This window comes from Sarcophilus harrisii, chromosome 3 (assembly GCF_902635505.1).
Source record: "Sarcophilus harrisii chromosome 3, mSarHar1.11, whole genome shotgun sequence".
Classification (NCBI taxonomy): Eukaryota; Metazoa; Chordata; class Mammalia; order Dasyuromorphia; family Dasyuridae; genus Sarcophilus; species Sarcophilus harrisii.
The window spans coordinates 462,028,749-462,100,837 of NC_045428.1; the positions used below are offsets into that span (position 1 = coordinate 462,028,749).

Consider the following 72,089-nt stretch of genomic DNA (forward strand, 5'->3'; position numbering starts at 1 on the left):
GTATAAAATGTTCTACAGAAGAAAACAGCAAACCAGTCTAGTATCTTTACCAAGAAACCCCAAGTAGGGTCACAGAGAGTCAAACACAACTGAAAAGTGACTTAACAATTATAAAAATCAGAGGCTAGCTAGTCTATATGAGAGAGAACAAGAAAATCAAATAGGTTGAAGGGACTTAATATTCAGTAAGAATGAGAAATTTGCCTAGGAGATTAAAGTGGCTGATCAAGGTGATAGGAAAAAGGTGGTCTAGGACATAAGCCAATTTTAAAGCATCTGATGAGTGGACCAACATATCAAAAAAAAAAAAAAACAACAATTTCAGATTAATTGGGATTACCTAATGGAAGACAGATGAAGTTAAGGAGGAAGCAGAGATAGTACAAATGTATCAGGGTCCCATTCTAAAGATTAAGGCAAATTATTTACAGATGAAGCTCTTGAGAAGTGGAAACCTTATATGTGATCTGGCATTTATGTTATTCTTAATTCTAACATATTCAGTAGTATATAAAAACTATGAGATATTATTTTATCTGATTATTACAATTCCTCCAAGATAATCATTACAATAAAAAAATGAAGGGAAAAACCCTATAGTAGGAAAAGATGATTTTAAAAAAGGATTAAGAGAAATATGCATATCAAGGGAGTCTAACATCTGACACAGAAAGACAGTTGATCTCACAAATGTAACACACTATTTAAAACAACATCCAACTAATATTTTTTTCTTCACCATAATATTCTCTTCTCCATGAATTTCTTCATGGCAACTTTAACATCCTTGTTCCTCAGGCTGTAGATCAGAGGGTTCAACATAGGGACAAGAATTGAGTAAAATACAGAGGATACTTTCCCTTGTTCCATGGAACTGACTGAAGAGGGCTGTAGGTACATGAATGCACCAGAACCAAAGAAGAAACCAACAGCTGCCATGTGGGAGCTGCAGGTGCTGAAAGCCTTGGATCTCCCTTCAGTGGAACGGATGCGGAGAATGCTAGTAATAATGAAGATGTAAGAGCTAAGAATGGTCAGAGTTGGGGTGAGGATGTTAAATGCACTGAGACAAACAACCACCACTTCATTAATATAGATGCTGGAACAGGAGAGTTCTAGGAGGGGACTGAGATCACAAAAGTAATGGTTGACAACATTGTCCTTACAGAAGAACAGTCTAAGCATACAACCTGTGTGAGCTGTGGCACCAACCAAGCCCATGAAGTATACACCACCTACAAGCCAAATGCACAGCTGAGGGGACATAATAACATTATATAGCAGGGGCCTGCAAATGGCCACATAACGGTCATATGCCATAGCTGCTAACATGTGACACTCTGCAATTACAAAAATGAGGAAGAAATAGAGCTGAGTCATACATTCATTATAGGAAATGATGTTCTTCTCTGACACAAAATTCATCAACATTTTGGGGATGATCACAGTAGAATGACAGAGATCAATGAAAGATAAGCTGCTGAGTAAATAGTACATGGGAGTGTGGAGGTGAGACGTACCTCCAATCAATGTTATCATGCCCAGATTTCCCACCATGGTAATCACATAGATGCCCAAGAATAATAGTAAGAGGGGAATCTGAAGCACTGGCCAATCTGTCAATCCTGTGAGGATAAACTCAGTCACTACAGAATTATTTCCTGTGTACATTCTCTGAGATCTTTAGTGACTGAACAAAGCATCACATTAGAGAAAGTTCTTGTGAGTTCTCTTACCCAGAGGAACTGCATACAGAAGAGGACACTGATTCCATGATCCTTCAGGCTTGTTTCTGGTGCTTCTGGATGCCCAGTATTGTTGGTAGACTCCCAGGAATATGGGAAATTAAAACAACTAATAGAATAAGCTTTGCCTGGTTTTATTTAATTGGACCAGTGATGACTTTTCTTGGGGCAGAGATTCCAATATCTAGTAACATTGAGGGATGAGGCTATAGGGAAAAGAATAAATGCCAATGCTTCTTCACAGTCTCTGTCCTGTTCTGGTTCCCTTCCAGGACTTGCTCATGTTTCTAAAATCAACTGAGTTATTATTGACCTTCAAATGAGGCTAATTCAGTAAAGTTTCATGATTCTTATATTGTTTTAAGTAATTAAAAAAACATTTTACAAATAGATGTTCAATGATTTCTTTGGATCACAAAGTAAGAATTTCAATAGAACTGTGGTCCTCTCTTCAAAAAAAGATTCTTGGAAGAGGAAAAGAATAGTCCATTGCACTGTCACTCTTCAACAATCCATGTCAGGAGCTATTGAAGACAATATAGGATGAAGAGTTTATGTTTCCCAGCACCCTAAGATCCCATGGCACTGAGTTTGCAAAAAGGACAGATTTGTTAGACACTCATTATCCAACCTTCTAAGAGTTAGGATCTTCATTAACAATGTCCTAGAGGGGAAATAATGAAGTCAACACTAGCAATCCTTAGCATGATCCCTCGTGTATCAAACTCCTATTCTAAACATCCCATATTACAATTTCTGACTCTGGCTTTTTCTATAGGGTTTACGCTAAATGTAAGGGAAAAAATATCACCCATTAATGACATCAGAGATGCAGATATATATTAAATGAATGTTATCTCTTGAGAACATAAAGTCTTGAGAAATATTTAGAAATACTGACAGAGGCTCAGGAAGGCTCTTACTTCACCTGGGATTTTAGCTCTTCTGGGAAGACGTCATTGGTACTTGCTCCCCAAGCTTAATAGGTTTTATTAAGCTAATAAATCTTTGATTTATTCTGGCTTATGGTTTACAGATGAGGGGTCAGAGTGAATTCTAAAGCTCTGGGATAAATTCTGAAGAAACTGAAAAGGAAATAAATTATCATTGATTATTCTGTTCTATTTTTAGTTTGATTATAGGATTAAACTCCTTTCTTTAGCTCTAACGGCTAAACCAGACTAACATATTCTCTTAAATCTAGGTTACCTATAGATTTAGTGAATCCATAGATTGATGAGACATTATCATTCACTTACTAATAATTTATTTTTTTCTTTTGCTAGTATTTCATTTTTTCCCAATTATATGCCAAAACAATGTTTAGCATTAATTTTTTACAAGATTTTGAAATACAAATCTTCCTCCCTTTTTGACTTTTTTTTCCCTAGATGAATCTTATTTATTTTTTTCTCGCTCTATCAAATGATCTTTTGGTAGTTTTATTCAATATGGCACAAAATAAGTAAATGAATATAGGCAGAATTGACATTTTTATTATATTGACTTGGCCTGTGTATGAGCAAATGATATTTTCCCAACCGTTTAGATTTGGATTTTAATTTATTTATGTTGAAAAGTTTTTTTGTAATTGTATTCATATAGTTATTAGATTATTCTTGGCAAGCAAATTCCCAACTATTTTATGTTGTTACTGTTATTTTAAATGGAATTTCTCTTTCTATCTCTTACTGCTGGACTTTGTCAGTAATATATAGAAACACTGATGATTTGTTTGGGTTTATTATATACCCTGCAACTTTACTAAAGTTTTTAATTATGTTAAGTAACTTTTAGTTGATTCTCAAGGGTTCTCAAAAATTGTCAAGATCATATTATTTACAAATAATGATAGTTTTTGTTTCTTCATTATATATATATTTTAATTCCTTTTACTTATTTTTCTTTTCTCATAGCATCCTTGGTTCACCCGTGATCTTACTGGAAAGACTTGTAGTTTATCCCCATTATAGATAATGCTTTTGATAGATACTGCTTATCATTTTAAGGAATGTTCCCTTTCTTCAGACTCTCTAGTGTTTTTAATAAAAAATGGGTGGTGCTGTATTTTGTCCAAAGCTTTTTCAGAATCTAGTGAAATAATCACATGATTTCTCTGAGTATGGATAAGATTTTTCTTCATAAGTTCTTCAGAGTAGTGGTGATAACTGTACTAATGAGAATAGCAAAGCCATTTATACCAAATTATCCTAGAACATTACAATTATTTTGCATACAGTACATTTCATTTTGCTTGAGTTCATGAAAGACTTTCCAGCTTTTTGTTTTTTTTTTCCCTAAGAGCATCCTGCTCATCATTTCTCATAGAATAGTAATATTCCGTCACAAAAACATTTATAGTCCATTATGTTGATAGTTTTCCTAATATTGAATCAATCCTGAGGTATCGTTGGCATAAATCCCACCTGATGACAGTGTATAATCCTTGTGATATATTGATGTAATCACCTTGCTGGTATTTTGTTCAAAATTTTTGCATTGATATTCATTGGGCATAATTTTCTTTTTTCTGTTTTACCTCTTTCTGGTTTAGGTATCAGCACTATATTCATGTCATAAAAGGAGCTTTGTAGGACTCCTTCACCTATTTTTCCAAATAGTTTATATAGTATTGGAATTAATTATTCTTTAAATATTAGGGAGAATTCACTTCTGAACTTTTTTGACCATGGGGATTTTTTTCTTAGGCCGTTTATCAATAGCTAGTTTAATTTCTTTTTTTTTCTAAGATGAGGTTATTTAGTCATTCTGTTTCCTGATCTGTTAATCTGGGGAATTTAAATTTTTGTAAATATTCATTAATTTCACTCAGATTGTCAGATTTATTGACATTCAAATGGGCAAAATATTTCCTAATGAATGCTTTAATTTCTTCCCTTTTGATAGTGATTTTGTCTTTTTTATTTTTCATATTGGTAATTTTGTTTTGTTCTTTTAAAAAATAGTTTAATCCATGGTTTACCTTATTAGATTTTTTTCCCCCATAAAATCGGTTCTTAGTTTCATTAGCTCAAAATTAGTTCTTTTACTTTCAATATTATTAACTTCATTTTTGATTTTCAGGATTCCCAATTTGGTGCTCACTTTTTAATGTGTTCTTTTTCTTTCTTTTTTTTTTTTGCATGTGCAATTTGTTGGTCTGTTAATTTTCTATTTTGTTGGTATAAGAATTTAGAGAAATAAAGTTTCCCATAAATACTGCTTTGGCTGCATCCCATAAATTTTGGTATGTTGTCTCATTGTTGTCATTTTCTTTAATGAAATTACCAAATGATTCTATTATTGGTTTTTTAACCACTTATTCTTTAGAATTAGATCATTTGGTTTATAGTTAATAATCTTAATTATTAATCTTTCCACTGTACTTTGTTCAATGTAGTTATTGTATTATGATACTAAAAGAATACATTTAATAATCCTGACTTTATATAATTGATTTTAAGCCACCCCTTTTTATGCAGGTGCCACATGCTACTGAGAAAAGATATATTCCTTTCTATTCCCCTTCAGTTTTCTGATTTTTCAAAAATCATATCTAACTTTTTTTAATATTCTACTTAACTCCTTAGTTTCTTTCTTGTTTATTTTTTGCTGAGATTTATTAAATTCTGAGAGGGGACACCTGAGATCCCAACTAGTGTGTTTTGCTGTCTATTTTCCCAGTAATTCATTTAATTTCTCCTTTAAGAATTTGGATGGGTAGCAGGTAGGTGGCACAGTAGATAAAACACCAGCCCTGAAGTCAAGAGGATCTGAATTCAAATATGACCTCAAACATTTAACACGTCCTAGCTGTGTGACCCTGGGCAAGTCACTTAATCCCAATTGCCTCAGCAAAATAAATAAATAAATAAATAAATAAATAAAATAAAAAATAAAAAAATTTGTATATTCAGAAATGTCACAAATAGGAAATAACATACAAATACTTGTCTTACCCTGCAGGAAAATAGGAGGAGAGGACAGGAGATATGATATGAGAAGGAGCAGAGGGTGATAAAAGGGAAGGCATAGTAGGGAAGGGAGTGGTCACTAGCTAAATACTTTTGAGGAGGGACAGGATAAAAGGAAAAGGAGAATAAATGGGGAAATACAATTAGTAATAATAAAAAAATTGAAGCAAGTTTCACTAATGAAATATTATTGTTATCTGAGAAATGATGAGCAGAATGCTCTCAGGAAAAAAAAAATCTAGAAAGTCTTCCATGAACAAAGTGTGATATACTGTACAAAAAGTAATAGCAATGTTCTGGGATGAGCAGCTGTATATAATTCCATTATTTTTATTAGTACTATCATCTACAACTATTCTGAAGAACTTATGATGAAAAATCCTATCCATATCCAGAGAAGGAACTAATTGTGTCTCAATACAGATCAAAGCCATTTCTCTATCTCTATTTTTAACTTAATTTTTCTTGAAGGTTTTTATTTTCATTAGGGTGGGAGATCTATGTTATCTTTTGCAACTCGACTTTTATGGAAATGTTTTGTATAACTTCACATGTGATTTCTTAATTGTAGGTGGGAATAGAGAGAGAATCTAGAACTCAAAAATCTTAAAAAACAAATATAAAAAATTGTTTTGAATGTAATGGGAAAATCCATAAATAAATTTAAAAAATAATTTGGATGCTACACTACTTGATGCATCTATGTTTAGTTTTGATATTGCTTCACTGCCTATGGTACTTTTTAGCAAGATGTAGTTCCCATCCTTATCTCTTTTACTTAGTTCTGTATTTGCTTTTGCTTTGTCTGAGATCAGAATTTTTAATTATACTTCAGCTAAAACATAATACATTCTGCTCTGGTTTCTTACACATTCTGTGTGTGTCTCTTTTCAAGTGTGTTTCTTGTAAACAACATATTGAAGCCAGTGTCACAGGAATAAAAAGTGTTTTGAGGAGTAAGGTGCAAGGTTAGTATGACAATAAGAGTTGAAGACAAGAGAAAAATTCTAAATCAAATATTGAACTCATTATGGAAGAAAGAAGAGTGAACTGAAAGTCTAATCGACAATAGCTACCAGGATTTTGATTGGGTGATTGATATAGATAGTATGATCCTCAAAGGAAAAGAGATTGCTGAGTGAGTGAGAAAGGGGGAGAATCCAGAAGTTGTAATGGGGAGAAATGGGAATCAACTTCCCTGCTTTGACGATTTTTCTGAGGAGGATGAGTGAAAATAAAAGGAGTACTGGAAAAGGTAGCCAAGGAGGCTATGTCTTCATGGGAAAGCCAAATTTCAGTAAGAGCTACCTCATGGAAGGAGTGGTAAAAAACAGATTTAAGATGAAGGGGAATTTGTTGCTTATGGAACAGGTATTCCAGAGGGCACAGTAAAAGAACTGGGTGGAGTTAGGGTGAGATCTTGGTGTGGGATGGTTGAGGGGAATGGGAATGAGAGATTGAAAAGTAGGAGGTGTGGAATGATGTTTGAATGATGATCCAATGGAATTCAAAGTCAATGGGATGTGAAGAATATGACCAGAGATGAAAATGTTCAAAAAGTGGAGTATACCACTCCTCTACCCTCAAAGGAGAGGCACAGCAGATAAAAGGAGGTTTGAAGTCAAAAAGACAAATAGCTACAAAAGAATTGTACTTTGAACAATCTTGTTTTATGAAGTTATTGACCTTTGGGGAGGTGTAAAGAAGTTTTTGTAAACAAAAGAAATATTAATACTATAACAAAATAAAAATGAAGTGAGAGAGAACTTTGCAAAAGTCAAAAACCTCACATTCTTCTCCAGAGATATTGGGGTCCAGTGGTGGGCCCAGGATGACCAGGAATGGTCCTGGATGCAATAGATTTTGGTCTTTTTGAGATAAGGTTTGTATTAGGTCTCATTTTGACTGAGGCAACACTCAAATCAGTTTAGATTAAGGCTAGATAAGATAGAAGGGGAAAAAAATAGCCTTTTTTACCTAGTCAAAAGAAATCAGTCTAGGAGGGGACAACTTTCAGTTTCTGGTTAAAATAAAACAATTACTCTTTACATTCATTCTGAGTCAACCAGGACCCAAACAAGGCCTAGGATTTAATTTGGCTAATTAACAAGACCTAATTAATGAAGGAGGAAGGAAGGAAAGAAGCAAGAAAGAAAAGGAGGAAGGATGGGAAGAAAGAAAGGAGAAAAGAAAAGGGGAAGGAAAAAAAGAAAGGAGAGAGGGGTGGAGGGAAAATAGGAAGAAAGAATTTTATTGCTCAATTGTCCAGTTCCAATTGTGTCCCTGTCCCAATTGGGGCAGTTCCTATTTTTATTCACAGATATTATTGTTTGTCCTTCATTTTAGAAAAAGACCTTGACATCAGGGAGATGATGCCGTAACATGCAAGTGAATTGGACTGAAGTGAAGGGGAACGTTGTAAAGTCATCAGCCTCATTTTTTCCTCCAGTGCTATATGGGTCTTAATGGCAAGACATAGATCAGGATAATTGGAGATGACTCTTGATGCAATGGGAGATTTTGGTCTTTTCTGAAGAAAGATAAAGTTTGAGACAGGCATTATCCTTGCCCTCGTGGAGCTTACATTCAAGTATACTTATGAAAAAAATAACTACTATAAAAATACAGTAAAATTATGCAGTATATGACCTACATAAAAGCCTTCCCTATTATAAATTATCTTTTTAAATGTTATCATTTCAATCACCTCTTATTATGTATTAACCATATCAATAGTTATCTCAATTAACAGATAATCTTTTAATGATAGACTTTCAAGCATTTTAGCCTCTATTAAGTAGTTCTCTAGAGTTCTTGTTCCAAGTATCAGTGAGAAATAACTCTACATTAAGATAATATTTTAAAGGTGGGCAAGCCATGAATACAATTATTTTACTACAGAATTTTGGTCTGTATCAAAGACTGTTTACCTCTCCCTAACTTCACTTTTCAAAAGGAAGGGAAGATACTTCAGAGACATATTTTGTCATTGATTTGATGAAATTTCATACATTTTTCAATATTGGTTTTTCCTTTTTCATGGAGTTGTCCTCCCACAAATGTTTCTACTTCATTCTACATCACTAAAATCTTCCCAGAATTCTCTGGAATCATCTCTTATAATTTCACTGCATTAACATTACAATACATTCACATACTATAATTTATTCATTTTTAAATTGGTTTGCATTCCCCTAAGATTCCAGCTCTATGCTTTTTTTTTCTTTCCTTTTTCCCTTAAGGAGCAGGAATTTTATTTTGCTTATGACTTTTATCTCTATAATATTATTCTCCCTCAGTTTGTTATACTCCATTGTTTCCCTGTTGAGCTTGATGTGTTTCTACGCAAAAATATTTGTGTTTTTATGTTACATTCAGCACTCCTTTAACTATTTAGAGAAGATCGAAGTTTATAAAACTTCCCTTCTTTCATTTGCCCATTTCCTTTCTTCCTTCCTTCATTACTGTGCAACTTTCTTCAGTTTGAAGAAAGAGTAAAGTCTGCTCTATCTTCCTTCTTTCTGCACTAGTATATTCCCTTCTTTGTCAATTCTCAAATCCTCAGAATAGAACCAATCCATCCCAAATCTTATATTTTTATTTAACTCCATCAAAATTCTTGGGGGGGGAAAATTCTGAAGGGACACTTGTTACTTTCCCCCCATTATACTGTTAGCAGTAAATGAATGATTTTACAATCCCTGCAAACTGCTCCAAGTAATTTGCCTTTCTAGGTTTCTCTTGACTCTTGTTTTTGAATTTTGAATTTTCCTAAAGAAATATGCCTCTAGAGCTGGAAGGGAATATTAGCATTTAAATCTAAAAGTAAAGAATATAAAAACTGTCATGGCATGTAAAGGGCAGGAACTCAGTATGATTGGTTTAATCTTACAATAAGGTGTTAACTCAGTGGAATTAAGATAATGATTCTCTAGTTTACATGTACTTAGTACTTAGTATAGTTCTACAAGTTGACACCTATTCTACAAGATTGACACCTATGATGATGTACCTATAATAGAGCATATAAGAGCCAACAAGGACTGGGAGAGAGACATTACATCTTCATCAGCCTCTTGGTGGCTCTCCTGCATTTCCTCCACTGAAACTAAGACCCATTCCAGAGGGCCTCCAGAAAGCTAGCCAGAACCTTACAATAGAATCTATGATCATATTTAAAAATTAAAAAAGAAAGGAATGAAGCTACTCCCAATCCCCAAAATTATACCTTATTCATAAAGCCAAGAAGATTTTTAGACACTGGTCACACAAGAGACATATGTAGAAAACTCTGAATAATTTAGAAAGGATGGCATGCAAAATGTTATCAAACAAAACAATGAAAAATTAAAAGTGTCGTAGATCTGGAAAAAAACTTTTGAGATAATATCATATATCACTTTTATTAGTTTTTCATTTTTAGAGTTAAAATAACTCTAGGACCTCAAAGAATTGGAAGTGACTTGACTATGTAGCAAATTCAGTAGAAACTCAGGATTCAAATCCATTCCCTTAGAATTTGAAAGTGTGCCTTTCTACAATATCATGTTAACTCCTGATTTAAATGCTTCAAAAGATCCCTCCATTTTTCTTTCTATAAAATACTATTTCCAGAGGTCAAGAGATCCTAAAGGGATTGATGCATTCCTATTTTTCTAATCAGGTCCCTGAGCTCTAAGATTAGAAAATGAAAATACTTATGTCATCTTACCCTCCTTTCCTGGAGTCATTAAAGTCAATTAAAATAAATTGCCTGATTCTATCTTCTGACCCTAAGAGCTCATAAGACTAGATCCACATGGATTTTAATTTATTTGTTAACTACAGCAAACAGTTCTCACCTAAGTATTTGGAAAGCTAGAAAGTGATAGAACAGGCCTCTCTCATGTGTGAAGTACAGGCAAAGACTATATCAATCATCCAGTTAGAGGAAGCAGGGTAAGTGATAGAACAGGCCTCTCTCATGTGTGAAGTACAGGCAAAGACTATATCAATCATCCAGTTAGAGGAAGCAGGGTAAGTTTCTGAATTCCTCTTTTACTATCATTTTCATAAAGACTTCTGTCTTAGACTTTAGAATTTGTTGATTTTGTTCAATTTTCAGTGATGGCCAGTTCCTTTTTAGGACAGAGCAAGATGACTTTCTCTTGAGTCTTTTAAAGATGAGGAACAGGGACAAACAAGGCTGCATGACTCATTCAGGGTCACATAGCTTGGAAGAGTCCGAGCCAGATTTGAACTCAAGAAGACTCATCTTCCAAATTTCAGGTTATAGGACTATCCAGTGTTCCAACCAGCTGCCCAGAAATTGTTTTGCCAACACATTAAAGAAAAAAATGCAACCAAATATATTATACATATTATGCTCACTCTTGTTCTTCCTCTCTTTCCATCTTTCTGTCTCTGTCTTTCTCTCTCTCTCCATCTCTCTCCCTCTGTCCTCCCTGCTTCCCTCTCTCTCTTCTCCTTTCCTCTCTCTCTCTCTCTCTCTTTCTCTCTCTCTCTCTCTCTCTCTCTCTCTCTCTCTCTCTCTCTTTCCTCTCTCTCTGTCTCTCTCCCTCTCTCTTTGTCTCTTTCTGTGTCTCTCTTTTTATCTTGGTATCCTAAGTATAAATTTTTTTTCAAAGAAAAGAGAGAAAGATCATCATTAAGAACATTACGTTTCTCTTTGATATTCATATCCAAAGATAACAGTTCTTGCCTTTGTGTGTCTTTTTCACCTTATGTTGCCTTCTTATGTCCAGGGTCAACTCAGTTTTATTCTGCCCTGACAGAAAAATCTAAGATTTAAAAAAAAATCTTAATTTTTAACTATATAATTCAAATGTTGACTTTGTTCTTCTACTTTACTCTTACCTCTACTCTTGCATTATATACAAGAATTAGAATTCTAGAAAACTATCATTTGAACTAAAACACTTATTTTATAGATAATGAAAATGAATCCCAAAGAATACATGTGGCCTACCCAAAGCTGCACAGTTTCTTAGTGGTAGGCCCAGAACTGAAAACCAAATATCCTATCTTTTAATCTATGGATTCCACCATAAGACCACATTTGTCTTATGATTTTTGATTTCAAGATCTTCTCTTATTTTAAATGAAAGTTAAATCAGATAAACAAACTTTGCTAATATTAGCTTATGAATTGTTCCCAGCATCCAATCCCAAGTAACTTAATGTCTTAAACTATACCAAGTATACAAGAGAAATTTCAATAACTAGAATTTTAGGATTTATAGCAAGACAATGGGGGAGATATTTTAAGATGGTCTACCTTTTGACTCCCTTCAGATCACAGGCTCCACATAGTATCTAAGATCATGGTTTGCACAGAGTCGATGTTCAATCCATATTTGAATTTACTTTCTGCCAATTCAATAGTTATCATATCACAAGACAAATGACCCTTATGACTGTCTAATAATCATCTCATCTAGCCTAGATGTCAGGTTTCTTTCTTTCCCTTCCTCTACATTAGAAAGTTCTTAATTTTATTTCTTTTTCCTTATAGTAAATGTGAGAGGGCCTATTGAAGAAATAATTCATTGGTTTTCTATTTAACTACTTGGCCAAGGCCTATTTCTTTATTAACTGCTATGATAGCTACAAGATACAAGATAGAAATTGCCTCAAAAACGTATAGATACTGTTGTGATAGAAAATCTGAGAGACAAACTTCCAAGCATAGTTCATTTATTAGCAAGACTAGAAATTATTAATAAAGGGGATCAATGTACTCTTAGAGACCAAAGCACCCCTGAGTTAGGAATGAGAGAATCTTTTACAGTGATTAACAAGTGATTGACAGAACAAAACCTTGAGAAATGCAGGTAAATATTCTTCTGATTGGGTAGATGTTTCAATAATGTATCTGGGTAAGTATCAGCTTAGCTCCTCCTTTAATATACATGATGGGAGTAGTCCTAAGATTATGGGATTCAGGCAAGGGAGCTGCAATAACAAGTTTTTAATTGATTAAATTGACCTTATCTCCAAAAGTTTTAAATCGATGAGATTGACCTTTGTGTTGTTTCTCTGAAAAGTGAGTGATGAGCAAGGTTATAAGAGAGGGGATATAAATTACAATGAAAGGATGGAGTAGAATGGTAACCCAATTGATTTGAAGTTACCTGAGTGAACTTGATTAAGTCTTAACAAAAATAGAATTAAAAATAAATTTTCAATTTCACAGTACTATGTACAAACTTTCTCTTTGGCTGATCAAAGCAAAATATTTTTATAATCTGTGGAAAACAAAATCTTCCAAATGAAGAAAACTCAAAATAGACATACATGAATATTCAAAAATTGAAATAGTAATTCATATAGGTAATAACACTGAAAATATTTAAGCTGAACTACAGGAACTTAGAAGCCCTATATGGTACATTGAGATATTTGGAGAAAAGGTAAATTATTAATGGATAATTGATCAAGCAAACTAGAGAATCCTTTATATGTTCTGCCTTGAGGTTGCAAGCTATTTCATAATCCTTCAGGACACTGATGTCAAATATTCCCATAGTCCTTTTTTAATGACATTGAGTGCTTTAGACGTATAACAAAATAAGAGACCTATGCCATAAGCTCCTACTGTATGTCTCATCATACTGTCAATTTTGTGAGGTTCCTATTCATTATTAGTGATGCTAACATCTCCAATTAAATTTAATTCAACAATTTTCTTTCATGTAACTGCTCTAGAAAAGACAATGGTAGGTACTGAGAATAATGCAATGAAAATTGAGAACTTCTTTTTCAAGAAATTAATAATCCTTGGAGGAAAAAACACCAGTATGCATTCAGTAAGTGAAAAGAATAAAAAAAAAATACAGTCACTATAATAGAAGAAATACAGAAATACAAACTACTGAGGGAATAAAGATATCTTATAGAAGAGATGGCATTTGAATGAAACCTTGAAGGAAAGCCAGATAGACAGACAGACAGATACAAAGACAAAGATGGAAACAGAAACAGATAGAGACAGAAACAGATACAAAGAAATATTGAGAAAAACTTCCAGATGGGAGAGTAAAGGAACAAGGATGTAATTAGAACAATTAACCTTGTCAGAGTTATGGACCATCTCTTTCTCAAAATGATAAGAGAATGACAAAGGATACTAAGAGTATTTGAAGTATAAAATTAGAGAAAAAAGAGACCTTACAACAGATAGCTATTCAGTAAGTAACATGCTAAAGTTTTCGGTTTGTTGAGGTGAAGTTAACCCAACCATATTAGGGATCCCAGGTTGGTGTTGCGGATATGGTGAAAGAATTTGTAAACTCAGTTTGTCTCCTAGTAAAAGGGCAAAAATGTATTGTCACTACTAACAGCAGATTAAGTTCCAAAAAAATTTAGCAAAAAACCAGGAGCAGGAAAATAAATTTATCGGGAAAAGCTAGAGAAACCAGGTCTTCATGTCAATGATATGCTAATTTTATGGCTTAGAGGTGGAATTAAATAATAGTCAGTTTCTGACTTTGTATACAAGTGCAATACCCACAATTCTCTGGGCAGAGTTCACAGGGGAACTTTCTGGAGGTGTGTTTTTAGGCCTGAAACTTCACTAGGTTAACTGGAAGACATCCAATTTTGTTCTGTGTCCGTGTCAACTTTAAGCACCTCATTATTGTTGCTCATTAGTTTCAGTAATAGTTGTGGCCTTTGCATCCTGGTCAGATAGAGTAAACTGGAGCAAGATAACCTAGGAGAAGAAATATATCATTTATAACTACATCACTCCCAAGGCCAGGTGGCCTTACGATTATTGCTACATTCTCTCGAGGAGTTGCACCATATCAAATTGAGATGGTTGAGAAAAAGTAGCATAAGTGGCCTAAGGAGAAAAGAAATTCTGAAATAAGCAGTGTGAAAAATGTAATAAAAGCTCAATCAGGGAACAGTGAGAGGACTAGGATGAAGCAGTGAGGGCTTTCCTAAAGATTAGATTACATAACTTTATAGGGGACTTGTTATCCTCTAATGACATTCAGCAGCAAACAAATAAACATGAACAAGTAAGTTTAGAGGTTCCATGTTTCTAAAGAAATGAGTGGTTATAAGAAATAGTGATGTTGAATCTGAGATAGAATACAGAATAAAGTTGAATTAGTAACTGTATGGAGAATATTGTGAACAGAGAAAAATAAAGCCAGAACAGGGACAATGAATAGGAAAAGCAGAAAGTGGTGAAGTGATGCTAAGTAAAAAATGAAAACAATATGCCTTGAGGCAAGGGAGAGATGAAAGGATAAAAGATGAAGATTTGAGATAAAGAATTTCAAAGGTTAGGATCACAGGTGATAGGTAAAAATGAAATCATCATGGGTGTGATTAAAGAGGAGTGAAGGTACAATCATAAGAACTGAGAAGGGTGATGAAATAGAAGGCCATAGTGTTGGAAGAGACACCAGCATATATGGTGAAACTCCAAAGTATGAATGTAAAGGTTGGGGTAGAAATGAAGATTGTAAATCAGGTGATTAATTACTTGAGAAGGCAAGGTTATCTTTGAGTCACCAAATAATGGTAAACAGGCTATTAATCTGGGTGATATCAAGGAAAATAGAGGATCAAAAGAGGAGAGACACCTAAGTTTCAGTGGCAGAAAAAAAAAGATTTGAAAATAGCAGTGAAGAACAAGGAATTGTCTGCTTCATCTTTTGACATGTGCTGTCAAAATGTTAAAAATTGTATTCAATATTGAAGAAGGTAGTCAATTTGTAGGAATATCCTCTAGACAAAACAAATCTCTGTATGTTTAAATCCATCTTTTGAAGTGACTATATTGGGTAGTGTGTCTGACTAGCAACTGGAAAAGGAAATTCTGCCAGCCAATACTAAAAATTACCTGAGGTTTTTTTTAATTACTTCTTTTCTGCCCTCCTCCAATTCCAACATTCTCATTAATAAAGAGAAGGAAGTGGGATCATTCCCTTCTTTCTTTGCACATACCTTGACACTATTCGTATAGCACCATATTGCCAACTTTTGTATTGACTAAAGCTTGCCCTTTCTTCCATCTTTTATATATGTTTTAAAAACCTATATTGGTTGCTGAGGACCTTGTATAATCACCTCAATCTCTCCAGACAATTCAGCATTCTCCCTTCTTTCATCACAACTCTTTCTTAATGACTTTAGAATTTCAATCTAGAGAACTTAATGTTATACCTGAACTGCTGGTCCCCGTTAGATTTTTAAGCCATTCTATGTATTCTTCAGATGAAATCATTAAAAAAAAATCTGTTCTCTCCAAATAGAGGATATTCATCTGACAGTTTCTGACTTTCTTTTCTTCTGTCATATCATTATGATAGGATAGTCACTTTCTTGTGAAATTCCTATTATTTCTATTCCTCCAATCAATTACTACCTCTTAGAAAGAATTAGAACAGAATTTCTAATTCTACCTCTGAGATTCTATAATTTTGGGAACTTTGAACTTGATAAGCATTTTATTTTTCATAGGTACCAAGAGTGAAATAAGGAGACCTGTGATTCATATGCACATAAAGAATTATAGAATTTGAGTGAATCAGGGAAGTGAGACAACCTTTTGTATAGTTGTGATCTTTCTTTCAATTTAGCATCCCTCAGGTCTTCCATGGTATCTTAGAGGTACAGAGATACTCCTTGACCTAGGGAAACTCACAACAAGAAAATTCTGAATGCTATCTTGCCTTTGTTCTTTTCTAGTGGGCAAGGTGAGATACTTTATAATGTGACTTTTTTCTTCCATCCCTCCAGGTTTCTTCAGAGGACAATGACTACAGGAAATTACTCCACTGAGATTGAGTTTATACTTGTAGGGTTAACAAATCAGCCAGAGCTCCAGTTTCTTTTCTTCTTTCTATTCCTGTGTATCTATGTCATTACTGTGGTAGGGAATGTAGGTATGATCCTATTAATTATGGTCAGTCCTCTACTTCATACACCTATGTACTACTTCCTTAGCAGTTTGTCCCTTATAGATTTCTGTTATTCCCCTGCCATTACCCCTAAAATGCTGGTGAATTTCTTAGGGAAGAAGAATACTATTACTTATTTCAAATGTATGGCCCAACTTTTTTTCTTTGCGGTCTTTGCTGTTTCAGAAGGATATCTTCTGACAGTGATGGCTTATGATCGCTATGTTGCTATTTGTAATCCATTGCTTTATAATGTGATCATGTCCTACCAGGTCTGCTCTTTGATGGTGGCAGCTGCCTTCAGTTTGGGCTTTATCTCAGTCATGATCCATACTAGCTTCATGATGAAACTTTCCTTCTGTAAATCCCACATCATCAACCATTACTTTTGTGATGTACTTCCCCTACTCAACCTCTCCTGCTCAAGCACCCAAATCAATGAGTTATTGCTTCATATCATTGCTGGCTTTAATACTTTAGTGCCTACCTTAGCAGTTCTTATTTCTTACATTTTCATCTTAGGCAGCATCCTCCGCATCAGGTCTAAAGAAGGCAGATTCAAAGCCTTTGGCTTTCAAAGCCTTTGGCACCTGTAGCTCCCACCTGCTGGCTGTGGCAATCTTTTTTGGGTCAATTATATTCATGTACTTCAAACCACCTTCTAGTCAGTCTATGGAACAAGAGAAGGTATCTTCAGTATTTTATACAACTGTGATTCCTATGTTGAATCCCTTTATCTATAGTCTGAGAAATAAAGATGTAAAAAAAAGCAATGAGGAAAGTTATTAGAGAAAGGGAGTTTTAAAAATGGTATTTACTATTAGAGAGAATAAGTAGATGGAAAGCTAGGCTCTATGAGTTCGTATTATTAATAATGATTTCTCCTTTGATAATACTTGAGTTTTCTCAAATGTTTTTGCATCCATAATTTCATTTTAACTTTACAACCTGCTTAACTGCTTTGTTTCTACTTTTAAAAATAGTGAGTCTTCAAAAAGTTCTATAACTTGTTATAACAGGTTACAGATTACATAATTGATAAGTATTGAGATAGAATTCACTTTTTCATCGCATCATCATTATCATCAAAATCATCATCATTATCAACAAAAACTTCATCATCATCCATGTTTTTTTATCAAGTCAATACTGCATTATGGTACCTGAGTGTTGGAGAAATCTAAAGAAAAAGAAGATGGTTGTCTACCTTTGAGAAATCAATAAATTATTTGCAGAGTCAAGATGCAAATAAGAAAAAAAAGATGGTTGTATAATATTTTCCATGTGTAATTTAGACTTTATTAAAGTAAATTACTTCTTTTTTTGGAGTTTTTTAAAAACTTTTTATTTTCAAAATATATGCATAGACATTTTTCAACATTCGTCCTTGCAAAATCTTGTATTCCAATTTTTTTCTCCCTCCCTTCACCTCACTCCCTCCCTTAGATAACAATCTAATATATGTTAAATCCAATATATGTTAAACGTGCAATTCTCCTATACACATTTTCACAATTATCATGCTAAACAAGAAAAATCAAATCAAAAAGGAAAAACATGAGAAAGAAAACAAAATGCAAGCAAACAACAACAAAAAATATGAAAATACTATGCTGTGATCCACATTCAGTCTCCATAACCCTCTCTTTGGATGATTCCTTCACAAGACGATTGGAACTAGCCTGTATCACCTCGCTGTTGAAAAGAGCCAAGTCCATCAGAATTGATCATCACATTATCTTATTGTGGCTGTGTACAATGTTGTAGGAAAGTAAATTTCAAAATGCTCATTGAGAATCACATGATCTCTAAGTTGGAAGGGGTCTCAGAGCCACATATCCTACATACAATTGAAAAAAATTCCCCTTTATAACATTCAGCAAATGATCATCCAGTGTCTCCTTAAATATATTCCATGAGGAGTAATCCACAACATATTTGGACAACCCATTTCTCTTCTGCATAGATGTCATTAATAGAAAGATTTTTTGTATCAAATCTAAATTTATCTCTTTATAACTTTTTCCTATTTTTCTTTATACCTTCTTGTGGACAAATAAAACAGCGTATGAGAACCCTTTACAACTAAAAATTGCCATCATTTTCTTGAATTCTTTTAGTCTTCAGGCTAAACTGAATCAAATTTCTTAAATGTCTTAAGAATATATCTTATCTTAAGGAATAGGAAAGAGTATAGATAAGACAATAGAATGAAATGGGAAATTTTTGCTGAATAGTTCCAACATCTCTCTCTAAACAACTTTAAAAAAATTTTCTAAATGAATTCTTAATAGAATAACCAAGAAAAAAAAGTCACAATGAATTTTTTTTTTTACAGAAAGTCAGCTTAGAAAGATAGAAAATAGGCATGCAAATACTGAGGTGGTACTGGAGTGAAAGCGTCATTGTGATGCACATTGGAGTCAGTGACAACAGCTGTGGTTGGAATAAGGAGGGCCTAGCACCCAGGGACAGTAAGGGACCTCAACAACTGATCAGAAAGAAATTACAGGAGATCCCTGTACTAGTACAGGGTACAATTCCTTTGCCTGCTCCCTATTTTCAGGATGGTGAGAGGGGGTTGTAGTCTCAAGGCAGTAGGGAACTTGAGGAAGGACCCAAATGCAAATCATGGGGATAGCAATCAGAACTTTTCCCAGATCATACAATCTTGGAAGCACTAAAAACTTTCAAATCTCTATATCTACTTGGGAAAATTGTAGAATATAAATGTCATAAGGTCAAGTCAAACACCCTTCTCTCTATCCCCAACCACTAAAGGTGAACAAAACCCAATTCTAAAATAAAGTTCAAAGTCAAGAAACAGACTTGAAAAATAAGCAAATAACAACAACAAAAGAATGTGACCAATAAAAAGATATTAAGATAATGGAAGTTCAAGACATAAACTCAAAAAATAATGGTATGAAAAGTTTCTACAGGTTGAACCTGAAAGAAAATGCAGATTGGACACAAACTTAATAAAAATTTCTAAAAGTGCATTTTTATTTTATTTTTTTTTTTTGCACAGCTTTTGGCTGCAAAATTAATTTATTTTCTCCTATAAAGAAAGCAAATAGCCTCACTAGGCACCAAAGTGTCAATTCTCACATACAAACATGAACATTCTTTCAAGGGAAAGATCTGATACATTCACTATTTATACATCAGAATGAAATAAAAAAAGTTTATCTTCCTCTTTTTTTTTATTTTTTAAAAGTGCATTTTTATAAAAGAATGATACAGGAAAAATTGGGAGGCAAGTGAGAATAACACAAGAAATTAAGAAAATTATTAACTTCATAAGAGGCACAAAAATATTGAAGAAAATACTCCTTAAAAATCAGAATTGGGTAAATGTAAAAGAGGTACATATACTATGCAAGCTTTTCTTCTGATGCCTTATCACAGTGAGAAAGTGACAAGAAGGCATTATCCCTTAGACAGAGATTTGTAAATGGAATGCATAGTTACAATTTTCAGCTTAGGTTCTCTCTCATTCTACTCAGATTCAAAGATATTCCAGAAGTATGGAACTCTCCAGAGCTTGTGTCCTACTGGCATATTTCTCAAGGACCTAAGGTTAGTTTTAAAAAAAAATAATGAAGAACCCAAATGAGAGGAGAATTTTAGTATAGAGCTTGAAAAAAAAAAAAAGAGATTCTGACCACAAATAGGAGGAATATTTGGCAGGAATGAAGAATTAAACCTACCTCTCTTTAAACGCATTCCATTTCTAGACGTCACAGAAAGACTTGATTGTGATGACTCTGTTTTGGATAGTGTGGGATAACTTTGTAGAGATGCAAAAGTTGAATACTTTTTGTTTTTGTATTTTTCATTATTAAATGAATAAATTAATAGACTGAGATATAATTAAGGAAAAGTAGAGTACTCTTGACAGCTGGAGATATACTGTCAAATATAATGACTACATAACTATAGTACAAAAGTGAAAACCAAAGCAGAGTCCTTAAAGGATCTGATAATGACATCTGAGTGGGGATCATTGACTCTGGTTAAACTAAAGTAGTTTTGGAAAAAAAAATCTCCAGTGTATTTACACAGCTTCACTTGATATGTTATCTGACTGGGCCAATTCCTGCTGAATCACTTGTTTCTCCTAGAAAAGATCAAGGGTAGAGTGATATAGAGTATTGGATTTACTTCCATACAAAGAATGGATCATTTCTGTATAGCTGGAATGGAGGACTACAGGCAGAGAAATATAGATGATAAAATAAAACCTGGATAATAATCACAAAATTTAATTTGCATTTTGTTATTTAATTTAATACAAGTGCTAAATATATTATAGCCAGAAATATTACACAGTTCCTCTATATGAATGGCTCAGGTTATATAGTTGTCTGTGGTGGGGATAGGGTGGGGATAGGGAATTGTTTTCTGGTAGATATTATTTTTATGGACTCTAATATGGGCTCTATTTCTTTTCACTGACATGTGAATTGACTTTTTTTCCTTCTTTGAAATTTGTGAGCCACTAAAAGTAAAGAGAAAGAATGAGAGATGTAAAAACCCTGTGTCCTTATTTATGTGTCAAATCACATTCAGAAAAGACTGATCAGGCCAACACATATACCAAAGATCTGATCATTTGAAGACTGGTAAAGGAAATTGGTATTGTTTAGTCAGAAAAGAAGACTTATGCTGGAGGGGGTGAGAGAGAGAAAGGAATGTTATCAAAATTACAACTATTATCAGGTATATAAAGTGGATATATGGGAGTAGAGTTGGTTGTCTTAAGAGAATAGAAATACAACAATTAGTGAAAACTTAGAAATAAAAAATAAAAACCAGTTTAGAATCAAGACAAAGGAAAACCTAATAATTTAAGCTATTCTGACTACCTCAGAAGTCAGACTTCCCAATCAATTCAGGTCTTTAAAAGAAAGCAAAGTGCCAACTTGTTTGGGTTGTTGGAAAGATTGCATGATCTCCAACATTCCAATTCTGAGAATCTGTAATTCTATTAAGAAACAAATATTCTATTATTTTGTTTCATGTGTTCTGTTTATTTTTCACTATTAAGTTTCTATTCCTATGTATTTTTCTCTTAGAAATTTTGTTTTTAGTGCTATATATCTTTAACTGCTTGTGTCCCTTTCTACCCTCAAATAAAACATAAATGTGGATGCTTACCAAAGGATTATATGTTTTTTTAATATGGACATTTTCCCAAACTGAAAATTTATAGGATGGAAAACTGCTTTCTTTGATTACTATGCCTGGCAATCAGTAGGCAAACTGTATTTTATAGATTTTATTTTGTGGAAAAGAATGGAGGAAGTAAAAATTGAGAGACAAAAGTACTAAAGAAAGAAGAGAAAGGAAAAAAGAAAAAGGGATTAACAAAGCAAAAAACCGTGATATCAATTATATATGAAATCATGTAAAATGTTTCCATATTAGCCATATTGGAAAAAAAAGCAAAAAAAAAAATTGAAAAGATTATCTGTACTCAGACTTCATCAGTTCTCTCTCTGGAATTGGATAGTGTTTTCCCCTTACAAGTCCTTTGAATTTATCTGGGATCATTTTATTGATCAGAAGAGTTGAGTCATTCATAGTTAATCACTGTACAATATTATTGTTGTACTGTTGAACAATGTTTTCTTGATTCTCTTGATTTCACTTCACTTTGAATTTATCCAAATAAGTCTTAACAAGTTTCTTTGAAATATTTGTGCTCATCATTTCTTCTAGCTCAATAGTATTCCATCACAATCATACACTACAACTTGTTCAGCTGTTGTTCTATTGATGTCCCCTAAATTTTACCAAAGAGAACTGCTATATTTGTATAGATATAAATAAATTTCCTTTTTCTTTGATCTCTTTGGAATGCAGACCATGTAGTGTTATTTCTGGGTCAAAGGGAGGGTACAGTTTTACAGTATATTAGGGATAATTCCAAACCATTATCCAGGATGGTTGTACTAGTTCACAACTCCAACCTTGCATAAGTGACCCAGTTTTTCCACATTTTCCACCATTTATCATTTTCTTTTTTCTGTCATGTTAGCCAATTTTATAGGAGTGAGATGTTATCTAAGAGTTCTTTTAATTTTTATTTCTCTAATTGAGTGATTTGGAGCATTTTTTTCATATAACTATAGATAGCTTTGATCTAAGTTAAATAACTTCACATATTTTGTTCATATATGAACTGAAAAATGACTTGTATCTTTTTTTATAAATTCAATTCAGTTCACTATATATTTGAGAAATGAGACCATTATCAGAGAAACTTACTGTACAATTTTCCCTTAGTTTCTTTCTTCTATTCTAATTTTGTCTGTATTTGTTCAGCTTGTGCAAAAACTTTTAAATTTCACATACTCAAAATTATCCATTTTACTTCTTGTGTTCTCTCTGTTTCTTTCTTATTCATAAATTCTTCCCTTATCCATAAATCCAAGAAGTAAGATTTTCCATGCTCACTTAATTTGCTCATGATATCATCTTTATGTCTAAATTAGGTACTCATTTTTACCAATATCTTGGTATATAGTATGAAATGTCTGTCCTATGTCTAGTTTCTGCCAAACTGCTTTCCAGTTTTGCAGCAATTATTGTCAAATAGTAAGTTGTTTTCCCCAAAGATTGGATTTTTGTGTTTAAATTACTATAGTCTATACAAAGATAAAGTTGAAATGGGTTCATGATCTAGACATAAAGAATGATATTATAAACAAATTAGAAGAACATAGGATAGTCTACCCCTCAGATTTGTGAAGGAGGAAGGAATTTGTCACCAAAGAAAAACTAGAGATAATTATTGATCATAAAATAGATAATTTTGATTATATTAAGTTAAAAAGTTTTTGTACATACGAAACTAATGCAGATAAGATTAGAAGGGAAGCAATAAACTGGGAAAACATTTTTACATCCAAAGGATCTGATAAAGGCTTCATTTCTAAACTATATTGAGAATTGACTCAAATTTATAATAGGTCAAGCCATTCTCCATTTGATAAATGGTCAAAGGATATGAACAGACAATTTTCAGATGAAGAAATTGAAATTATTTGTAGTCACATGAAAAGGTACTCCAAATCTCTATTGATCAAAGAAATGAAAATCAAGACAACTCTGAGATATCACTATACACCTGTCACATTCGCTAAGATGATAGGAAAAGATAATGATGAATGTTAGAGGGGATGTGGGAAAAATGGGAAACTAATATATTGTTTGTGAAACTGTGAATGGATCTAACCATTCTGGAGAGCAGTTTGGAACTATGCTCAAAAAGTTATTAAATTGTACATATGCTTTGATCCAGCAGTGTTTCTATTGGGATTATATCCCAAAGAGATCTTCAAAGAGGGAAAGGGACCAACATGTGAAAAAATGTTTGTGGCAGCCCTTTTTCTAGTGGCAAAAACTGGAAACTGAGTGGATAACCATCAATTGGAGAATGACTGAATAAATTATGGCATACGAATGCTATGGAATACTATTGTTCTGTAAGAAACGACCAGCAGGATGATTGCAGAGATGCTTGGAGAGATCAAATGAACTGATGCAAAGTGAAATGAGCAGAATCAGGAGATCATTATAGATAGCAACAACAAGATTACATGATGATCAATTCTGATGGACGTGGCTCTCTTCAACATTGAGATGATTTGGACCAATTCCACTTGTGCAGTGATGAAGAGAACCATCTACACCCAGAGAAAGAACCATGGGAACAGAGGATGGAACACAGCATAGCATTCTCACTCACTCTTTTATTATTTGCTTGCATTTTGTTTCTTTTTTCTCAGTTTTTCTTTTTCCTCCTTCTTGATCTGATTTTTATGGTGCAACTAGATGGCTGTGTGAATATGTATTCACATATTGGATCTGGCACATATTTTGGCATAGTTGGCATGTATTGGACTGCCTGCCAAGTCTGGGAGGGGATGGGGGCAAGAAGGGAAAAATTTGTGGCAGGGGATTATGCAGAGGCCAGTGCTGAAAAAATTACCCATGCACATGCTTTGTGAATATAAAGCTTTGACAACAACAAAAAAATTACTATAGTCATTTACTACCATGCATTGTCCATGCCACCACTCTTCTTTTTAACCAGTAATAGATTGTTTTTATGATTTCCATTTTTTACATTTGATTTTGAGCGTTTTATGCCCTATTACATGGTATACTTTTATGTGGATGCTATATGCTGCTGAGACAAGGCACATTCCCTTCTGTTTCCATCCAGTATTCTCCAATAATTTGCCATATTTAATATTTTATTTACCCCTTCAGTTTCTTTCTTGTTTATTTTTTTTGCATTTCTGAGAGTAGTTGAAGTCTCCTATCAGTGTAGCTTTGCTATCTATTTCTTCCTAGAATTCACTTAACTTCTTTAAAAATTTGTCTACTACAATACTTACTACACGTGTTTAGAATTGATAGTGTCTCATTGCCTATTGTATCTTTTAGCAGTTTCCTCCCCTATCTCATTTAATTAGGTCTGTTTTTGCATTTATTTTGAGATCACTATTGCTACCTTTGCCTTTTAAAAAAATTCAACTGAAACATAATAGATTATTTACTCCATGCCCTTACATTTAGTTTGTGTATGACTCTCTGCTTCAAGTTTATTTCATGTAAACAACATATATTATCTTCTCTCTCTTTGGATGGATACAGCAATTCATTGCTTACTCTACCATCTTGGCTCTTGAAAATAGCCTTTCCATAATTTCCACTCTTTAAATATAATTTGAAGTCTATTGTTGCTATCACTTTCTTTCTTCATATGTTGAATGCCATGATCAAAAAAAGGGCATGAATGTCACTACTGGGCTTATATCCCAAAGAGATACTAAAGAAGGGAAAGGGACCTGTATATGCAAGAGCATTTGTGGCAACCCTTTTTGTAGTGGCTAGAAACTGGAAAATGAATGGATGCCCATCAATTGGAGAATGGTTGGATAAATTGGGTGGTGTATGAATGTTATGGAATATTATTGTTCTGTAAGAAATGACCAGCAGGATGAATACAGAGAGGCTTGAAAAGACTTACATGAACTGATGCTGAGTGAAATGAGCAGAACCAGGAGATCATGATACACTTCAACAACAATACTATATGAGAATGTATTCTGATGGAAGTGGATATCTTCAACAAAGAGAAGATCTAATTCAGTTCCAATTGATCAATGATGGACAGAATCAGCTACACCCAAAGGAGGAACACTGGGAAATGAGTATAAACTGTTTGCATTTTTGTTTTTCTTCCCAGGTTATTTTTACCTTCTGAATCCAATTCTTCCTGTGCAATAAGAGAACTGTTAGGTTCTACACACATATATTGTATTTAGGATATACTATAACTTGTTTAACATGTATAAAACTGCCTGCTATTTAGGGGAAGGAGTGGAGGGGGAAGGGAAAAATCAGAACAGAAGTGAGTACAAGGGATAATGTTGTAAAAAATTACTCATGCATATGTACTGCCAATAAAAAGTTATTTTTTTAAAAAAGGGCATGGACATCAATCTTTTAAGAAATTATCAAGAGAAACTTCCCTGATATCCCAGAACCAAAGGGTAAAATAGTCATGGGAAGAAAACACCAATCACTTTCTGAAAAAGAAATGAAAATTCAAAGGAATATTATAGTCAAATTCTGGAATAATAAGGTCAAGGAGAAAATACTACAAGCATCCGGAAAGAAACAATTCAAATATGAAGAAGTCATAATTAGAATTACCCAGGTATTATTAGCAGCTTCTACATTAAAGGATCGGAGGTGTGGTATTACAAAAGGGAAAGAAACTTAGACTCTACAACCAAAAATTAACTAACCAGCAAACTGGAATTTAATCTTTCAAGGTAAAAGATGAGCATTTAATGAAATGGGGGACTTTTCAATCATATCTGATGAAAAAAAAAAACAGAACTAAACAGAAAATTCAATCTTTGAATACAAAATTCAAGAGAAGCATAAAAAGGTAAACAGAAAGGGAAAAATGTTATTCAAATGTTAAGCTGTTTGCATCCCTATATGGGAAGATTATATTTGTAACACTTTACAATTGAATCTTTATTAGGGAAGTTAGAACTGGTCATAAGTTGACTTTGATGTAATGATATAAAAAAGGATTGAGAGAAAAGGAAAGCAGAGCTAAAATAGGATAAATTATATTGTATGAAGAGGCACAAAAGACTTATTAGAAGGGAGGAGGAATGCACATTGATAACAGCTTAATCTCATTGTATTTGGCGCAAAGAAGGAATAACATACACATTTAGTTGGGTATAGAAATTTATGTTACCCTATAGGGGAGTAGAAGGAGAAAAGGAAAAGAAAAGAGAGAAAATGGAGAGAAAAGAGTGCAGGAATAGTGGGGAAAAGGAAAGAAAAAGGGAAGCAGCTGATAGAAGGGAAAGCAGATTGAGGAAGGTGCTGGTCAAAAGCAAAACATTGGTGAGAAGATATATAGTAAAAAGAAAGAAAAAAGTTTAAGCAGGGAAGAAAACAAGATGGAAGGTTATCATAATTGTGAATGTGAATGGGATAAACTCTCCTATAAAATAAAAGCAGGTAGCAGAGTAGATTGAAAATCAGAATCCTACAATATGTTGTTTACAAGAAACACATTTGAAGCAGACAGGGTAGAGGTAAAAGATTGGAGAAGAATATATTATGCTTCAAATGAAGTTAAAAAAAAATAAAAAGAGGTTGCAATCCTGACATCAAATAAAGCAAAAGAAAAAATAGATCTAATTAAAAGAGATAAGGAAAGAAACAATAATTTACTAAAAGATGCCATAGACAGTGAAGAAATGTCAATACTAAATATATATGCACTAAAGTGGTATATTAACCAAAGTCTTAAAGGAGAAGTCAAGTAACTTTCAGGAAGAAACAGACAACAAACTATACTGATGGGACACATCAAGGTCACCTTCTAAGAACTAGGTACATCTAACCACAGAATAAGCAAGAAAGGAGTTAAGGAGGTGAAAACAATTTTAGAAAAATTAAATATCACAGATAGACAGTGACTGGCACAATACTAGCTGCTTAATAAACATTTATGGAATTGAATTGTTTTCTAAACAGAGATTTTTGTGACAGAATTGGGCTCTACTTACCTCTATTCTTTTGAGTGCAGTAATAGACCTGTTTGCTCTTGACCCGAGTCACCTGGGTTCCTGAACTGCTTTCTTGGATTAGGACTTCTTAGGTCTTTGGAATTCAGCAAGTTGGATGTACAGGGCCATCTCAGACTAAATTATGGTTAATCCCAGAGCCATATGATTCTGAATCCCCATCATGAATACTTGTAGTAGTTGCAACTATTCTTGTTGTCTTCCAGGATCCTTGATATGTCCATAGGCAATAGGCAAGCTTCTTTTACAGTCCTAGGATAGGACAAATCTCTTCTAGATTTATTGCATTTATTGAACATTATTTGACTGAGTACGATTTTTAGATTTTTGTTGGGGTAATATATATTTCTTCCCAGGAGGTAATCTCAAGAAGAAATTAATATAAGTATCTGATTTTTAACAATATTACTCATAGTTGGTTTCAACTTAACCAAAATTTGTCTCTAATCTGTGGGTGGTGAGAGCTAAACAAAGCAGGCCAGAAACAGGAGAGTGAGAAATCAAACAGAAATTGAATTTTAAAGTGAGGAAAATGACTTGCAAGTAAAGACATCTATGTTGCAACCCTGCCTCTAATGGGGAGGAAGGGGAAATCTGAGGACATGTGGAGAGAATGAACTGTGACGCTGATAATGAGGGGTCACAACAACAATCTGATTCAGGGCAAGATTTAATGACTGGAAATAATTCTGGGGTTTTGCTATGGCTGAGATCTTCCAGAGGATCAATACAAAAGTTTGTTGTTATGCCAAACTCAGGGCACTCCTTGCTTGCTGGACTTTACTCTGGGAAAAAGGGTGTTTCCTAAAATCTTAACATGAGGGTTTCACAGGAATCTCCAGTTTGGCTTTATGAATGGTAAAATATTTTGAGCTAGGTTTCATTAAAATATATGTATGTGAACCACATTCAAATCTAATTCAATTTCATTATGGCATTATAATCTCTCCTATATCTTCAAGCATTTAACTACCTAGAACAAGTTTCATTTAATATGTCTTAGTTAATTCAAACTCCCTTTCCCTCTCCAAACAGCAAATATGAGACCAAGGAAATTAAATGTTAAAGGTTTAATATTTAAATTATTTTTATTATAAAAATAAAACAAAACAAAAAGCTGATGCTTAGACCCAAATCACTTGGTCTTTTTTTTCTATCTGTCTTTTTCTTTCCCAGTTTAAAATGCTTGTATCTTTTAAAAGTTAGCATCCTCTTAAATATTCAGATGAACTGAATATATTCAAATCTCAGTATGATTTCTCATGGCAGCTATGTGACACAGTCCTGGAATCAGAAATACCTGACTTCAAGTCTGACCACAGGTATTTAATACTTAAACCTTTAGCAATGATTAAACCTCTGTTTGCCTTAGGGGATAATAATAGTACCTACTTTGCAGGGTTGTTGGGAAGATCAAATGAGATAATTGTTAACAGTACCTAGCTATAGTAGATGCTATATAGATATTTATTCTTTTCTCCCTTCCCTCCTGGTTTTAGCCTTTTAAAAACTGGTTTTGTTTGACCACTTCAGACTCTAACCCTCCAGTACCAGTGCCCTTTCTCCCATATGTATCAAGGAATCCTTAGTTTTACTTTATTTCTGTGTCAGCTTGTGAGGCTGGTGTTTGCTTCACTTTTTTTCCCATTAAGTTTTGTGGATTTGGGGACATTTTTCTAGCTGTATTTTCAGCTAGAAATAAGTTCTTCATTATGATATTGTAAAGTTAAATTATATTTCATTTAATATGCTACACTTCTGAGTATGGAGATGAAAATAGGAATGATTCACTTAATTTGGACCTTAGGATGAGGGGAAAAAAAGGAGTGAAGTCAGTCTTAGAAATTTCAGTTGACAAAACTGATAGAAAATGTCACTTAAAGAGAGTTGTCTAAAATACATTTTAAAAACATTTGTCTAAAATACATGTCTGAAATACATTTACAACATTCAGGGTCTTTAAACAATTTAAAACAGAAACAGAGCAATGAAACCATCACTTCTTAACATTTGTGTGTGCCATGAATATCTTTGGTATCTGATCAAACCAATGAAAGTAGATGATTTGTGGTATGTCAGGTAACCTCTATTGGTCTGTTTCTAATTAGTAAAATGAAAAGGTTAGTGTTAAGTTTTGCAAAGCTAAGATCTTAATAAAGAAATCTATAATTGGACCTAGATTTCCACTTCTTTACTACATTTTATCCCCTTTCTAAAACTCTTTTCCTACTAAATAACATAGCACTAAAGACAAACTATCATGGCATTAATGAACAGATTTGGAAATTAAAAGGGAAAGGAATGAAGATGTACTTAAGCCCTGAAAGCACACCTTATTCATAAAGCCAGGAATTTTTTCAGACATTAGTCACACATGAGACATAAACAGAAAACTGAATAATCCAGAAAGCGTGGACTGCAAAATATTTTCAGACAGTAATGAAAACTTAAATATCACAGATTTAAATTTAAAAAGAACTTTTGGGATGATATCATAAAATCCTTTCATTTCAGAGTTAAAATAACGAGGCTGCAAAGAATTGGGAGTAACTTTACTATAGGCACATGGTCAAATCATAGAAAATGCACCTGTACCCTCAGAATCTAAAGCTGTGCCTTTCTACAATATCATGTTAACTTCTAATTTAAATGTTTAAAAAGATCTCTCCCTTATTTTTTCTCTAAGATACCATTCCCTGTGGTCAAGAGATCCTGGAAGGATTGGTAAATTGCTACTTTTCTAATCAGGTCTCTGAGCTCTGAGATTGCAAAATGAAAATACTTATGTCATAGTATCCTCCTTCCCTGGGGTCATTAGAGATAAATTGCCTGATTCTATCTTCTGACTCAAGGAGCTTATAAGACTAGATCCACAAGGATTTTTTTTTAACTACAACAAATAGTTCTCATCAAAGAATTTGAAAAACTAGAAAATGATGTGACTACATCAGAGACTACATCAATCGTTCCTTTAGAGGAACAGGGTAAGTTTCTGAATTCTTCTTTTATATCATTTTCATAAAATTTTCTTTATGAAAATGAAGACATCAGTCTTGGGCTTTAAAATTTGTTGGTTTTGATCAATTTTTAGAGATGCCAGTTCCTTCTTAGGACAGAGCAAGAGGATTTTCCCTTTGAGCTTTAGTGTTTCCTTATTATTCACACTTTCCCTGATTATTAAACTGCCAGATGAAGCACCAGACTCAATGACTTTCATAGTTTCCAGAGTTTTCTTGACACTTTAGAATATAAGATTGATTAGGCTAGATGCCTGATTAACTCCCCTTTCTTTCTCTTACTTCTATTGTAATTCTATGCTTTATTCTTGACATTTTCACTTATTTTATTCCTCTGAATCAGTGATTCTCAAAGTATGGTCTAGAGAATCCTGGGGATCTCTGAAACCCTTTTAGAGGGTCTACAAATTCAAAAATAATTTTTTATTTCCAATATGGTAAATGTGTATAAATATAATACAGATAAACAAAAACACTTTGGAGAGATCTTCAATAATTTTTAATAGGATAAAGATACTGAAAACAAAAGTTTGAGAACCATTGCTCTGAATGATGCCTCTACACAGCCAAGGCAATAAAAGTAGATGTTTTAGCATCTATTTACAAAAAAAAAAAAAGGGCAGTTCTCAATTTGACATGTCAAAGTACATGATATGCAAAATTGAGAATTACTTTTAAAATACCTACTACTTTAGAAATCATACATCAGAAGATGATAATTAGAAATACAAATAATGGAAAATTACCTAATCCCAAACTAGAATATTTGTTAATATAATCTATCTAGGTGTCATTTCCCAGACCCAGTTTAGATCATTATCTCTGAAGTAAAAGAACCCCATATCAAAATGTCCATTTAACACAAGGCCTTGAAAAAGCATTATGCTATTTTTGGCATTTATATACCTGAATCTTCTAGATTGAACTCACTAGCTCAATCTTAAATTCAAAGTTTATTCCTTTGCTTGCTAACTTCATCTTCCCTCAAAACTTCTTGCCATAAGGAAAATCAACAAGAATATAAACACAAAACCATTAGAGATTTTTTTTATTGTTGTTCATTATTCAGTCATTTCAATCATGTCTGACTCTTAGCGACCCAATTTAAGATTTTCTTGGCAAAGACACAAGTTTAGCCAATTCCTTTTCCAACTCATTTTACAGATAAGTAACAGAGGCAAAGTTCTGGATATATTTGAAGTCAGGGAAATCATCTTCCAAATTTCAGGTCTGACTATAACCCTGTCTACTATGCTATCCAGGTACTTAGAAATTGTTTTGAAATACAATTTTAAAAATTCAGTTGTACATATTGTGCTGTGTGTGTGTGTGTGTGTGTGTGTGTCTGTCTCTCTCTCTCTCTCTCTGTGTTTCTCTAAGCCAAAACAGGTTTCTGAATGTTAAGATCCATCTTTTGAAGTGGCTATACTTGTAGTAGCTGTAAAAGGACATTGTGCCAGTAGATACTTAAAATTGCATGAGGCTTTTCTGTAATTACTCCCTGACTGCCCTTCTCCAATCCCAATGTTATCATTAATGAAGATAAGGAAGTGGGACTGCCCTTTCTATTCTTTCTACATACACTGACACTCTTCTTATAGGATCATATTCCAAACTTTTGTATTCATTTTATTCCATTTTCTACCCTTGCTTCTATCTTTTGTATAGACTTTAAAAATTCTATTTTGTTTGCTAAACCCCCTTTTAATCAATTAATCAATTTAATCAACCCTCCAAACAATTCAGCTTTCTCCCTTCCTTCATCACAACTCCTTTTTAGTGACCTTAGAATTTCAATATAGAGAATTTAACTTATCTCTGAATTGCTGATCCCCTTATTATTATACTCTATTTATTAGAAAGTAGACCATTACATGAGTCCTTTATGTGATACCTTTAAAAATATATCTGCTCTTTCCAAATCTAGGATACCTGTCTGATTATATTTAACTTCTGGTTCCTCTATCATATCATTATGACAGAATAGTCACTTCCTTAGGAAATTCCTATAATTTCTATCCCTCCAACCAATTCCTGTCAGATGTAAAAAAATCACATCAGAATAGAATTTCAGGGAAGGATTATGGGAAGATGGTGGAATAGATCAGAAAATTCCAAGTTCTCCAGATTCTCCCCACTAACAGAACAACTTTGCACCTCAGAGAAAACATGGACCATTAAAAAAAGTCAAATAAAATTTGGGACAGAATAGGGCTCCTCCTGGGACAACAGAAGACTTTATGACCCAAGAATGGAATTTTAATGATTGTGAAGTGTAAGCATCCTCAGGCTAACTTCACAGCAAGAGGGGAGCCCTGGGTGGAGCTGAAAAGACTCAGCCAGAATCACAGGAACTTTCACTTCCCATATAGCATGTTGAGTCTGGATCTGAGTCAGGGAAGACTGAGGAAACCTGCTAATTAGGAATGCTAGACTCAGCTGTGCTACAGAGATAAGGCCCTGAGCAAGAGGGAACTAGCATATCCAGTGACTGCAGAAACAGTTGGGCAGGGATACTGATGGCTGTGAGCATTGGCAAGATGGTGGAACTTTTGGTTTGGGGTTCTAGGTCAGAGGAAAATTAAAGGTGATTATACTAATTAAATTATACTAATTTCTCATTAAAAAAAAAAAAGAGCAGGTAAAAAAGAATGATCCCAGTCATAGAAATTTACCATGGTAATAGAGAAAACTAGGCTTCATCCTCAGAGGAGGATAGGGAAGTAAAAAATTTCTTCTATCTAAAATAGTAAGGTCAAATGGCTACCTGGCCATAAAGAATTTAAAGAAGAACTCAAAAAAGACTTTAAAAATCAAGTGATGGAGATTGAGGAAAAACTAAAACTAACACAAAATAAAATAAAACCATCCAAGAAAAACAAGAAATTTATGGGGAAAAAAGTTAACTATTTAGAAAAGGAAATACAGTCTTAATGAAGAAAATAATGCTTTGAAAATTATAATTGAGCAAGGGGAAGCCTGTGAAGCTAGAAGAGACCAAGAAATAGAAAAAGGAAAGAAAACTGTCTTGGAATGATAGAACATGAGGGGAAATGAAAAATAGAAAAAAAAAAATCAGCTTTTACCACCTAAATGGAAAAAAAAAATAGGAACATTATTGCTAAATTTTGAAACCCCCAGATAAAAGAAAAATTCTATAAGAAACAAACAAAAAAAAAATTCAAATACACTGGAACTACAATTAGAATTGCACAGTATTTATCAGCTGCTACAATAAAAAAGTACAGGTCCTGAAATAATATATATCTATAATCAAAATAATTAAGCTTATCGCCAAAAATGTCGTACCCAGCAAAACAAACTATAATATTTGCATCAAAAAAAAAATGGACGTTCAACAAAATTGCAAATTTTTAGGATATTGTCTTAATCAAAACTGAACTTAATAGAAAATTTATAAAAAGTTTTTTACCCAAACAAAACAAATGCAACCAAGATTAGAAGGAAAGCAGAAAACTGTGTGTTTCTGATAAAAGTCTCATTTATAAAATAGAGAATTGACTCAAATTTATAAAATATAAGCCTTTCCCCAATTGACAAACTGTCAAAGGCTATCAACTGATAATTTTCTGATAAAGAAATTAAATATGAAAAAATGCTCTAAATCACTATTGATTACAGAAATACAATTTAAAACAACCTTACATCTATCAGATTGGCTAAGATGACAGGGAAAAATAATGAGAAATGTAATGTGGGATAACTGGGACACTAATGGATTGTTGGTGGAGTTGTAAAATGATCCAACTATTCTGGAGAGCAAATTGTAACTGTTCTCAAAAGACATTAATTTCAAAGGACTTAACATGGACAAATTGTTTATGTTTTTTACATGAAAGTGTATAGCATATATTTGAGATTAATATCAGTAATTTGTACCTCAAAAGAAAAATTGTATAATAGTTGAGTATGATCTGACTAAAAATTAAAACTGTCTAGGAAAAAGTAAAAATAGTTACAATGTTATATGAAGTACAAAGGAAGAATAGACAGAAACATTAGAGGGAGGAGGAGGGCTAATAATTTTAAAAACTTACTCACATCAGGAATGAGTTAAATAGGAAACACTATATACCAAAATCCTCAAGATCTAAGATGAAATAAGTGGGGAGGGAATAGAATAAGGTGGAGTGTGGATATGTGTAGATTCATGACAGCAGGACAAGGTATGTATATTAATAGGCAAGGGATAAAGAATAAAGTGGAATATAGAAGGATGTGTAAAGTTTAGGAAACGGAATAAATAATAATAATAAATAATAGGAAAGGGATAAAGAGGGAAGGAAAGGATTAGGGGAGAAGATAGGAGAGGTGTCCATGAGTTGGAGGAGGTTAAGTAATAGCAATGCAAGTCAAAGAGTAGAATTAAAGTAGAAGATTTAGTAGGTATAAAATATAAGAAATATATACAAATGTTACAACAAAGGTCAAGAGTAGAATTTACTAGAAATAAAAAAGTAGGGTTAGTAATCAATGACCTCAGAATAAGTCAAACTTAAAGATTAAACCTAGAGACAAAACTACATTATATGTCAGCCATATTAATATTGTTTAGATACATGTTTACATATAAAGAATTGTGTCTGCATATATGTATTGTGTGTGTAGGCATGTATGCATGTAGATGTATGTATGTATATGTATGAATGTGTGGATATAGGTAAATATATATTAGCATATATATTTAACATATACGTACTTGACATAACCTGCTTCAGGGACATAGTAGGGAGAAAAGGAGAAAAAAAAGGATAAAATAAAAAGCACACAGCAGAGAACAAAAGAATAACCCAAAAGGAAACAAAGAAAAGATGTAAAGTCATGAATGTAATTTCTTCTATTATTATAATATGCTTTTTTGAAGGAGAAATTTGTTACATATTTTGAATCCACCCTGATATTCTGCTCGGTACATAACATTTTTCTTTGCTTTGTTTTCTTTTTCTGTCTTTTTTCTATTTTGTTTTTTTTTTTTTTTTCTTATTTTGTATTTAGTTTTAAATAAATAAATCTTGTTAAAAAAATAGAGTAAAGAAGAGGAAAAAAAAACAATAGAATTTCCCCCTGCTGATTCTTATCTGAGATTCTGTGAACTCTGAATTTGATAACCATTTTATTTTCTGTAAATATAAGAATAAAATAAGGGGGCCCATGATTCATATGCACATAAAGAATTACAGAATCTGACTGAATCAGGGAAGTGAAACAACACTTTGTATAACTAGAATTTTTTTTTCAATTTAGCATTTCTCAAGTCTTCCATGGTTATCTTAGAGGTACAGAGATAATCCTTAACCTAAGGAGACTCACAAGAAAATCTTGAATGCTATCATGCCTTTGTTCTTTTCTTGTGGTCAAGGTGAAATACTTTGTAATATGTCTTTTCTCTCCCATTCCTCCAGATTTCTCCAGAAGACAATGACTACAGGAAATTATTCCACTGAGATTGAATTTGTACTTCTGGGTTTAACAAATCAGCCAGAGCTCCAGTTTCCTTTCTTCCTCCTATTCCTGTGTATCTATGTCATAACTGTGGTGGGGAATGTGGGAATGATCTTATTAATTATAGTCAGTCCTACACTTCATACACCTATGTACTATTTCCTTAGCAGTTTGTCCTTTATAGATTTCTGTTATTCCTCTGCCATTACCCCTAAAATGCTGGTAAATTTCTTAGGGAAGAAGAATACTATCCCTTATTTCAAATGTATGGCCCAACTTTTTTTCTTTGTGGTCTTTGTTGTTGCAGAAGGATATCTTCTGACAGTGATGGCTTATGATCGCTATGTTGCTATTTGTAATCCACTGCTTTATAATGTGATCATGTCCTACCAGGCCTGTTCTTTGATGGTGGCAGCTGCCTTCAGTTTGGGTTTTATTTCAGCCATGACCCATACTGGCTTCATGATAAAACTTTCCTTCTGTAAATCCCATATCATCAGCCATTACTTTTGTGATGTACTTCCCCTACTCAACCTCTCCTGCTCAAGCACCCAAATCAATGAATTACTGCTTCATATCATTGCTGGCTTTAATACCTTAGTGCCCACCTTGGCAGTTCTTATTTCTTATGTTTTGATATTTGCCAGTATCTTTCGCATCCGCTCTACAGAAGGTAGATACAAAGCCTTTGGCACTTGTAGCTCCCACTTGCTGGCTGTGGCAATCTTTTTTGGGTCAATCACATTCATGTACTTCAAACCACCTAATAGTCAGTCTATGGAGCAAGAGAAGGTATCTTCAGTATTTTATACAACTGTGATTCCTATGCTGAATCCCTTGATCTACAGTCTGAGAAATAAGGATGTAAAGAAAGCATTGAGGAAAGCTATTAGAAGAAGAGAGGTTTGAGAATATAGTATATACTATTAGAGAGAATAAATGGATGGATCCTGGCTCTCTAAGTTTGTATTTCCCTATAATAAGGAACTCTTTTGATAATACTTGAGTTTTCTTACATGCTTTCCCATCCATTATGTCATTTTAGCTTTACAAAATACTTAATTAAATTTATTATTCTTATTTTTTAAAAAAAGATATTGAGGTCCCAAAAGTTTTATAACCTAAGGTCACATAATAAAATAATAAATGAGATGGAATTAAGTTTTAAATCCTATTATCATCATTATCATCACCACCATCATCAACAACAACTTCATCATTGACAATATATTTTTATCAACTCAATACAATATATAAAGTACCTAAGTATTTGTGGGAAGGAGAAATCCAAAGGAAAAGAAGACAGAAAAAAAATCAATAATTTTTTCAGGGAGTCAAGATGCAAATGAGGGAAAAAAAATAGGTGGTTATATAAGAGTTTCCATGTGTAATTTAGTTTTTAGGAAAGAAAATTTCAAAAGAATCATTAAGAATCACATGATGTCTAAATTAGAAGAGACCTCAGAGCTACATATCCAACTCACAATTGAAAAACATACACTTATAAAATTCAGAAAATACTCATCCAGTTTCTGATTAAATACATCCAGTGTATACCCGCAATATATTTTGCCAACCCATTTTTCTTCTGTATGGATGTCATTAATATAAAACATTTTTTGGTATCAAATCTAACTTCATCACTCTACAACATTTATCTATTTTTTTTTCTTATTCCTTCTTATAGATAAATGGACCAACACAAGGAAGCCCTTTACAACTGAATATTGCTATCATGTACTCTTGAATTCTTATCTTCCTGAGATAAAACAATCAAATTTCTTAAATGTGTCCTCATATCTTAGGAAATATGAGAGGGTATAACTAAGATAGCAGAGTAAAGTGAGAAATTTTGCTGAGTAGTCCCAACATAGCTCTCTAAACAACTTTGAAAAAGCACATCTAAATGAATTCTGAATAAGATAACCCACAAACAATCATAGGTTATTTTTTTTTCCACCTAAAGGAGCCTTAGAAAAATAGAAAATAGACCTGTAAATACTGGGGCGAGATTGGAATGAAAGTAACATGGTTGAGGATGTTGAAGTTAGTGACAACATCTATAGCTGGAGTAGGGAGGGTCTAGCACCCAGGGATTGTAAAGGGCCTGAACACTTCTTCAGGAAAAAAAAAAAATTACAGGAGATCTCTGTGCTAGTACAGAGTGAACAATCAGGTAACATTTGACAACTCCTTTACTACTACCCATTTTCAGGGTAGAGAGGAAGGTTTGTAATCTCAAAAGAATAGGAGCCCTGGATAAGGACCCAAATGCAAACCTGGGGTTGGGGAGTTACCAACTATAATTTTCTCAGACTATATATTCTTGGAAGTACTGAAAACTTTCAGATCTCTAGATGTAGTTGTGAAAAGAGTAGCAAATAAAAATCAGAAGATTGAGTCAAATACCACCTTCCCCAAATATTAAAGAGTTAGCACCCTGGGTACTTTAGAATCAGCGGGAGTCAGGATATGCAAAAGTCTTTGGATTTTATTCTTGGTCAAAAGTGAGAGGAATGGACACAGGAATCTCCATACCTCTCTTCTTTGTCTCCTGCCCAAAAGTAACTCTGGCTTGTCTTATTCCACCCTCTAATCCCTCCTCCAATTCTCTGATTACACCAACAGATTGAACTAGCACAGAATAGTGGGGTGGGCCATTTTCCAAGCATATGCTAATAGAGTATTGTCTAATAAGTAATTAGGCTTAAGTGCTTAGGTGTCTAAGTGTATCTACTCAGAGTTTTGGCCCTTTCCATTACCCCATTCACATTTATGATTAAAACTGCTAATTCTGTATTTCCTGCCATCTTATCCCCAAATTATGCTTTTCTCTTTCCTTTCCCCCTTACCCCCCTCCCCAGTATTAGACTTATGAACACCACTTGCCTCACTCAGCCCTCCCTCTTTAGAATCCCTCCCTCCCCCTTGAAGTTCCTCCCCTTTTCTTAAACCTTTTTCTTACTATTTCTTACTATCCCTTCCTTTTTTGCCTTTCCTTTCCCACTTTTCAATGAGGTGGGAGAATTTTCTTTTTTTTTTTTTTGTGGGAGAAGTTTCTATGTAAACCACATATTCTAATATTTTCTCTTTGAGCCAAATCTGATGAGAGTAAGATTCACACTATGTTCGTTTCCCTCCCTTCATTCCCTCAGATATAAAAGGTTTCTCTTGCCTCTTGGTGAGATGTAGTTTCCCTCATTTTATCTCAACTTTTCCTTTTTTCTGGTACAATTTCCTTTCCACCTCTAGTCCCTTTCTTATATTAAAACAGTAAAATCAAATTATACATGTTCTCTTCATGTATACTCAGGAAAGAAATACAGTTCTCAAGAGTTCCTTTTATCTTTTTTTGCTTCTCTTGAACCCCATATTTGGAGGTCAAACTTTTTGTTTAACTCTGTTTTTTTCACCAGAAATAAATAGAATTCACCTATTTCATTGACTGTCCATCTTCTTCCCTGCAAGAAAATGCTCAGTTTGGTTGGGTAAGTTATTCTTGGCTGGATACCAAATTCTTTTGCCTTTTGAAATGGCAGATTCCAAGCCCTTTGATTCTTTAATGTGGATGCTGCTAGATCTTGAATGATCATTATTGTGTCTCCTCAGTATTTGAATTGTTTTTTTTCTAGCTGCTTGTAGTATTTTTTCCTTAGTCTGAGAGTTCTGGAATTTAGCCAGATTATTTCTTGGAGTTTTAATTTTGGGATCTCTTTCAGTAGGTGATTGATGAATTCTTTCAATGTCTATTTTTACCTTCGTTTCTATAACATCTGGGCAGTTCTTTTTGATGATTTCCTGAAAAATAGTGTCAGGTTCTTTTATTCATCATGATTTTCAGGGAGTCCAATCATCCTCAGATTATCTCTCCTAGATCTATGTTCATGGTCTGTTGTTTTCCCAAGTAAGTATTTAACATTTTTTCCATTATTTCATTTTTTTCATTTTGCTTGCCTGATTCTTGGTGTCTTCTCAAGTTATTCATTTCCATTTGTTCAATTCTGATTTTTAATGAATTATTGTCTTCCTTTACTTTTTAAATTTCTTTTTGTAATTGTCCAATTGAGTTTTTAAATGAGTTGTTTTGTTCTATGGAATTTTGTCCATTTCACCAATTTTTTAAAGAATTATTTTCTTTTTACAATTCACAAATTCTGTTTTCCTTGGAATTGTTTACCTTTTCCAATTCACAAATTCTATTTTCTTGGGAGTCATTTATCTTTTCCAGTTTGCAAAGTCTGTTTTTCAGGGAGTTGATTTTTTATCCACTCTGTCTTTTAATGAATAACATGACTTATCCTGACCTTCTTGCAAAGCTTTCCTTTGCTTTCTTTTCCCCATTTTTTTTTCTAGCTCTCTTTTAAGATTCTTTTAAATTTCTTCTATGAGAGCCTTGTGTGATGGGGACCAAATCATATCCACCTTTGTATCTAGAGACAAATTGTTTTTAGTCTCCTCAGGGTTTAAAATATGCTCTCTTTCCCTATAGAATCTATCAGTAGTTAGAGCCCACTTTGCCTTTTTGCTCATTTTGAAAAACAAAACAAAACTATGGTCTGCTTATGGGGAGCAGTGGAGTATTTCCAAGCTGCCTCTACAGACAACAGGAAGTGGCAGTAAAGGGGCAGTGGGACAGCATCCACTGGCTGTGCTGGGATTAGCAGTTATGCTGAAATCAGCAGCAGCAAAAAGGAAGCTACTAGGGCTGTGCTATGACTGCTGCTGCCCTGGGACCAACAACTGTGTCTGTGCTTGGATCACACTGAGTCACTCTGGGTGTTGGGTGGGTGTGGCCCGAGAAAGTCTAGCATTTGGGGTTTATAGTCTTTACCTCCTGTGTTTATAGCTTCTCTGCTGATCTACTGGCTTGCTTCCAGAGCAAAGTAGCTCACACTGTGGTAAAGTTCTCCCCACAGATTTTCCATCAGCAAAGAACACACCCTGTTTCCCTCTGATCTGCTCAGCATGAGCTGTTTACCCATGCTCTCACTGTCTGCCTGAGGTATGTGCCTGGTATAATCTCATTCTGACCACAAGCATGAGCAAAACAGACCTTTTCTGGAGAATTTGGAGATTATCTTCAGCTGATAATTTGTTGTATCCCAATATTCATGGGTTCTGACAGTCAAGAATTAATTCCAAAGCTGAATTTCATTAAAATAGATTGAGGGTAAAGGAGAGTTTAAGAAGATGCATGTGTCCTCTCTTCCATCTTGGCTCTGCCCCCCAACAAATCTACTTTTTAAGTAGTTGTGTTGATGACTTTTTTCCCCCACATATTTTCTCATTTTATTATTTTTTTATTTTTCTAGATATATAAAATAATTTCTAGGCAATTTGATTGGTATAGCACTGAGCAAGTAAATTAAGTAGAATCGTCATTTTTATTATATTGGTTTGGTTTAATGGTTATGGTTGTTCAATGGTTCGGTCATACATAGTTAAAAGAATCCCAGCTGAACCATTTAAAATTCCAAGAAAAAGTTGGACTCAATAGGGCAACAAATTTGGCAAAATCAGCAATTGGAAAAAAATCAGTTTATATTCCAAACTAAAGAATTGTGATGCCAAAAAAAGGTACAAATTACAGAATAGTTAGGCTCAGTTTACATGTCTCAAAGATAATGCTTAAGATTCAACAAGTTATGATTCAGCAACATGCAACTGATAATTATCAGAAGCACAGGCTGATTTTCAAAGTAGAGGAACAAGAGACAATAATTGCTGGATTATGGAGAAAGCAAGGAAATTATAGGAAAAAATCTATTTCTGCTTCATTTTTTTCACTAAAACTTCACTGTAGCATTTCTTAAAGCTACCCTAACCTTGTAATTCCCCTTTTGAGCTACTCTTAATGCCCATCCATCGACAGCAAGGCTAGGCCACACTTACCCGTCTTTGGGCACCAACCCGGGTAACATAGAGTCAGACCACAAGAAGGTAGGGGTGAAGTGAAAGAGAACTTTATTCTTAGATAGCATATATTTATTACCCCTCCCTCCCCCCAGGATCTGGGGGAAGGGGGAGTTCCTCTAGGAACCTGGCATAATGGGATTGGCACGAGAAGAGGGAGGGAAGAGTGCTAGGCTTTGAGAGCACTAAGGAGGGAGACACAGTACCTGGGATCAGACACCACCTCTTGGGGCTAAGCCCCACCTCCACGTAGGACTCGCCTGTGCCTTGGTACCTCTCATCCCTCAGGTCCTCCCACATGCCTTGAACTACATTCCTTGCTTCTAGAGGCTATTTAACTCTTACAGATCACAAGAAAATTTGACAATTCCTTGAAGAAATGAGAGTACCACATCATCTTACTTGCCTTTTCATGACATGAACTTGGGATCAAGAAACAACAGATAGACCCAAACATGGAATAAACAATTGGTTTAAGATTGGGAAAGGAGTACATTAAAGCTGTTACATTATCACCTTATTTATTTTACTGATATGCAGAGTATATTAAGCAAAATGCCAGGATGGGTAAACAAAAGCTAGAATCAATGTTGCTAGGAAAAATATCAACAACCTCTCATATGTAAATACATGTTGTATTTTGTTTTGTAAAACATTTTTGCAAAAAAAATTCAGGTAGAATTTAACATAAAGAAAACAATTTAATAAAAAGTAAAAAGTTTTAAAATTATATGAATCTATTAATAGATGCAGGAACTCTTTTAATAAAGTATAAAACTCAATTTAATTAAAACACTTGAAAGATTAGATAAATGGATTTTTGCTTATTCATAAAAATATTTATTTAAAACTTTAGCAAGCAATATTTGTAATAGAAATAAGCTAGAAACCTTCCAAACAAGCTGAGGTGCAAATCAAGGATTCCTCTGGAACTAATATTATTCAATATTGTCTCAGAAATCCTAGTAATACCAATAAGAGAAGAAAAAGAAATAGCAGAAATCATATTAGGAAATGAGATAACAAAACTATTTTTGCAAACAATATGATGGTATCCTGGAAAATCCAAAAGACTCAACTAAAAAGTTAGTTGAAATAATAACGTAAGCAAAATAGCAGAATGTAAAGTGAATCCACATAAATTATCAGCACTCATATATCATAAGTAAAATACAGAAAAAAGAGATAGTAAGAGATACTTCTATAATATCTTGTAAATATCTTGTAAAAGAGACCCAGAAACTATATATACTAAATTTTAAAAATTTATAAAAATAAATTCAGATTTAAATTATTGGAAAAATTATCATTGTTCATGAGAAGGCAGGGCCAACGTAATAATAATGACAACTTCAGCTAAACTAATTTATATATTCTATTTAATGAGTCTTTTCTTAGTGCTTTGATTATTCATTTAGTAGAAGATTGAACTAGCCCATTTCTAAGGTTCCTTCTACTGTAATATCGTATGCTTTCTTGGCTTTACGGTATGAGTTTGTCTCTCTTGCTTAATGGGTCATGTGATAATCTTGATTAGCATTAATGAAAAATATTTGACCTATCAATCAATCAATCTTAATCTATGCTAGGAGGAAGCTTTCAATTTTAAATGTCATTGTGAGGATTTTTTTGAAGGGTCTTATGATAACAAACGTTTACTAGTAACATTGAGTTACCAAACAAAGGATGAAAAGAATGGGAAAAGCAGATAATTTCTATTGTTTTAAGAGTATAAAGATTAGTAGACCATGAGTTTAAAGATGGGGAATAATATTGGAAGGGTGATTGATGGAAGAGGAAGATGAAGGCAGAGAGCACCAGACTTGCTTCAGAATGTCTACTGTCCCTAGCCAGTCATGACCATACTTGGACTAAAAGAGTCTTTCTCACTCCTTTTCTGCACAATTTGGATATCCTGTTTTCAGTGGAAAATGAGTTTCAATTTGAACAAAATTATCTGAGATATCAACAGAAATATCATCATCTGGGTGCTTTTCCCCTTGAGATTCCAATCTGAAATGATGAGATCCAGTGGGATTTTTTTCTTTAGTTATGTTCTTGGGACTAAAACATCTCACAACAAATAAAAACGACTCCATTTCACTCAGTCTAGGAAGCTCAAATTTTGTGTAGTTGTAATTCTTGTCCCTTGTATCTATGGGGAAAAGGACATGTTCCTTTTTTGGATTTCTTCCTCTCACACTGATTCACATTTTCTTTTAAAAGCAGCAGTAATTCCAAGCACGATTTTTTTGGGGGATGTTGATCAGTGACAATTTGTTGTAGAAACAGCCACTTATATTATTCTCATATTACAAGAGACAATATAATAATAACCAACATTTATATAACATTTTGAGGCTTTCAAATTGCTTTCCAAATCTCATTTTTGTCTTCACAAAAACCTTGGGACATAGGTTTTGTTATTATCCTTATTTTGTAAATGAAGAAACTGAGCTAGATAGTGACTTTACCAACTGCTCAGGGCTATTAAGTGTCTACAGCTGGATGTTAACTTAGGTCTTCCTGACTCAAGGTTCCAGGATCAGGATCTATCTACATTTACCACCTAGGTGTGCCTCATAATTATGCCAAAACAGTGACTTCTCTAATTCTGAAAGGGTTAAGGTGAGTAACCAAATTCCTCTGTATCTTCAGGAAATGTTTGAAATAAATCAGATTTTGGAGTCTGAAGTACAAAATCAGCTTTTAATAGAACTGTTCCTAATGTGTACAGAGTGAAGTCATAGGTAGTTAATCAAGATGAAACTAGAGATAGTCCCTGTCTCTTCTGTTCCTATAGGAATGTGCTCCAAGGATAGGGAATAGAATAGAATCTTTTCAGTCTCCTATTCATTGGTTTAATTGCTTATAGTCTTCTTACTTTTCTATTCCTAATTTCTATCTATTAAAAATGAAAAAAAAAAAACATTTCTTTCACCCATTTCTAATGATTACGCAATCCCTATGCTATTAGGGATAAAAAGAATGCTTTTTTGGAAAATGTTGGAGATAGGAGAAATATTTAGGTCTGAAAATGTAATAATGCTTTCCCCCCTCAACTTAATTTTACTCATCTATGAAATGAAGTACTTGGATGAGATAATCTCTAAAAGATCTTCCAATTATAAATGCACAAAATCTTACCTTAAATAAGTAACCACACAGGTAGGAGGTAAACATAGGTAATACTAGCATGACCATGAAAGTTGAGTGGATTTTTAGCTGCATTTCAGTCATTTGTTGTGTAGTCAATGTTGTAGAAATGATGAAAATAATAATGACTGATAATTAAATGTGTCTTTAAAGTTTATAGAGTACTCCCTATTGTATATTCTCATTTGATCCTCAAAACAACCCCATGAGTTAGATACATTCATTATAATTATCCTCATTTCACAGATGAAAAAATACATGGAGAAAAGACAAATTAGTTTGTGATAGATCACAAATGAATTAGTCAGTGTTGCTGGCAGAGTTCAAACCTCATGTTTATTTCAAGTTCAGTGATCTGTATTCCATATTACACTACTGAAGACAGTGTATAAATAACATATGAAGGATTGCAGGTATGGAATTGTCAGGGGCTCTATGTGATGCTGCTCTAGGTGAAAATGTATCTGTGGAAGAATGCAAGTAAGTTGGTTAGAAAAAAAGATTACAACAGCAAGATGATCTTAATTTTTAAAATGTTTTGGAAGTAGGAAGATACAGTATAAAGGAAAGAGAACAAATTGCACCTTGAGAAATGGTACTATTTTTTGACTGACTGCACATAGAGCAACATCAGTCCATAGCAAATTTCAATTGTTTTCCAAATCATTTACTGCCAAAGTTCCTCATTTTATAAAATGACTATAATCTTTTCCACTTTGACTGTAGCTTCATTGATTACAAGATAGAGCTTCCCTCTTTTTCCTAATACCAGATTTCCAGATTCTGAGTAAAAAGCATTATATTAAGATTTTGGATAGCAGAACTGACTTTGAGAAATAAATTATATATTTTATCAATCCATAGTATAATTTAATTGTCAAGGATTAATCTATTAAAAGAGGAAAGAAAATTATCAACTACACCAGAAAAAAAATAAAGACAATGATTTGATAGAGGGGAAGAGAATAGAAAGTAACAGAGGTTCAAATATGTTATTTTCTAAATAGAGTTGTTCTCTTTTCAATAAGTTCTACTGTGTTTTTAATTTAGTTTCAGGCTCACATATAGGATGTTGTGTGAATTTAGACAATTTATTTAAATTTCATTCAATTAACACTTGTTGAGATAAAACAATGGGCCAGACACTGTGAAATCATGGTGAGATTCATAAAACATAATCCTTGCCCTAATAAACTATAAAATATATGACTGAAGATTTGAAACATAGAAGCAATTATAATAGAAGATATAATGTTAAAGTATGATTTAATGACCAAATGATCCTAGAGATGAAAAAATATATATCTCTTTTGTCTTTCTAAAGGTAAGGGGCCATGGGTATGAAAAATTTCATATTCAGTTATGTTTGCTAATTTTACTGAACTGTTTATTTTCCTTTCTTTTTACATTCTTAGTTATTAGAGATAGATTAATGAGTAGGAAAGGATTAAAAGCTATATTTGTAATTTATGATTTACAGAGACAAAATATATCAATAAGATATTTTAAGTATGTTTTTTAAAAAGAGTAGCCAATAACTCAACCCAGAGACATAAAAATGCCTTGCTGATGAAGGATAATTGAAGCCTTCAAGAAGGAGGTGGCTTTTAAGCTGCAGCATAAAATGGTAGAAATTAGATATGTACAATTGAGAATAAAAGGTATTTCAGGCACAGCATATCATGGGTAAAAATACAGATTATTTTAAAAAGCTGAGAGACAAAACCTGAGGGAAAAAAATTCGTTTGGCTAGACAATAGGTTATATGAGCACGCAAAATACCAGATAAAGCTATAGGTAAACTGAGTGAAATAATGAAGGATTTAGATGCCATAGGTTCTGAGAAGTCACTGAAGTTTAGTCACAGAACCATAGGATTTGACATCTGGATGAAATTGCTTGGCTTACTTCATTTTGAAGTAATAAAACTGAGAATTTCGTTTTGTCCAAGATCATAAATCAATCAATCCAAAGTTGCAGTATTTTGCTAAGTGAAAACAACATGCACATATATAAATTTAAGAAAAAATATAAGTAAATATAAGGTACTTTTGTTTAGCATCTTGAGATTCTGCAAAAAATTTATGCAGAAAGTACTTGATCTGAGATTTGAAGAAAATTAGGAATTTGAACAGGCAGAATGAGTGGCCTTTTCTTTGCCAAAACTAACCCCAAAATACATTTGTATTTTATCCCAACCTCTCTCATAATTTCTAGTCATTTATATCCTCAATAACTTCTCCTATCTCTCAAATCTTCAATCTTTCCAATCAACTTGTTTCTTTCTTAATATCTTTAAACATGCCTCTGTCCTCCATTTTTAAAAATCTTGACCAGATTCTACTGTCTCCTTAAGATACTGTACAATATCTCTCTACCCTTTCATAGATAAACTCCTTGAAGAAGTTATTATACCCTGACTCCAATTCCTGTCAACTAATTTTTTTTTCTTTTGCAATCTAGATTTTAACTAACATTCCAGTGAAACTGCTGTCTGTAGTGTTACCAGCGATCTCTTTACTAAATTTGATGGTCTTTGATGCACAGTTTTTTGACCTAACCTGCTGAATTTGACAATCCTAACTATTTTTTCCTCCTGAACACTATCTTCTCTCTGAGTTTCATTACACATTTTCTTCTGGTTCAGTTCCTACTTGGGTGATCACTCTTTCTTAAATTTATTTGGTAATGTATCATTTATATTGCACACCCTAACTATGAAATTTCTGATTCTGAGTCTTCTCTTCTCCCTCTATAAGTGAGCTTCCATTAATCTCATCATTTTCCATGTGTTTAACTATCATCTTTATGCATAGACTTCAAATTTCTCACTCCAGTTTCTCCTTTAAATTTCAGTCTCATAGCATTAATTGTCTACTTACGTTTCAAACTGGTTGTTCTGGAGACATCTTAAATTCAATGTGTCTAAAATGGAGTTCATGATCATGCCCTCAAACTGTTATTTTTCCAAACTTCCCTTTTTTTTTTTGAAGGATCACTATCCTGAAAGTGCCTCAAGTTCATAATCTTAGCATTCTCCTAGACTATTCACTCTCCCTCAATATAGCCAATCACCTGTGAAATCTTGTCATCTCCTTCTTTATAACATCCATCTAATCCATTTATTGCTCTGCATTCATAGAGTTATCATTTCCATTCAGGCTCTCATTCATCACATAAATCATTGAAACAACCTTCTAATTAGGTCTTCCTCCCTCAAGTCTTTTATCACTCTAGTTCATTCTACACAGCACCAAATAATATTCTTTAGTCAAAAATACATCCACAATCAACTTCCTCTCCACAATCAACTTCAGTGACTTTGTATTGCCACTAGGACTAAAAAAAATTATTTTTTTACTTTAAAAATGCTTACCAAACCTAGTTCCAACCTACCAATCTTATTTAAATCAATCAATCAACATTTATTAAGCACTTTCTATGGGTCAGGCACAATGATAAAGGTTGAGTATACCAAATGAGACAAAAAAGAATCCCTGCCTAGATTAGAAGATAGATTATAATGGGTTAAGAAGGGAATGAGAAGAAGTGGATTGTAAATATTGTAAATAACATTTTTTGAGTAGTTTAGAGACAAGGGGCAGAAGAGATATGGGATGATAGAAGGGATGGAAAGATGACAGAATGGAATAGGCTGATGCAAATAAATAGAGTAGAGAGCCTTGGTAAGGAGTAAGGCCACTTTATCATGTCAGATAGGCTGAAGAAAGAGCAAATCCTAGAAAACACCTATGTCTTTGGAGATGAGGAAGTTGGGAAAGACAATTCTGAATAATTTTTTCTAAAATATATGAGATAAGGTTCTCAGCTAAAAGAGTAGGTAGAAGGAGAGCTATAGAATATTTGAGGAAGGATGAAAAGGTTAGGAAGGACCAATGTTGAGAATGATAGTGATAATGAGTTAATAAGGAAGAGATAGTAGAATTGAGCAGAGTGAGGGCCCAATTGAGGTCATATAACATAAATTTGTAATGGATTAAGTCAGAAGGGATGTATGATATTTTGTTCTTTCATTTATCAGTACATGCATAGGAGTAAAGGTGAAAAAATTATAGGAGTGATCAAAAGCTGTGGTTTAGCTGGGTGCAGTCAGGGATATGATGAGATTGGTAGGAATTCAAATAGAAAAGTATATAGTAATTCAATGATAGGTAAAGCTGGGAGAAGGTAGAGTAGCTAGTGCAAGGAAGAAGGCCTGGGGGAGAATTGAGAGATCAAGAAATTGAAGGTCAGTGCAGACCAAAAATAAGATTTTTTTAAAGGGAAGGCAGAGGGAGAAGTGAAAAGGTAATAGGTCAGATAAGGAGATTTAGAAATTCTTGATCACAGAGGTGGAACATCTCAGTGATGGCAAGATCAAGGGAATGATTACTTTTTGTGTGGTTGAAGTGGGATGAAGGCGCAGCTCAAGGGAAGTGTGTAGGTTGAAGAACTGAGTAATTAGGCTATTTGAAGCAGAATCATTTTGTAGGTTGAAGTCTCCTAGAATGACTAGTATGAGAGTGGGAGAGAAAAATTGTGAGCCAAGTATCAAATACATTAAGGAAGGAAGGAAAGTGATCTGGTGGTCTATAGACAAGAACTATCAGATTTTAAATCAAAGGAAAGATATTAATAGCATCAATTTCAAAGGAAGAGAGTTTACTGAGTAAAGGTAGAAGAAAAACCTGGATGTGGCAATGGAAGCACTTTTCCTTCTGTACTTTTTTATACGACCAGAAATACCCTTCAAACATAGTAGTCCACTTCTTCTCTCTGTACCTTTGAATTGGCCATCTCTGATGCCTGTAATGTTCACTCTTTTTACTTCTGAATCATAGAATGTAACTCAGGCATGAAGTCTTCTCTATTCCTTCCAACTATTGGCATCCCCAAACTATTTTGTGTTTAATGTATTTGTTTATATGAATATATTTAACTTTATATTTTATATGTACTTCTTGTCTAATAATGTAAACTTTTTGTAAGTAGTTATTGTTTAATTTTTTGTACTTATATCCCCAGTGCCTGGTCACAAGGCTGACTAATGTTTAATAAATATTGATTGATTGGTTGACTAATTCCACAGTTGGAGAGGAAACTGGACAAAATCATGGGGAAAAGTGATGGAATGATACATCTGAGGAACATCAAGAAGGCTAGTTTATATATATGAACCACTAAGTGTCATGAGGGAGCAGTAAATAATAAGCTAGACAATAATTTAGCATCAACTATAAAGTTAATTACTGACAGAGACCTACTGAAAATTTCTTCCCTATTGATTCCTAAGGCAGAGAAATATGATAACCAGAGATGTGAAGTAAATTTATTAGTCTAGCTACAAGATGGTAGGAAAGATTGGATTAGGAGGGGGCATACAACCATAAGACAGAGATATCAGTTCAGAGAATAATCTTAGTAATACAGATTTCAATAATATAGATGAAAGTGCCTGAACAAGTGTGGAACAGTAGAGATAAAGGTAATAGGTTCAATATAAGAAATACTGCAGGGAAAGTATAATAGGAGTAAATGATATATTCTAGTTTGGGAACAATGGGAAATCAAAGGTATGTGTGAGGTTTTGAGTATGAAAGGAACAGAGTAACTTTAATGGAAATAAAAAATTAGGAGGACCACATTTTTAAGGGAGGATGACTTGAATTAGAGACATTGAATTTGCAATGTTCAACAGATAAGAATAAATATTCTTTAAAATTGTGGAAAAGACTAGGCTAGAGATATTGTTTGGCTATAAATCCAAGTGGAAATTATTTAACACTTGAGACTGAATATGGAGTAAATAGGTTACATAGTGGAAAAAGTGATGATCTTGGATTGAAAGTACATGAGTTCAAATCTTGTCTAAAGCTTTACTGGTTGTGTGACCCTGGTATGTAACTTAACTTGATCTCAATTTCTTCATTTTTAAATTGGGAATAATAGTACCAACTTCATAAGATTGTGATGACATTCAAATGAGATTAACTATGAAGAATGTTTTACAGTGTTACTATCAGTATGTTGAATTAAAATTTTTAATTAAATATTTTTCAATTATATTATTTTAATTTAGAACATACATTTTTAAAATTGTGAAGTCTAAATTCTATCCCTCCCTTTCTGCTCCTGTCCCGTCCAGTGAGAAAGTCAGAAATCTAATATCAGTTGTAGATGTGAAATCATGTAAAACATATTCTATATTAGTAATGTTAAAAAGAAGAAAATGGAAAAAAGTTCACTTCAGTCTGTACTCAGAGTTCACCAGCTCTTTCTCTAGATGTAAACAGAATTTTTCATCATATATCCTTTAAAACTTTCTTGATCAGAGTAGCTAAATCTTTTATAGTTACTAATAATATTACTATTATTGTGTTCTCTTGACTCTGTTCACCTCTCTTTACATCATAGAACAAATATTGCTATTAAAATGTTATTCTGGTTCTGTTAATTCACTTTGCATCAGTTCATATAAGCTTTCTTAGTTTTTCTGAAATCATTCTACTTATCATTTCTTACAGCAAAACAGTATTCCATCAAAATCGCATACTATACCTTATTCATCCATTCCCCAATTGGTGGGTATTTCCTCAACTTCCAATTCTTAACCAACACAAAAAAGCTGCCATGCATTTTTCTTTACAAATTTGTTCTTTTCCTCTTTCCTTTGATTTATTTGGTTTATAGGCTTAGTAGTAGTATTGCTGAGTCAAAATTTTATACCCTTTGGGCATAATTACATGTTGTCCTCCAAAATGGTTAAATCAGTTTACAATTCCATGAGCATTAGTGTATTTCTTTTCCCATATCCCCTCCAACATTTGTTCTTTTAGTTGCTATTAATATTGGAGATTTTTCAAAAAAATTTTTAGTAGATGAAGTAAAGAGTCTAGATTAAAAATCCTGAGAAAATTTTTGTTTCTCTTCAGTAATTAGAGAGGCTTTTTTTTTTTTTTTACAAAAATACTGAACTTATTTGCCAATTCTTTCTCCAGTTCATTTTATAGATGAGGAACTGAGGCAAATAGATAAGTGATTTGCCCAGGATCACACAATTAGTTAAGTGTGTGAAGCCAGATTTGAATTCAGGAAGATGAATATCCTTGACTGCAGGCCAGACACACTATCCACTGAACCATCTAAATGCCCAATAGTTTCACCTCCTCTATTTTTACTATGCAAAAAATGACCACAATTATATGGCCCTAATAGTAATGTGAGCTTTATAGTAGCTAAATTTGTCTTGGGGAGATTAACGAATAAGATTATCTCACTCTCTTTCTCATATTAACAAGCATCTATGTTTATCTTACAACATCTCTAGAATATTAATGTTTTATGAAGAATTTAAAAAAAGTGAAATATATAAAAGGACTACTAATTGCTATGGAAGGAAGATATAGAAAATAATTTATTTTATATGTAAGTCTTCTAGCTAGGGACATAAAGAAAACCAAAAGATAGTTCCTGATATCAAGTTATAGTGTAATGATACCTAAACTACTGGGACTCAGGTTTTATTGTAAAGTTCAGAGGAAATAATGCATAGTAAAGTACACTATATATTTTAAAGTACTTAACTACCATTTTCTAATAACCAATTTCCTTCTTCTACTAACACGAATACAAGAATATGAAACAATGGAAATAATATTTTACTACTGTCTTCTTTTCTCCACAGTGTTGCCTCTCTGATTCCCTACAAAGCAATGGCTTCATTAAATGAATCTACTGTAGTCATGTTTATCTTAGAGGGATTAACAGACCAACCAGAGCTCCAATTATTTCTCTTTATCTTGTTCCTGATCATCTATGTTGTCACTGTGGTGGGAAACTTGGGCATGATCATACTAATTGCTATTGGCCCTCAGCTACAATCTCCAATGTACTATTTTCTCAGCAACTTGTCCTTTGTAGATCTCTGCTACTCTTCTGCCATTACTCCCAAACTTTTGATGAATTTCACAGGGGATAAAAACATCATATCCTACGTTGAGTGTATGATGCAGCTTTTTTTCTTCTGTTTTTTTGTTGTTTCTGAGTGCTTCATGCTGACAGCTATGGCCTATGACCGTTATGTTGCCATCTGTAGTCCCTTACTCTATAATATCAGTATGTCTCCACGTGTCTGTTACATTTTGGTGACAGGGGTATATACAATGGGTACCTTTGCTGCTCTGGTTCACACATGTTGCATGGCCAGATTGTCCTTCTGTGGTCCTAATATGATTAAGCACTACTTCTGTGACATCATCCCCCTACTTAAACTCTCCTGTTCTAGCACCTACATTAATGAGCTTGTAGTGATGACTGTTGGTATATTCAATGTAATTTCAACCACTGCAGCCATCTTCATCTCTTATTCTTTCATCCTCACTAGCATCCTTCGTATGCAGTCTGCTGAAGGGAGATCTAAAGCCTTTAGTACTTGTAGCTCCCACCTGACAGCTGTTGCTGTCTTTTATGGCACCATGATTTTCATGTATCTTAAACCACCATCAAGTAGTAACATGACTCAGGAGAAGGTGGCCTCAGTATTTTACACCATAGTTATCCCCATGTTGAATCCCCTAATCTATAGCCTGAGGAATAAGGATGTCAAAGATGTATTAAAGAAAATCATGAGAGGTACAATATTTTCCAGGCTTATGTAGTACCAAGCAAAATAAAAGATAACTATATGGCAGCTAAATGGTGTAGTGGATAGAGTACTCGCCCCGGAGTCAGGAGGACCCGAGTTCAAATCAGATCTCAATCACTTAACACTTCTATCTATCTGTGTCTAGTTAAATTAAGTCACTTAACCACAGTTGCTGCAGCACACACACACACACACACATACACACACACACACACACACACAGATAATAAAAAGATGAAAGCATAAAAAAATTTAAGACATTTTTCTTTCTATTTTGTCTAAAAAAGTAATCAATTTCCTATAAAGTGAGGGTTAGTTTTAGAAAACATTATGAATAAAGTAAAGCCATAACTTCAGAGCCTTTAATTCTCATTCATTCATTAATTCAGCAAGTATTAATTAATCACCAATTTTAAGAAATACATCTTGTTAGATTCTAGAGATGTAAAAAAAATACAATTTCTGGCCTTAGAAATTTTTCCTTCGGAGTTAAAACATATGCACCCTCTAAGTGTCCACCCCTCTTTTCTCCTTCCCACATAACAACCCCCATATCAGTTCCCATGGCCACAAATTAGCTTAGGTTCCAAAAGTTTCTTAACTACTACATTTATCTAAACCTGACTCTCCATAATGCCTTTTCTTTAGCAAAATTTATCTTTTTAAAATTCCAGTACCCCATGGCTTTACTGCCACCCATTCAAATTCTAATTGAAGGAGGCAGTATTAGTGAACTGAGGGAACTTCAAGGTTGTTATTATCTAGGAAATTAAAACATACCTACCATACTTTTTCAAATTATCCATCATTGTTTTCTTTGACTTTAGATATTGAAATCAACAAGTCGGGCATGATGTTGGTGGAGAAAAGAGAGACAAAGCATACTCTAGAACTACATCCATGGAAACTTCTTCCCACCATAATAAAGATCTTTAAAAAAAAATCAGAACAGAAGGTTATCTTGAATAACACAATACATATTCAAATAGAATAGAATCTCTTACTCAAATTTGTTGATACTTTTTTGTAAATATTGAATTAATATACTTCTGTTATATTCATATTTCATATATTCATATTAAAAGTATATCAGTCCTCATCTTCCCTATAACTCTAAATGTATAATTTATTTTCAGGGATATTGTGGACCATCACAAATTATTATTAGGGATATCCAGAGACAAGAACTCTTAAAATATAAACTAGCTTCTACTAGCTAACTGTATAATCTTAGGCAAATCATTTTTGTCATATGTAATTTTTTTTTCAGATCTATAAATAAAAGTATGTACCAAAAAAAAAACATTTATAGAAGCTCTTTTTGTGCTAGGGGTAAAAAGGAAATTGAGGGGATACACATCAACTGAGGAATGACTGAAGAAGTTGTGATGCAATACTATTATGCTATAAGAAATAACAAGCAGGATGATTTCAGAAATACCTGGAAAGATTAAATGAATAATAATTATAATAATATAATAACAATAGTAATAATAATTAAATGAAATGCAAAATGAAGCAAGCAGAACCATGACTGCATATAGCTGGACACAGTAATAGCAGTATTATAACAATGATCACCTATATATGATTTAACTATTCTTAGCAATACAATAACTTAGGACAATTGTGAAAGGCTCATGATAAAAATATTATTCACCTCCAGAGGAAAAATAGAGTCTGAATGCAGATTAAAACATACAAAAAATAAAAAAGTTTTTTGGTCTGTTTTCTTTTGTAACATGACTAATGTAGAAATATATTTTGCATTACAGCACATGTATAATTGAAATAAAATTACTTACCTTAATAAGAGACAGAATAGAGAGCAAGAGAGAATTTGGAACTCTAAATTTTGAAAAATTAATGTTGAAATTGTTTTTATATATAATTGAGGAAAAAACAAATTAAAAAGATAAAACCTACAAATGAAAGATAAGAACAGATTATCTCAAAGTTCTGTCCACACTGTAATATCCTATGAATAAGAATCTAGTGTGTAATGTTCAACATGGAAAGATAATTGATCACATGGTTGATTTATACACATATTAATATGGCCAGTAATTCATCATAGTGATGTTGATAAAAGCAGACATAGTCAGTGTATGTATTTCCTCAGTCATTCAATATTCTGACCAAAGATTTATACCTAATTCAACTACTAGATCTCCAGTGGGTAGAGCACTAGTACTGGATTTGGGAAGAGGTGAGTTCAAATATGGCTTCAGACATTATTTGTGCGATTTTAGGCAAGTTATTCAACCTCTGTTTACTCCAGTTTCCTTAACTGTAAAATAGGAAAAATAATAGCACCTACTTGAGAGGAGCAAATGAAATAATATTTCTACAGCATTAGCACAGGGTCTGCCAAATAGATGCTACAGGAATGTTACCTATTATTGTTGGTTTTGCTGTTGCTGTATGTTTATATATGTGTGTATTTTTATTTTATTGTATATATATGTATATGTTATATGTTTATATCATGAATGTCCTGCTTCATTTACATGAAAAATCACTTTTGTTTTCATTTTGGAAAATTCTGTTTTGACTTTATCGAAAAGAAATTGATAACACAGAGAAGACAGATTTTTAATATATAAAAAGATTGTTAACTTCATTGATAAGAGTACTTCTACCATCGAGTCATATCACATTGTCAATGTGATATGTAGAAGTGGACCTTATTCAAACTTGTATCAGTTAGTTCAGATTAGATGTTAGAATAAATGAGGGTCTTAAAAGTTAACAAAAGGAAACTAACAGTCATAGCATAGAAAGGATATTCAATAAGGATACAGAATTTTGTTGAAACAGACCTCTACCTTGATGTGAAAACAGATCAGGTCAGGGAATGGTGATTCAGTATTGGAATATCTGCCAAATATAACCACATGAGAGTAGGAGTTTTGATCCTCTTAGGTCATAAGGAAGGCACACCAAGATGGCCAGAAGCTACCAGTAAGATGTATTAATGTAGGGATAGCTTTATCCTTATTCATAAACAATCAAATATCAGGAACCACTGGATTACCTCCAGAATTAGCCTAACCTGTCTTACTGGCTAACTGTTATATGTCTTGTGCTAAAAAAAAAAGCATCTCCAAAAGATGCTTTTTTTAGCACAAGAAATATAGTTGGTCAGTAATAGCTACATCCTTACTGAGGGATCGGGTAGTCCAGCTGATAGTAAAATAGAGTGTTACCAATCCAATATTCAGATTGGCATCAAATGCACTTCATAACCTTTGCTGTTCTTGTACTCCTACCTAATTATTTAATTCTCCTGGATGTTCATAGTTAGATACAGTGAGAAGCATTGGCAAAATTGTTCCATTGTTTCAAACTCCAAAGGGGAGGGCTTTTGATTATCCAGTTATGTTTGCTCTAGGATCTAGGCCACATAGGAAGCCTTATGGCCATCATGACATTATCTGATCAGTTAAAGGTTATTGTGACATTAAATTCTATGTTTTTGGTGTTCATTATATAAACAATAGTGAACAGAGATTTGGAGGAACCCTTGACTCAGATGTTGCTTTCAGGGATGTACTAAGAGACTTTGGAGAATTTCCCATTTGGGAGAGATCTGGAACTCTTTCAGAATTGAACTGCATTACCTCACTCCCAATTAAAGAACTTCAATTTGTATCATCTGGCATGTATTCTCATATATATAATTCTGTGATTTCTGTTTTGATAATGATTTAAATAAATAGGTTTCTTTGTTATTTAACGTGTGTGTTAATTGTGAAACTGATATTTGGAGGGAAGAGAGTCAAGCATTGGGTATAAAGCTTCAGAGTCTTTTTTCTTTATTAAGAAATAACAATCGGGGGTTTACCTTAAATCTGAAAACTACATCTCCTAGTCTAATAATATTGAAGGGAGTAGATACATATAGTTCTAATCTTGTACCCTCATTCTGAGGAAAATAGTAGCAGTGCCTTCTCTGACTTCCTGCTTTCTTTCTTGGCAGAAAACTAGACATCTCGATTCAACTTTTTCCTACTGCACCTGTCCTTTGAGGGTAGAAGAATGCTGCTCTTCACTAAATGATGAGCATTCTCATATCTGATAACATTCCATTGACTTTGAACGTCATCCAAACCCCATTCCATACACCCTAATACCAAATTCTCTACTCTCCACCTTTTCAACTATCCCAGCTCAAAGTCTCTTCGTAATTCTACCCAGATCTTCAGTACTCTCTGGAATTACTGTTCAACAGGCAATAAACTTCTCTTCAACTTAAATTAATTCTTCTCTCAATCCTTCCATGTACCAGTTCTTATTAAAACTTGGATTTCTCCTATTGATACAGCCTATGTTGTCAAGCAAAGTTAAAAATATATGTAATCTTTCTGATTCATATTCAAATATTGCCAGAGCTCTATTATAGCTAACTTTTCTAAAATTCTATTTAGGTTCTTAATTTCTTGTATACCTTTCTGTTAAGCTTGTCTAGCTCTAAAAGCAGCACATTAATATTCCCACTATTTTCTCCCACTATCTTCTTTTCCCTATAGTTTGAAGTTCTAAAAGTCGCACATTAATATTCCCACTATTTCCCCCCATTATCTACTTTTTCCTATAGTTTGATTTTACTTTTTTTTTTCAATATCAGTAGGTCATTTAAACATGGTATAATTTCTTTGTCTCTTTAACTATGATTACTATTTCCTTATCTGAGATCATGATTGCCACACCTGATTTTTTTGATTCACTTGAGATAAAATATATCTTATTTCAGTCTCTCTTTTTAACTCTTTAATAATTACAGAACAAAAACAACTTATAAATAATTGGATTTGTAATTTGGAGCCATGTTGTAGAGAGATCTTAAATGCCAAACAAAAAAGGCATTCCTCAAAAAACCAACAAATATTGGGGCCAATCAATTTATTTTATTTTATTTTATTATAGCTTTTTATTGACAAAACATATGCATGAGTAATTTTTCAACACTGACCCTTGCAAAAACTTCTGTTCCAACTTTTCCCCTCCTTCCCTCCACCCTCTCCCCTAGAAGACAGGTAGTCACACACATGTTAAATATATTAAAGTATATGTTAAATACAATATATGTATACATATTTATATAGTCAAACACATTTTAATCAAAAGATAAAAATATAAAAATAAAAGGACTTGCCCTCAAAAAGATTACATTTCAATTAAAGAGATAACATGTTCACACAAAATATATACAATGAAAATCTTAGGTAGCTTCAAAGCAGATGCTGCCATAGATAGTTCTCAAAAAATCCAGCAAATATTGGGGCCATTTCAAGTACAGTTTTATCAAAAGATAAAAATATCAAAATAAAAAGAACATAAAAACTTTGCATTCTAATTAAGGAGATAGCATGTATATATGAAAACATACAGTGTAGATTCTAGGTAACCTCAAAGCAAAAACTACCATTGACAAGAGAACCAAGATAAAAAGGGTATGAGTTAGCTAATAAAGCTAGATTCCTGAATAGCTGGAGTACTTCAGAGCTTATCTATACAGATAGCCATATATGAGATATTGTTAAGGTCTGACCACAAATTTCTTCACTCCTTGAAATGACACCATTATAGATTATATGCTTGCTTGCTTTTATTATTTTTCTCATTTCAGTAGTTTCCTGTCAACCTGTAAAATCCTGTTTGTTAGGATATGAAGAAGGAAAAGTGGGACTCTCGAAAGAGGAATAAATAAAGTGTCAAAGGTAAGTATGGTTAATTTTTAAATTTTTGCTTGGGTGGACTAGTATTGAAGAGTTCAATTAAATTCATTCCTGTTTGTGGACCCAGAATATACTCCTTTGTTCTTATCACAGAATTAGATATTTAGACTCAAAAGTTAACTTAAAGGCCATCAAGTTCAACCATTTCCTTATACTATAAGAAAACAGACTCAGAGAGAAGTGATTTGAACTCAAGTGTTTCTGACTCAAACAGCACCCAACTATCCTCATCATGCTGACATTCCCTTCCTTAATGTCCTTTGGGTAAATGTGAGAAGCCAGAGAAAGGAAAAAAACCTTCCAGCTACTTGAAAACCAAGAACAGATGAAATCCACATTGTGAGACCAAGGGACATTTCTGGGATTACCAAAGATTTCATATAATAAACAAACAAACAAACTAACAACAACAAAAACCAAACCATGATCTGCGACATTGTTAAGCTTGCTTCTTCATCTATAAAATGAGGTGACTGGGCCAGATGATTTCTAAGATTCCTTATATTCTATATTTATGCTTCTATGGATCAAACATTTTTCAAATGGAAAAGGAGATTTAATTATAATATTTAGGATAGAAAAAGGTAGCCTATTACCAGAGCTTTCCTTTAAAAATTATATTTGTGTGCAACAAACCTTCTTCCCTATGACTTTCTTCAGTGCCTCCTTCACATCCTTGTTCCTTAGACTGTAGATTAGGGGATTCAGCATAGGAATCACTGTGGTATAAAAGACAGATGCTACCTTCTCCTGTGTCATGCTACTGCTGGATGCTGGTTTAAAATACATAAACATAATGGAGCCATAAAAAATTGCCACAGCAGCAAGGTGAGAACCACAGGTGCTGAAGGCTTTGTACCTCCCCTTAGCAGAATTGATACGAAAGATGCTACAAAGGATAAAAGCATAAGAGATCAAGATGGCCAGAGTAGTTGCCAATACATTGAATCCAAGAAGAAACACCACTAAGAGTTCATTAATATAAGTACTGGAGCAGGAGAGCTCCAGAAGAGGAAGGATATCACAGAGGTAATGATTAATGAGATTAGGACCACAGAAAGACAGTCTTGCCATACAACTTGTGTGTGCAAGGGCACCAGCAATCCCCATCACATACACTCCTGTTGCCAATGAGTAACAGACCTTCGGAGACATGACAACATTATAGAGCAGTGGATTACAGATTGCAACATAACGATCAGAAGCCATGGCTGTCAGCATGTAGCACTCATCAATAGCAAAAAAGCAAAAGAAGAACAGCTGTGTCATGCACCCAGCATAAGAGATGATGTTTTGGTCTTCTATAAAATTCACCAGCAATTTGGGAGTAACAACAGAGGAGTAGCAGAGATCTATGAAGGACAAGTTGCTGAGAAAATAGTACATAGGGGATTTGAGCTGAGAACTAATAGCAATCAAGAGGATCAAGCCCAGATTTCCCAGCATTGTGAACACATATACCCACAGGAACAAAATGAAAAGGGGAAGCTGAAGGCTGGGCTGATTGGTTAATCCTTCAAGGTAAAACTCAGTCACTGTGGACTGATTTTCTGAGGTCATTCCTAGGCAGATGTGGGAAGGGCAACTGTAGGGAAGAAAAAAAGTCATAGTAGAAATAACAGTCATTTTATACTAACAGGTAATTCTTAAACAGAACAGAAAGGAACATGTCATTTCTTCAGAATGATTTAATCTTTTTTCTATTAATATTTGTCATTACCAAAGTCTTACCTTTAGATGTGCATTTCCTTAGATTTTTAAAAGCTATGAAACATAGTGTGTACTCTAGCAGAGCTCTTGGGATTAGAAATCAAATTTAGACAGTCATGGAGTCTAACCTTCCTGCCCATCTTTCCATTTGACAGTTGAATATACCAATGCTCAGATAGATTAAGCGACTTGCCTAAAGCCAGAAAGTACTCAAGGGCACAGGTGAACTTACTATCTCTGATCATGATCTATCCCTATTTCCTCTCAATCATACTGCCTATCATGTTCTATCACACTAGAAATTCTTTGCACAGGGATAATAGTAATGGATCTGTATGTTAACTGATTCTCATCCCCAGAAAGTTAGTCACTAAGTGCTATATTTCTTTGGTTACAATAATTGAATAAACCACATATCAAAATGTGGAAGAATAATAATCTGAATATTTAAAGGTTTGCACATGAAAGAAATTATGAATGTTTTAAAATTACATATTCAAGACCTGGAAGACCTAGTAAATGCAAACACACATACACCCACCCACACATACACAATGTTAGTACAATGTCACTTTTTCTAGCTCTGACCAAAATAAAGTGAGGAAATGTGGCTGGGGGGGTTCTCTTTGGTATTACTGAGCCTGAACCATGGTTTAACCAGATCAAGCTGGTAGATGAATCTCAAAGCAATGGTGTTATCATTAGCTGTTAGGAAAATTCTCTGGGTGCTAAATTTTCTCCTATGTCAACATGCCTTCAGTTTAGCCAAGGAATATTTTTAAGTATGTAGCACTTGTTTTGAATGCTTTGGCAGTAGCTATATTGTGTGGTACCCTTTCTAGTGACTGTCTTAATTCTTTTTAATTTATTTGTGTCTGGGTTTTCTCTTTTTCAGTATGTCCGTGTGTCCTAGGAATGCTATGGATATAGGTCACATGCTCTATATAATATAGTGGGTAGATTCCTGGAATATAGGTGACTTTTAACAAAGAAACACAGTTTGGTATAAGCAAAAGGTAATTCCTTGAAAGTTAGAACATTCAAGTACAACTCTCACCCCTAATATGTATTACCTATGTGACACTGAGCAAGAGACTTTTCTTCTTAGGCTTTGTTTTCCTCTTCTGTAAGTAATAGTGGAAAATTTGATGGCCTCTGAGGCCCATTCTAGCTTTATATCTGTGACCCTATTTCAAATTGACTTTCTCTTCCCTCTATAATCCTCCTACAAATATTAACAACTTAAATACAATCCCAAAAGGAAAAACCAATTAAAAATAAATACAAAGCAATAAGAAAAGTGTTATTATTGACAAAGATTTGTCTCTGAATTTTTCATAATACATGTTCCTTTTGGGGAAAAAGTCTGTTTAAATTATTGACTAATGTTGGATTTCAAAATTATTAGATCTTATATTTATTTAACAATTAGTGCTAGAGATCCCTTGCAAGCAAACTGGTGAACCCCTGGAATGGTAGTACCTCAGAAGAGGTACTGTTAAGAGGTAATGCCAAAGAAAAACATTTTTATTGAATGTCAGGATGTGAAGATTCTGAAATTCTGGTGGAATTTCTCATTGTTTTCCTTAAAAAAAACCTGAGCATCACCAAATATAAAGCTGATCTCATATTTGAAAAAGGACCATCAATATCAGTGTCATAGAATACCACCTGGAATACTGCTTTCTTCTGATCAGATGATGCTAAATTCATTATTTTTTTCTTCTTAATGGTATTTTTTATTATAGCTTTTTAATTTTCAAAACATATGCATGAACAATTTTTAACATTAACCCTTGAAAAACCTTGTGTTTCAATTTTTCTCCCTCTTCCCCCCACCCCCTCCTCTAATGGCAAGTAATCCAATATATGTTAAACATGATAAAAACATATGTTAAATCCAATATGTGCATACATATTTATATAATTATCTTGCTGTACAAGAAAAATTAAAACAAAAGGAAAAAATGAGAAAAAATAAAATGTAAGCAAACAACAACAAAAAGAGTGAAAATGCTATGTTGTGATCCATATTCAGTTCCCACAATCATCTCTCTGGGCGTAGATCACAAAATCATTGAAATTGTCCTGGATTATCTCATTCTTAGATATATATTTAACAAGGTCATCTCTGGTAAATTGTAAATAGGAGAAAAGCTAGTAATGCAAGAAGACTTGGATTTAGAATTAATAATCTTAATCACAACAATAATGATGGTATTAATATGCATATATGTTTGTACATGTATATGTGTATTACATATATATTGTATATACACACATATATCATTATCATATATATCATTTGATCATCACCATAGATTAGAATTTCTCATAGTCAGAAACAGCTTTCTTTTTACCTCAAGGCAGCATATAACTTCAGATCTAATAGTCTTTCTATTTATTATACCTCAAAATTCTAGATATAGATAGCAACCCATTTAAAGATGAGGAAACTGCTGAAGTTTAGAGAAGATGTTATAGCCAAAGTCAAATGGCTAGTAAGAGATAGAGACAACATATGGAAGAAACTAAAATAAGGAGGGAAAAAATCAAAACCTATGATATAAAGAGGTAGCTAGGTGATACAGTGGTTAGAGTTCTGGGCTTGCAATCAGGAAGACTTATTTTCATGGGTTCAAATTCCTTCTCAGACATTTACTAGCTATGTGGCTCTGGACAAGTCACAAGCTTATCTGCCTCAGTTCTTCATCTATAAAATGAGCTAGAGAAAAAAAATAGTGAACCACTCCAATATCTCTACCAAAAAAAAAAAAAAAAAAGAAACACAAAGAATGGGAGACAAGTGAAAAAAAACTGAACAACAATGATGCACAGAACATATAAAAGGAAGAAGATGTGCCATCATTTTACTTAAATTTTCAGAATACAGCTTACTATTAATAAAAGCAGTACGGGATTAGGAGTACCTGTGATTTAATAAGTCTATGGAATTCCAGGATGAAGATACTCCCTTTGGCAATGCTATTCAGCAATATCTCTTCAATTTGTAGACTTTGAGGTTTGTCTAGAGCAATGAGAAATTAAGGATCTTTCTCAAGTTTCTAGTTAGTATATGACAAAGGCAGTATTTCCTCACTGGTTATCCACTGCATTACACTACCTGTCAAATAAAAGACATATATTTTTGATTTTAGGATAGCTGTTCTGAAGATCGATGTGTCATTTTGCATTTCATACATCTTATGAAAAATAGATGGAATTTGTATACTGATCTCAGATGTGTAAGAAATAGAGAAATCATTAAGTATTTCTTGATTTTTACCTTCAGTTTCTTGTAAAGAAAAAATAGCACATTGCTATTTACCCTGGCAAATCATAACTGAAATACCTTGCCAAGGGTATTTAAAGGATAAGGTTATTTATGGGGTTACTTTAAAACCTATGAGACATTCATAGGGAAAGATAAATAAAGGATTGGTATCCTCCTCACCACTGAAGTTGTCAGCCAGAATGAAGGATAGGAAGTCTGCTCACTCTGAAATATCAAGCCTACAGTGAGGGAGTTTTTAATTTGCTCTTTGGGACCTAGGGAAATAAAGAAGGCAGAAGATTCCACAGTCCTATGTCCCAAAGGTTGGAATTTCTGGAAACAAACACTTACTCATTGAGTGTTTGTCTTCCAGAAAAATATCATTAAGATATCTCATTGATTAGAATCAGAATTAAATACCATTGAGATAATGTTTCCCAAATATTATGGCTCTAAGTGTTATGGTAAAGGGGTTCCAAACAGTTCAGAACAATTTTAGTATATCCAATCCCCATTCTTTCTGTTTTTTTTCCTAACAATTAGATCCAAACAATGGTTTTTGCTCATTTGTCCCTGTTATGAAGAGAGTCTCTGTCATAGGACCAGAACTGTAGGTCTTAAGACCATCATGACAATCTCCCTTTAAGGGAAACTGTAAGTGTATAGAACATATGCAGGGAAAGATACTTACAACAACATTTTCCAAAGGTTGATACAGCTGTGTTCCCCAAATAGTATTTTGGCTATCACCAGTTTATTTTTTTCCCTAATAATAGCCTTAGCATTTTGCTCTGACCTCTGATATACAACTTGCCCAACTTCTGATATTCAACTGGTCAAGAAAATCATAGGATAAGAATCCTAATCTCAGAAAAGTACTTTGGAGCACACTCTCCCCTCCAGGAAGAACACACCTTCCTCCTAGAACACTTGCCTTTTCCTGCTGAATATATTCCTATTTCTATGCTTTCCAAATGCAGTGTTGTATTTATGTGAATTATACTCCATTAATGTGTATATCTGAATTACTTACTGGGTTTGCTTTTCCTCTCTCCTTCCTCCTTTCCTCTACTGCTTGCAATAAAGTTTTGCACTTAAATGATTCTCATTGTTTTAAAGGTTATTCTCAGAGCCTGAACTCATTAAGAGCTTCTTTGCCCCTGAGAGAAATAATTCATTTTGGATCCCTATTTATTGTGTCCTGTTTTCTAGAGCCCCCAAGTTGGGGTGCCAAAATGTACAGTGCTTTCTAGAACCCCCACGTCAGGGTGAAAAAACAGACTGTCTTAGTGGAGGAATGATGAGGTGAGACTCCCAAGGATGGAAAATATGGAGTCCATTTATTTCAAGATCTTCCCCCTTTATGTACCCTAATATGCATGTGCTAAGTATATACTGCCCATGTGGGACCACATGGACAACTTGCTATTTTATGTAGTTTGCCACCTGGTATCACTTTGCTTCAATCCCAACAGGTTATCATGGCCTCCTGACTTCTCAGGAAAGCTGAGAGACCCTAGGGGAGATGAGGAGCCAAAACAGACATTGTTAGCAGGTTTTTTGGGGGCTGAAGGGTCTTATACTTCACCCAGAGTTCCCCCACTATCTGTGGCCCTCTACATCTCTCCCTTTCTTTTTGTTTTAATTGAAGCAGATAGATAGATAGATAGATAGTTAAATTCATCACAATGGGAGGACTCACACAGGCAAGTTGTAATATACAAGCAAGTAGTAATACAACAAACAATATAAATAAACAAGATACTATAAAAGATTTCCATGAGTCCCAGAAAGGTGTAGAAAATAACTATCAATTCACAAGCACACATACATCTCCTTCAGGAGCCAAGAGATAGTCCAAAGCCAATCTATTGTCCATTACTTCATGTGTCAGGGAATCCAATGATTCCTGCAGGTATTGAAGTCCTGCATCAGTCTCATTGACAATTATTTTTGATGTTCATGAGTTAATTGCCAAATTAGCTGCCAGGCTCTTTTAGTGGTGGACACAGTCAGAGATGGAACCATTAGATGTTTCTGGGGTCTTCTCCTTCGTTTTAAAGGTCTTCTCTTTTTTTGTCTCTCTCTCTCTCTCTGAGGGACAAGGTGAATACGGCTCTTGGTACCTATCTGATTCCTTCTCCATCTGCAGAGATATAAGCAAACCCTCTCCCCCAAACAGTTAAACTATCTGGTACCTTCCATTCACCACTTTCTAGATCTCTACACATCACCTGCCAATTATTTAAAGATAGTGGAGCTGCTCACACTGGACACTGCCCTTCCAGTGGGTTATAAAACCTGTCTGCCAGAGCCAACGCATCTTTGTCAAAAATCAAGAAGTTAATAGTATAAAAAGCTAGATTTAGAAGTTCTCTAGGGTTACCTGTGGCTCCCCCTTTCTTTTGTTTTTGGAGGAGCATCTTGATGTCTCTGTTTCTTCTCTCTACTATTGCCTGTCCTTGAGGATAAAAGGGTATGCCAGTGGTGTGTAAAATCTTATACAAGGCACAAAAGCGTGCAAAATGTTTAGAAGTATATGCAGGTCTATCGTCTGTTTTTGTTGCTTGTGGCACACCTGTAATTGCAAAACTTCGTATAAGGATTCTTGCCCAGAGGGAATGTAGAAGCGTGGAAAGGAAGGCAAGCTGTACAGGCTTTTACTATGCTCCTAGCTCCCTCTCTTGTTATTCCAAATTGTAAACATAAAGCTCGAGCAGCCTGATGATATTTAGAATGAGATCCTTGGGCTGCCTGAAATAAAGGAGTATTGACCAATGGTTAGAAGGCTATCTGCCTTTGAATTACCATCAAAAATAGGATCTGGGAGTCCACTATGTTGAGTGTACATGCAAGAGATAAATCTTACCTGGATGCTTTCTCACTAGCTCTTGAAGTTCCTTAAAGAGCTGATGTATGTTAGCAGGGTCACAAGTTGGGTGAAGTAAGGAACATCTCCACAGAAGATAGACATACTTCCCCTTAATTTTGGCAGGAAGAAATGGTGCAAGCCATCACAGTGACCTATGTGGTTATAAGATGGTCATCTGCTCCTATTGAACAAAGGATAGATCTGGAGGTTAATATTTTTAGGGAACTTTTTGTGTAGTTGTGATCTCTGTCATATTGGACTTGATTATTATCACAAGGCAAAAGAATAGTAGAGGGCCTTCAGTTAACTTCCTATACTTAAGTAAATGAACTTGGAATCTGCAGCTTACAGCTCTGGGACCTTATATACAGAATTCTGATATGACTCTATCAAATTGATTAATCCTGACTAGAAGAGAATAGGTGTAAAGAGCCACAGATAGTGGGGGAATTCTGGGTAAGGTATAAGACCCTTCATCCCAGAGAGAACCTGCTGACAATATATGGTTCGGCTCCCCATCTCCCCCAACTGCTCTTGGCCATCCCAAGAAGTCAGGGGGCAGTGACAACCTGTATTGTGATTGAAGCAGAGTGATACCAGGTGGTAAACTACATACAAGAGCAAGTTGTTTATATGGTCTCACATACGCAGTATATACTTAGCACATGCGTATTAGAGTATATAAAGGAGGAAGATCTTGGAATAAATCATCTCCTGGAGTTTCACCTCATCATTCCTCTACTAAAATGGTATGGTTTTTCACCCTGGTGTGGGGGCTCTAGAAAGAACAGTATGTTTTGGGGGGCTCTAGAAAGCAGGACACAACATTTAGCACCTAAACGTGGGGTCCTAGAAACACAGGACCTTGCAAAGGAGGACACAAAGCAGTTTGACTGTTGTAATCTTCTGAGTTCAGCAGAGGAGTCCTAGTGACCTGGAATAGGTTAAGTATAGAAATAGGCAAGTGGAAAGAATCAGTAAGGGCTAAAATAATCACTTTCACTTTTCAGCTGAAATGGGACAAATACTAAGAAAAGAGACTCCTTGCCTTTGCAGCAGGTCATTAGATCTGAGGTCCATTTCATTAGAGGGAACCATGGATTCTTTATAAAATGCTCAATAAATAAATAAATAAAATAATAAGAGGCTCAGACCTCTGCCTCAGTTTTTTATTATAGGTGGCATAATTTTAATATCCACATCCCAATGTTTCTGGCTGGCCCATGATCTTTTCTTTAGACATAAACTGGGTGTCCCAGCAAGGACTTAATGTATTGCCAGCCATATATACACTGGTAAAATTGGGCACTGTGAGCCTAGTTCTAATTGTTTTCAATTATTTTGAATTGGCACTAAAAAGTAACACATCCCTTTGCTCTATTGGTGAAATGAACAACATAAAAGAGCTGCTTAACTCGAGTCCATGGACTTCTTTTTTTAATGTTTTCCTAAAAGTCTTTCAATATAACTTATCTCCTTTGTAACCTTTGTAATTCCTTTTTAAACATTTAAAAACATTATTTGAAGAAAAGATCCACAATCATCAATCCATTTTCAGTATTGTCCAAAATACAAAAATTGGTTAAGAATTCTGAATTTGGAAGAGAGCTTAGAGCTCATCTAAAGATATCTCAAGAGGAATCAAGGTTCTGAAATGAAATATTTTGAAATATTTTTCCTCAGCTTGAGGAAATTCCTTGTCAGAAGGATAAAAAGAATTCATGTCTCTGCAGAAAACTAGTAATTGACTTAGATACATTGGGATGGAGTCAAGTATATGTGCTAATATTTTTGATTTTTGATTTTTGAAGGGTTCCAAACTATTTCTAGGATTCTTATGTGCTTAAAATGCAATTCTGCTTTTTGTTTTAAAGCTAGGAGTAGAGGATATGATATTAACCACACCCATTGGTACTATATGTCAGGTATCAGCAAAATTTATTTCCATATTTAATATTATCTTGCCAAGCCCCAGGGAAATCTAAGAGAATTCTTACATATTTCTTTATTTACTAATAAAATTTCAACTATTTTTTTTCAGTTGATCACAATTAATCTTAGAACTCTACCCCAATCCATCAAATATCACTTAATAAACAAAGAAAGTTTATTTTACCCAAGAGCAGTTTGTCATATCTTACTCAAGTCAAGCCTTCTATAATTAAATAAATATTAAAGTTACTGCATATATAATATTATTAACAATTAAATCAATAATAAATCACAGAAAAAGATACTGTTTACATTATTTTAGCTGTCACGATGATCATAAATGCAATGCCATCTCAAACCTGCACTGAGAACATAATCCAACATCATTTAATTCATTCAGGATAACAAATGAAATCTCTTCAAAAGAATCATATTAATCATCTTGAAAAGATTAAGATTGTTGTTGTTTAGTTTTCAGTTGTGTCTGACTTTGTGATCCTTTGTTTTTTTTTCTGCAAAGACACTGGAGTGGTTTGCCATTTCCTTATCCAACTCAGAAGTAACAATGAAGGACAGGTTTATGAACTAAACTCATTAAATCTCCCGATAGATGAATCATTCATTATATTGTGTGACACTAAGTTATAGAATGGAAGTACATAAAAGGAAAGAAGAAAGTGGAGAATAGAAGGTAATTTATGATGTATCTTATTTAAATTTATGGGAAAACATGGAAATAAAGAAAAGTCATAATTGCTCAGTAAAAAATAGTACTACAGGAAATGGCAGAGGTGGCAAAAGGAGGAACTGAAACAAGGGGGAGATCTCAATGCAATGAGGGAAATAGGTCACAAAAGATCATTCCCATGATGAGAGAATTATGTTCAATAATGGAAAGTGCAAAGCTTATAATAGGTCTAATCAGCAAAGAGTTTGTGCACAGAGATTGCTTCAAGTGAAAGATTACTATGCTGCTAAGGATAATATTCAAGCTAAGAATAGAATTCAGAGCTCCTGGGAGCAACTAGCATCTAAAATTATAGGAGAGTATAGACCCAGGTGGTAAGCATGTGTAATAGAAACAAAATGCTAATGGATTGAAAGGGGTAAAATTGGACTATATGATTTGGGACAGTGAAATTTCTAACATGGAATAAATTTTCTGTGCTCACTCAGGCTAAGATATACAAGGCAATAACAAAGAAATTGGAAAGAAGAGAGAACTAAATCTTAGTACATTAGGAGCTTTATTTCCCTGAGGAATATTAGGAAGCTAAAGAAGGAATAGGTAAGTAAACACACCATGAATCTTAGAATAAATGTTTAAAGTATACAGAAAGGAGACATTATTAAATGAAAGCAATAAAGAGAGTCTTGTTAGAAAATATCACATAAAAAGAAAATGAAGAAATAAAAGAAATTAAAGCAAAAGAAAAATATTTTGAATTAACCTATCAACTGAGATGGAGAAAAGGACAGGGAAAGAAGGAGAAAATTAGAAAAGGAAATAAAAGGGAAAAAAAAGAAAAAGAAGTCAATAAGTAAAATGTGTGACCTCCCAACCACTTTTGCTTGGTGCTTTCTATAATGCAGTTTTAGGCCACAACATAATAGAGTCTTTCCCTTCATACTGTCATTGTGTCTTGATCACTGGTTGTCTCGATGCTTGGAATTTTCTCCTTTCTCACCTTTACCTCCTATATTTCCTGCTTTCTTTCAAGTCTCAACTTAAATTCCCCCTTCTTCAAGAAGTATTTCATGATTCTTTTATGTTAGTAAAATCTCTTTGGCATCCCCTACAATTTTCTGGTACATATCTTTTAATCTATCTAATTACTTCCTTGTCTAATTCATTTTTTATATTTTGAGTTTCTGGCACATGTTGTTGTTATCCAATTGTGTTTGGGTTTTCATAATCTCTTTTATGGTTTTCTTGATAGTGATACTGAAGTAGTTTGCCCTTTCCTTCTCCAGTTCATTTTACAGATAAGAAAATTCAGGCAAACAGACTTAAGTGATTTGTCCAGTCACACAACTGGTAAGTGTCTCAGGCCACATTTGAACTCAGGTCTTCTCGACTCCAGGCCTGGGACTCTATCCACTGAACCACCTGGCACATAGTAAGTGCTTTAAAAACACTAATGCTTTGCTTCTAGCTATAAAGGCAGAGGTTAAAAAAAAATGAAAGCTGACATGTTAAAAACCTATGTCATTCAAAAATTCTACAGAAATAAATATCTCTAAAATTACATAATAAGGCCAGAATGATTTCAAAAATATACAACGTCTCCTCTGGAATGTGCATAGTTGGTGGAACAGAAAATAGGAAAAGATGTGATGCAAAATAAGGATATAGGAAAAGATGTAATGCAAAAGAAGGATATAGGAAAAGATGTGATACAAAAAGAAGAATACCTTAGTCTCCAGAAAGTGTCAGGGTTTCCAAGCAATTAGGCACTTAGAAGTCTAGACTGAGAGAGACTGGTGGACTTCAGCTGCCAAGATAAACATTCTTTCCTTTGGTGAGAGTAACCTGAAATATTTCCTGATTCTGTCTAGTGGCTACTACCAACGTCTGCTCAGTG

The 72,089-nt window shown here is 33.8% G+C and overlaps 4 protein-coding genes and 1 pseudogene across 4 annotated transcripts; 3 read left to right on the plus strand and 2 right to left on the minus strand.

Annotated features, from left to right (window-relative positions):
• Positions 1–735: 735 nt before the first annotated feature.
• LOC100928283 (olfactory receptor 8G1-like) lies at positions 736–1,674 on the minus strand. The gene has a single exon (XM_003764332.2). The coding sequence runs from the start codon at positions 1,669–1,671 to the stop codon at positions 736–738; it is 936 nt and encodes a 311-aa protein (XP_003764380.1). The 5' UTR covers positions 1,672–1,674.
• A 14,819-nt stretch (positions 1,675–16,493) lies between these two features.
• Positions 16,494–17,443, plus strand: LOC100913240 (annotated as a pseudogene).
• An 18,795-nt stretch (positions 17,444–36,238) lies between these two features.
• Positions 36,239–37,171, plus strand: LOC100928023 (olfactory receptor 8D1-like). The gene has a single exon (XM_003764331.2). The coding sequence runs from the start codon at positions 36,239–36,241 to the stop codon at positions 37,169–37,171; it is 933 nt and encodes a 310-aa protein (XP_003764379.2).
• A 15,872-nt stretch (positions 37,172–53,043) lies between these two features.
• LOC100935215 (olfactory receptor 8D1-like) lies at positions 53,044–53,988 on the plus strand. Its single transcript, XM_012545098.3, has one exon. The coding sequence runs from the start codon at positions 53,044–53,046 to the stop codon at positions 53,986–53,988; it is 945 nt and encodes a 314-aa protein (XP_012400552.1).
• Positions 53,989–60,331: 6,343 nt separating this feature from the next.
• LOC100934955 (olfactory receptor 151-like) lies at positions 60,332–66,481 on the minus strand. Its single transcript, XM_003764355.1, has 2 exons — positions 66,466–66,481; positions 60,332–61,278 (listed from the first exon to the last, which is right to left on the minus strand). Exons 1-2 carry the CDS (start codon positions 66,479–66,481, stop codon positions 60,332–60,334), a joined length of 963 nt encoding a protein of 320 aa, XP_003764403.1.
• Positions 66,482–72,089: the final 5,608 nt, after the last annotated feature.

Coding starts and splice junctions, on each gene's coding strand:
- LOC100928283 (XM_003764332.2), bottom strand. CDS start 1,671: ATGTACACAGGAAATAATTCTGTAGTGACTGAGTTTATCCTCACAGGA.
- LOC100928023 (XM_003764331.2), top strand. CDS start 36,239: ATGACTACAGGAAATTATTCCACTGAGATTGAATTTGTACTTCTGGGT.
- LOC100935215 (XM_012545098.3), top strand. CDS start 53,044: ATGGCTTCATTAAATGAATCTACTGTAGTCATGTTTATCTTAGAGGGA.